This window comes from Tasmannia lanceolata, unplaced genomic scaffold (assembly GCF_043159265.1).
Source record: "Tasmannia lanceolata isolate RefF3 unplaced genomic scaffold, GAP_Taslan_0.1 ptg000013l, whole genome shotgun sequence".
Classification (NCBI taxonomy): Eukaryota; Viridiplantae; Streptophyta; class Magnoliopsida; order Canellales; family Winteraceae; genus Tasmannia; species Tasmannia lanceolata.
Window position 1 is genome coordinate 25,562,886 of NW_027518690.1, and position 72,089 is coordinate 25,634,974.

The 72,089-nt window shown below is 44.5% G+C and overlaps 1 protein-coding gene across 2 annotated transcripts; it reads left to right on the forward strand.

Moving 5' to 3' along the window:
* The first annotated feature begins 3,507 nt into the window (after positions 1–3,507).
* LOC143889974 (Tetratricopeptide repeat (TPR)-like superfamily protein) lies at positions 3,508–56,079 on the forward strand. 2 transcript variants are annotated; one of them, XM_077394409.1, is made up of 4 exons: positions 3,511–3,982; positions 4,108–4,260; positions 40,002–40,207; positions 55,563–56,079. In XM_077394409.1, the coding sequence occupies exons 1-4, from the start codon at positions 3,551–3,553 to the stop codon at positions 55,768–55,770; spliced, it is 999 nt and encodes a 332-aa protein (XP_077250524.1). In that variant the 5' UTR covers positions 3,511–3,550; the 3' UTR covers positions 55,771–56,079. The 2 variants fall into 2 exon arrangements, with proteins under 2 accessions (XP_077250525.1, XP_077250524.1); XM_077394410.1 differs by lacking the exon at positions 4,108–4,260 and having other exon boundaries at positions 3,508–3,982.
* Positions 56,080–72,089: the final 16,010 nt, after the last annotated feature.

Here is a 72,089-nt window from a genome sequence, read left to right on the forward strand (position 1 = left end):
TAGTTGTTCTCTTTGTAACCCTCTTCACAGGTCATCCCTTTCCTTGGCTGCCCTACTCTCTCACAGCTCTCACTTATGGTTGTTCCAAATAGCCCTTTTCACAAGTGAGGAGGGGTAACAAGGAAAACCCATGACGCAAATGGTAAAAAACAGCCCATGTTATCCTCAAATTTGTACACATTTTATTTTTTCCATGGAAAAGAACAAAAGCAAATTTGAGATAGAGGGTAACTGTTTTCTTTTATAATGGGGAAAGCACCCTTGGACCTTTTCCACAGAAAGATGGTGCCTTTATAAATGTCAGAAAGTACCCTTTGCACCTTTCAACTGCCCCACAGCTTTCAGACAAACCTTTAAAAATCCATCACTTCCTCTTTAGATCTTTCCACCTTTCCTTGGTTTGGATGCTGAAATGTGGAACCTTTTCTGTGTAATGAGATGAATTCATTATTCAAAGCCTCACAAGAAATTGTCAGCTGTCATGGGCCTTCAAGAGGCCTTCACTTTAGCTCCAATAATGTTGTCTTCGCATCTCTGTTGGTAGTGAATTGAACAAACAAACCCATGCAGTACATTTGGAACCCATTGTTTTGAAACAATGTTCACAAACCCATGCAGTACATAATGAACTCATTTTATTGAAACAATGATAGTGTTGAAAGCTCTTTATTTTCCCTTCATCTCACATGGCACAAGGGTCCTATTAGAAGGACGAAAAAGAAAACTGCCAAAATCCCCACCAGATATGGGATCTTATGGGAAAAACCTCCAAATTCAGACGCTTCAGAGCGCAGCAATTACGCCCTATTGTACTCATAGAAACAAACAGAACTACTAAATAAAAGGGAACAAATAGGAAAACAACATACAAAAAATACAGGTAGATAGAATGAAAAGCCAAAGTCTAAGAAGAGATGCATTAAGAAAAGATGCAAGTTTAAAGGAAAAGGGGAGAGTTTATAGTACCAAGCTTACAATTCACATTCCTAAGAAACCCTACAAAGAACAATACTTCACACATCGAAATTTCAAGCTTTAACATGAATAAGGTAGAAGAAAAACAAAATTCCTATAACTCCTAAGACTTTAAGGAAGCTGTTTTCATTCTTGAGAAAGGCTATCTCATTTCTCATTCTTGAGGAAGTCGATCTCATTCTTCAGGAAGCCGATCTCATTCTTCAGGAAGGTGATCTCATTCTCAAGTGCTTTGATGCGTTCTTCGTTTATCCCCTTCTCACCACGATCTGCGCATTCGTTATGGGACCTTACCTCCCTGCATGTCCAGGCCTCGTCATCCCAACGAAAATATTTGCAACTGCGGCTCTGCATGTTAGTTAAATATTACATTCCCACAAGTTTTCCAACAACTTTTTCAAAAAAGAAAATAGATAAGAAGTAGAGAATTGCAAGTTTACTCACAGCACATGCCCAAAACGGCCGCCCTTGGTTATTGTTTACGTTGGTCCTAGTGATTCTTCGAACTAGTGATTGTGGTTGTTTACAATGACATAAGTTCGACTCCAATCCATGGCTTGATGTCCCACTTGCATTGGTTGAGGAAGGCATTAGTTCTTAAAATCCAAAACAAAAACGATGTCAGAACAAGATAAAACAAAAAAATCAGAACAGGCTACCAGATGAAATTTCCATTGAAAGACAGCAAGGAATAAGACCATCTTAATGACATGTTTTTCTTAAAACTGTTCCTGTAAAGCAAACAGAAATCTCAAAACAAATCAAGATTATTACTTATAGAAATGTATAAACCTTTCAAAATCCCAAACAAAGTTGCTGCTAAGACGATGAATTTAGAAGTGAAATCGATTTGGGTTTTTTTTACAGATCGTTTCTCATTTCGAAGAAGGGGGTTTTTCTGGTTTTCAAACCCACGTTTTTGCAGCAGAGATTTCGTTAGAGAGAGAGAGACTTAGAGAGACAGAGAGTTAGAGAGAGAGAGACTTACAGAACGAGAGAAGAAAAACCCTCGATTTGGAAGAAGGAGGGTTTTTCTGGTTTTCTCACAAAAACCCTCGATTTCGTTACTTAGAGAGAGAGAGAGAGAGAGAGAGAGAGATAGAGTCTGCGTCTGCGATGGATTTGGGTTTGGGTTTGGGTTTTTTTACAGAACGACACCGAGGCATGGAAGAAGGGGGTTTTTCGTATTTCCAAAACCCACTTAGAGAGAGACTTAGAGAGAGAGAGAGAGAGAGAGCGAGAGTCCGCGTCTGGAAAACTCACCTCAGTGGTTACGGAAAACCCCACTTGCAGCAGAGAAGAGATGCTATGAGAGAGAGAGACTTAGAGAGAGAGAGAGTCTGCGTCTGCGATGGATTTGGGTTTGGGTTTTTTTACCCACCGACATTTCTCATATGGAAGAAGGTGGTTTTTCTTATTTCGAAACCCACTTGAAACCAGCGTATGGAAAACCCACTTCAGAGAGAGAGAGAGAGAGAGAGAGTGCGGTGAAATGGTTTTGGGTTTTCTTCAAAAAAATGAGAGAGAAGAAAGAGATACAGAGAGAGAGAGAGTGTGGTGAAGGTTGGGTTTTCTTCACTTTCTTCGTTGGAGAAGAAAGGGTTTCAGAGAGAGAGAGAGAGAGAGAGAGAGCTTCGTTGGATTTTCAAAACCCTCGATTTTCTTACGATGACCAGAACGCACATTGAAACGCACCTTCAGCGCACCAATATTTCATGCGCTTAAGCGCACAAACAGTTTTCTCTCTCTCTCTCTCTATATATATATATATATATATATATATATATATTATATGAGGAAACTGTTGGTGAGCTTAAGCTCACCAAACTTATGGTGAGCTAGCTTGCCCAATCACATGGGTCCCACATTTTGGGGGGTGATCCAAACCATTCATTTGCAAGGCCTTATCATAGATAGGGGGTGTACCAAAAATCAGCTCAATAGGATCATCCTAACCCCTCCATTTGTGGAGGACAAAAATGAGGCAGATTTGTGTCTGTCCATTTTTGTCCTCCACAAATGGAGGGGTTAGGATGATCCTATGGAGCTGATTTTTGGTACACCCCCATCTATGTAAGGGACTTTCAAATGAATGGTTTGGATCATCCTAACAAAGTGGGCCCCTATGTGATTGGGCAAGCTAGCTCACCATAAGTTTGGTGAGTTTAAGCTCACCATAAGTTTGGTGAGTTTAAGCTCACCAACAGTTTCCTCATATTATATATTAATATATACACTAAAAGGGTTGTCTAGGGAGTGAAAGGGGGAGGCAAAATATGTCACTTTATTTTTGAAACCCCATTTGTTACTTGGACCACCCCACATAGTGTAAAAAAAGTAGTCAAATTACACTAGATAGGGCTGTGCAGGGAAGATGAGGGTGTGAACTTAATATAACTTGAGCTCGGTAAGGCTCGCGAGCTCCGCCGAGCCTGACCGAGCCGAGCCGAGGCTGGCCAAGCTCGGCTCGGCTCGTTTGAGAAAACGGAAAATATCTTCTTAATCTCATGATATTTGCTCCATCCACCCATTTTCTTTTCTTTTCTTCTCTTCCCATCTGGAAAGAAATCCGAGCATGGCTGTTCTGCTCGGCAACTTGGGCTTGCTACTAGATCCAAACCCTCCCAGAATCGTATTGCCAGATCGAAAAACTCGTCAGGGCACCATCGACCTGGTCTCGAATTCCCCCAAAAGAGATCCCATCCTCATAAATCTCTCCACCATCAAGCTCTTCGAATTCGAGGCCGAAAACAGAAATTCCAGAATCGGAAAGCGAAAGTCTAATTCGAAAGCCAACGCCGTTGATTATGACAACGGTTCGAGCGACGAAGAAAACAACAACGGTGACAACAAAGACTGGGAAAATGAAATGCGAAAGAGGGTTAAAGAGATCCAAGAGATGAAGGAATTGGAGAAGAGAGCGGAGGAATTACAGAGTCGAGTTGAAGAAGGAGAAGAAGAGACAGAAGAAGAGAAGAAGAACAGAGTCAGAAAGGAGCTTGAAAAGGTTTGTATGGAATGAGCCTGACCTGACATTTTTTCTCTTTTTATCTTTCTGTGAGGTTTTTTTTTGTTTTGTTATGAATGTGGGGAGTAAAGAGCAAGTGTGTCTGTGTTGGGTTGTACGAGTAGCTGGCAAAGGAGCAGGCTGAGAGGAGGGAGACTGCAAAGTTGATGTTCGAATTAGGTCAGAGGGCGTACGGAAGGGGGATGTATGGGCGTTCGATTGAGTTCTTAGAGGGCGCGCTCACCATCATTCCAAGGCCCACGCTCTTTGGTGGAGAGGTCAGTGTCTTCAAATTTCAACTGTCTAATCAGTCATTACTCTTGTCATTCTTTAGTTCATCGCCAGTTATTAGTAGTTAGTATGTTACATACCTAATTGGCCTTGACACAAATAAACAAGGAAAATTAGAAAAAGAGGGGGAAAGAGGTTGAGGAAACCTGACCTCCAAACGGTTCAATTCTAGAGGAACCGTTACTTTCCTAAAACAAAGTTTCCTTTGTTGCTGTAAGTTTTTCTTCTTCTCCCCAGGAGCCGTGACTCTCGTGAAAACAAAGTCTCATTTGCTGTAAAATTCTCTCTCCATTCTCTCTCCACATCATAAACCCATTTACCCACTAACATCACACATAATAAAAACTAACACCCACAACCCTAACATAAATAACTATATGATAACTTCTTTCTAGCTGCAGAATAAACACCATAACAGGTATGTATCATAGTACAACATGAAATCAGGCACGTGACCATTCATGTAAGATGCAGTCTTGGACTTGACGAGCGGAAAAGAAGGAAACTGTTCTCATATATTCAATTATAACTTCATTGCTTTATGGCATGTGCCCACGTCATGGATTCGAACCACCGAAGAGGCTACTTTGAGTGGGTTTGTTGTCCTCATTATAGTTCTCCTAGAATAATTTAGCATTTTGTCCGAATACCCATGAGATCAGAAATGCCATCATTGGGGCAAACAATGCAATGGCTTCAGTTAGAGCAAAGTCCAAAATGACATGACCAAATGATTGTTTAGCCTATGATGGAGTTGACTCTGTAGATTAGACCAAATAATACAACTGCTGAGTGAATAAAGAATTCCAGCAAAAAAATATTTTTACCAGTTCTCGTCTTCTTTTTTGAATGGTAGCTGATTCATTCAAAATAAAAAGGGAGACCGAGTTGGTGAACTGGAATACAATGGAAATATCAAGCAAGAAACAAACAAGATACAAAGAAAAGAAAAGAAAGTTCAGGGAGGTAGAAAATCAAACATCTCCAACCCTTGTTTCCCCACACCATCCCTGGCCAATCTATCTGCCACAAAATTGACAGATCTTCTATTATGCTTAAAAGATATGGATGGATCGGTAAATATCCGATCATTGGGTCTTCTCATACTTAATGTATTTACTAGAACAGGTTAAGAGGATGGTGTTATCCAACTTTCACCGTGATCTGATCCTCCAATCTCTGATCAAGGATTGAAATTTCGGTTCGGCCACAATCAAAACCCAAGTTTTTCGGTTTCGGCCGAAATTCAGTAAAAGAACAAAAAACAAATTTCGGTTGTGGCCGGAATTGTTTCCCAAATTGCAGAAATTTTGGCCGAAATTTGGGAATTTTTGGTCGAAATTTCGGAAAAAGTGGTTTAACAATGAAATTTGGCCGAAATTTCCTAAATCCTGACATTTCGGCCAAAATCTGGGCCGACACCCAATTAAAGTACTTACGGTGTCGGGCCCAGTTGAAATCTGAAATTTGAGTATTTCGACCGAAATTTAAAACCATGACTCCGATCTGAGCAAAAACAATAAAACTGTAGAATCCAATAAATTGCAGATCTGATCTTCACACAATTTCAAATTTAACTATTTGATCAATCTGAAATTTAGATCTAAATCAAAGCTAAAAGAAAACCCTAAAATGCGATCAAGATGTCCGATCATTGATCTTGGCAAAATTGTACAGATCTGTAAAAATCATAGATCACCAATCCAGATCTAATATCGGGTTCAGATTCTACTGTCTGATCAGCCTAAAATTGGATGTGTGGCTGATGTTGGAAAGGATTTAGACTCTAGACTTTGAAGTAAATCCTGTCGTTGGATCAACGAGTAGGATTGCACAATTTAGACTGGTTGCATAAATTAAGAACTAAAGAATACAAATGTAGAGATCATAAAAAATGAAATTGTAGATTACTATTAGTGATTATACTCTTCTGAAAAAACTCGCCCATTCCCAGAGGGGGGTGGATTTTAGTCAAATTGAGGAGGGGATGTTAGAAACTTGGAGAGACCATTCTCAGAAGAGGAAATTGAGCGGGGGCTATTCTCATTGGGAAGAAATTGAGCTCCGGACCCGGATGGATTTTGTCTAGCCTTCTTTCAATCTTGCTGGGAGTATGTTAAGGAGGACTTAGATTCTTCTTGATGGATTGGAGCTTGACAGATGTACGGGAGCCACTTTATTGCTCTAATTCCTAAGGTTAAAGTAGCATCATCTTTTTGTGATTTCCACCCTATAATCCTAGTTGGTTGCTTGTATAAGATCTTGGCCAATGTTCTAGCCGATCGCCTCAAAATGATTCTTCCTATGGTCATTTGCAATAGTCAATCTGCTTTTGTTAGTGATAGACAAATCCTTGATTGCTCCTTGGTCGCTAATGAGGTAGTTGACATCTACTCAAAGGTGGGTGAGAATGGCATTGTTTGCAAACTAGACATGGATAAAGCCTACGATCGAGTTGAATGGGAATGCTTGGGATACCTGACGCATAGAATGGTTTTGGGGGCAAAATGAAGAAGGTGGATTATGAAGTGTGTCTCCTCTGCGTGGTTTTTGGTTCTCATCCCCAAAAGGATTTTTCAAATCTTCGAGTGGTTTTAGATAGGGCGATCCATTATCCCCTTTCCTCTCAGTCTTTGCCGCGGAATCCTTCTGCAGATAGTTGGAAAAAGGCAGAGAATGCGGGCTGATTGAGGGCTTCAAAATTGGGCAAGTTGAAATAGAGATTCTCATTTACAGTTTCCTAATGACACTTTGCTCTTTAGTTCGCCGGATGCCTTAAAAGTTATGAACCTTAAAGCTATCATACGGTGGTGACCGGTCCCAAAGGACAATCTTTCACAAGTCTAAAATATTTGGCATTCACTTGGAAGCGGCAATTATTTAAGGGCTAGCCGTCATCATGGGTTGTAAGGTGGATAACCTTCCCTCTACTTACCTAAGGCTTCCACTGGAGCGGGTAGGCCCAAAAAATCTAACTGGTACCCTATTGTGGAAAGGGTAGAAGGAAGGCTAGACACATGGAAAAGATATCTAGTATCAAGGGGTGGTAGACTAACTCTCATCAAGGTGGTTTTGGCGAACATTCCTATATATCGGTTATCTTTATTTAAATGCCCTGTCAGTTTAATAAGTAGAATTGAACAAATTCAAAGGAGTTACCTATGGGGTGGTTCAGAGAGAAGTGAGGTATCCCAATAGTTGGATGGGAGGAGGTTTGCAAACCTTGTAAGGTGGGAGGGTTAGGAATAAAAAAGATTAGATAAGTCAACCAATCATTATTGGGCAAGTGGCTTTGGAGGTATGGGGAAGTGGAGTCGTAACTTTGGGCCAAAGTAATTGACAGCGTATGGCTCCCTAGTGGGGCACCGGGAGCAAGAGGTCAGTTTTAGGCCAACAGGTTGTACTGTGTGGAGAGATATTATGAGATATAAGCACCGATTTCTTGCAGGCACTAGATTTAGAGTCCGACCTAGGGATAGAGTAAGATTTCAGTATGCTAAGTGGTATTCCTCCGTTCCTTTAAAGGATTTCTCGGAATGGTTTGTGGTGACAACATTAAAGGAGGCATTAGTTATGCATGCCAAGTGGTCTTCCTCTGTGCCTTTGAAGGATTTCTCAGAATTGTTTGTGGTGACAGCATTAAAGGAGGCATTAGTTATGGACTTCTTTTAGAGGAGAGAGTATGATGCCTGCTTTCAGAAGAAACTTCTTCGACGGGGAATTACATTCAGTGACCAGGTTTTTTGAAATTCTTGAGGGATGCTATATAAAGAGGGATGGATCTAATATAAGGGTATGGGTCTTGAGTACTTTGGGGGAATTTTCCGCCAAGTCTTTCTATCAATATCTCGTGTCTTGCCCTGCTACCCCAGTGTAGCTAGGGTTTGGTCTATCTATGCCCCACCCATGGTGGGTGTGTTTGGCTGGGCCGCTCTTCGTCCGTGAATTTAGATGGTGGATTTTTTGAGGGAGCGAAAGATGCTGATTATTGACCATTGTGCTTTATGTATACATGACGGGTAATCAATAGATCATTTATTTGTCCACTGTGAATTTGCTCTGGAGATTTGGAGCGGCATTTTAGGTAGATTTGGTATATCACTCATTGATTTATTGGACGGCTGGCAATTGGTCCCTTGGAGGAAGAAGGGCAAAATTTTGTGGAATGCATCATTACTTGCAGTTGTCCTATGGAAAGAGAGTATGATGTAGGACCGGGAAGAGAAATAGAAGAAAGGGAAGAACAAGAGGAGAAGAAGAGAAGAATAGGGGAAGAAGAGATCTTTAGAGGGGAGAAATCTGGATTCAATATTTATTCCATGTAAACTGAAAATCTCTACTAAAAAGGAAAAGCCCTAAAAACTAAAAAATATGAAAATAAAATCTTAGAAACTAAATGACATGGAAATAAAATCCTAAAAATTAAATAGCATGTAAATAAATCCTAATTGGCAAATATGCCTCTTATTGGGCCTACAATATGCATCATTCTCCCCCTCTTGAGAAGTACTCGCCCTCGAGTTCTAGTCCTCCTGGATTAAATATGTAAACGGCCCACATAAGCAATAGTGGTAGAAGTCGTAATCCGCCATAGCCTCGAATGCCATATAACGCTCGTGATATCTGTGAAAGTAGTATGGAACGTGAGCCTAGTGATATAGAAGACATCATCCATGAGAATCATAAATAAATGAATCTTCCCTAACAAGTAATACAACAGAGAATATAGTAATGTACTCCTCCTGGACTAGAGTGATGGTCATGGGTAGCATCAATCCCTGCTTTTAAGCTCAATCTCTAGCAAGCCTCAACAAAACTCTCCAATAATACTCTCTTATGTAGTCTCATTTGATCCTGCTGAACCAATCTCTGCAAATGCTAAGACCTCCTGATCAATCTGCGTAACAAGCTCCTCTGTGTCAGTACGAAGCTCGACAATTCGCTCAACCGACTCAATGATAGGGCAATCCTCCCTAATATGATATCGATCACCCGTCTCAAGTAATGGCTCATCAGTCAGGTCACTCGCCTCTGACTCGTGACGGTGCTCGGTCGACTCTGTTAATGGATCAGCCTCACGTGGCTCTGTCATATTATCTGCCTCGACTGTGGAAGTGTCAAGCTCGTTCTCTAGATGCTTAGTAGTCGGCAATTGGGAAATCTCTAAATCGTCACTCATTGACGTCAGCCTCATCAAAACTAGCACCTGGCTCCTCAATAGTGTTACCAACTTCCTTCTTAGCTGATTGGGTTGTCAATTTCATCTTGTCCAAGTCATGCACTAGCCTTTCCAATATTGCATGAACTTCGGCTTCTTGTGAAAGTCTAGCGGCTTCTTCCCGTCGAGCAGCTTCTTCACGCATCAATCTTTTTTCATACCGATATGCCAATAATCGAATAAAAACTCATAAACTCATCACATACCTCCAGAACGACTGGGATTATCGTTTTGCAGTTTCTCTAACTCGGCAGATGGTTGCTCGGTGATCATAGCCGTAGTACTATGCATCCAGAGCATAGATCCACTGTAGACATGCATCCTCATAATAGCTATAGGGAGTGTAGCCTTGAAGATATTGATCGTCGTACCCATCAAAATACAGAACAACTCGTGGAGCCATTGGGATCGGTGTCAAAAAATGAAATCAATTGTATGATCTGTCTGCCATGTTAAAAAAACACTACCTTTTGCAGATCTCAAATCGGATGTCGGGAAGGTGCTGATCTGAAGATGGAACACGATCGACAGCTGAGATTTCTCCTGGAAATGTGCTGATAGTTGTGTTGAAAAATGAGATGGATGAACTTTGCTGATCGTCTAGTTTAACTTTCGTGTTGAAGTCGCGGACAAATTCCGAGCGGAAATAGCCTGAATGAAGAGAGAGAAACTAGAGAGAATATGTGGGAGGGGAGAGAGAAATTAGAGAGAGAAAGAATGATAAAGAAAGAGCGCAATTAGATATAAGAAAAAAATTAGATAGAAAAAAAATGGGAGAAAAGAAGAACCAATTGTAGAGAGAGAAGAGAGAGAATGAGGTGAGAGAATGTAGAGAGTGAGATGTGAGAGAGAAAAAGAAACTCTTGTTTCACACTGAGAGAGAGAGAGAGAGAGAGAGAGAGAGAGAGAGAGAGAGAGAGAGAGAGAGAGAGAGAGAGAGAGAGAGAGAGCAACCCCTTTTTTTTGGTTCACAGTCTATCAAGTGAATGACTTGAGTAGGGGTGTCCAAGGGAAAAAGAGGGGGGCACTAACAAGTTATATGTAACCTATGATTTGGCCGACACTTTGAATTTACTTCTGACACACGTGTCCTACCGTGTTTGACACGACACATGTGTCCACCCGTGTTGACACTCCGTTGAACACTTTAAAATGTATTGCTATAAGTGTTAGACTTAATGTGGGTGTGTGGACATGTTTTTGTGTCGTGTCAAGTGGGACATTCTATTTTATTACTGCGTAATGCGTTTACCTCTTTTATTATTAACTATTCTTTGATTATAAACTCTTTTTTAGCTCTTCTTTAACTAATATTTGTTCTTGTATCATATATATCATTTGTATTTTAGCTATGTCCCCGTTTCTAAATTTTGGAGGTTTGCTGTGTCCGACATTCCGTGTCTGTGTCGACATGCGACACTCGTGTCCGTGTCCACAAATCATAGTATGTAACTTATTAATGAGGGATGTCCAAGTGAAGAATGGTGGGGATATATATTACTTAAAGAGGGGGGTGCTCGAGAGAAAAGAAGGAGGTGGATACGGAACACTTAAACTAAGTGGGGTGCCCAAGGGAAAAGGGGTGTATCTTTTGACAAAAAGAACAGAAAAAAGGAAACATGAGTTTCCTTCTCTTCTTCAACAGAAAGAGAAAACCCAGTTGGGTTCCTCTCCTCCACCACGGCTCTGCACACGGCGGAGGCGAGGCACGACGGAGGTGTAGCACACGGAAGCTCCGACGAAGGACAACGGTGGTGCACGACCCCCGTTTTTTGTTTTTTCCATTTCGGATCAGAGTTGGATGGGCTGGAAACATGGCTGTTGTATGCGTGAAAGGAGAGATGGTTTGCGATGGGTATAATGGAGCTGGTGGTTGAGTGAAAGGAGAGATGGTCTCTTATGCTCTGTTTGGTTTCCTTTTTTTGAGAAAAATAGCAGGGAATTTAATTCTACTGATTCGCTGAAGGGTGTTTGGTAACGAATTTAGCGAAATTGGGAGTTTGACCACCGGGGATGTTGGGCGCTTGTCGGGTGACGTGGAACCCTGAAAATTCGCTCGATGAATTTCTCCAAAACGAAGAAAAAAGGGGAGAAATTCTCGGGCAAATCTTATCTCTTGAGTTTTATTAGGAAGTGGCAAATCTTCGGCAAATCTTGGCCAAACCAAACAACATCTTTTAGATTTGCTCTCAATCTCCCCTTTGACCGATTTCCTTTTGATTTGCTTCTTATCTCCCTTTGACTTCTTCTTCTCCAAATCCTCCCAACATCTACCAGCAACCAAACAGAGCATTAGGGAATTGGAAGGGGTTTGGGCTGAGAAATGGGGCTGGCTTAGGGTTTCAAGGTGTGGAGATGGGATTGGGACCAATATATGTTTTTTTTGGTATGGTATCAAGGGATAGGGACGGAGAGAGGAGAGGGTGTTGAAGGATAGAAGTTTTTGTTTGCTACTGTTGGGTGTTGGGAAAAGGGTGGTCTTGAAGCATCTAAGTTTAAGGAAAAGGGATTGCTTAGGGAGTTTTTAAGGGGTTATTGGGCCAAAATTTAGGGTGCGAACATAGATTAAAATCTAAATGTTTTGGAGGGATGAATCGACTAAAATAAAAGGTGTTGTGAAGAGGTTTGTCATAGCAAACAAAAACTAGAAAAACTGTAGTAAAACCAGCCCAGGAACGTCTTTGTTGGGATGGATTTGCAAAGAAACACACTGGAAACTTCTATGATCTGCAGAGTTTTGTGCCTCAATAAAAAGGGCTGCGCAAGAAACGCAAAGATTTTTGCTGAGAGATTTGGATTTTCAACTCTGATACCAAATTGATGTAGGACCAGGAAGAGAAAAAGAAGAAAGAGAAAAGAAATAGAAGAAAGAGAAGAAGAAGAGAATAAGAAGAGAATAGAAAGATAATAGGAGGAAGAAGAGACCTTTAGAGGGGAGAAATCTGTATTGAATCTTTATTCACCCAAACTGAAAATCTCTACTACATAAGGCCTATACATAGGCAGTTGAATTAAAATTCCATGAAAATAAATAAAAGCCCTAAAAGCTAAAAACATGAAAATAAAATCTTCGAAACTAAATAACATGGAAATAAAATCCTAGAAAATAAAAAAACATGTAAATAAATCCTAATGGGCGAATATGCCTCTTATTGGGCCTTCAATCTGCATCATTGTAGTAAATCCTAGAAATAAAAGGTGTTGTGAAGAGGTTTGTTGTGGCAAACACAAACCAGAAAAACTGCGGTGAAACCAGCCTAGGAACGTCTTTGTTGGGATGGATTTGCAAAGAAACGCACCAGAAACTTCTGTGATCTGCCAAGTTTTGTGCTTGAATAAAAGAAGCTGCTCAAGAAATGGGAAGATTTTCGCTGAGAGACTCTTGGATCTTTGGCGTTGATACCAAATTGATGTAGGATCGGGAAGAGAAATAGAAGAAAGGGAAGAGAAATAGAAGAAAGAGAAGAAGAAGAGGAGAAGAAGAGGGGAAGACGAGAGTAGAAGGAGGAAGAAGAGATCTTTAGGGGGGAGAAATTTGTATTCAATCTTTTTTTTGAAAGGTAAGAATAACTTTTATTAAGATCAAAGAGGGAGGGGGGGGGGGGGGGGAGGCGCAAGAAGTCCCACTATATAAACTTAAAGAAGATAATCATCGTCACAATTACATTCGTGGTTCAGTTCAAATGTGCGCCTCAGGATGCAATGGATAGAGACTGCAGGGTTTAGAAAGATTAGCCCCATCTTTGGCTAAAGCATCTGCCATTGAGTTGGCAGATCTGCTCTTATGAGTAAGCTGGTGATGCAATATCTGAGCTAAATCCCTAATCGCATCAATGGTCTGATAAAGGCGCCAAGGACCACTGCATCGACTGGACGGCAACGCAATAACATTAGCCGAATCACCTTCAATAATCAGTGGTCCAAGATTGTTCTCCTCGAACCATCAAAGTCCAACGAGTAGACTCTTGGCTTCAGCCTCATTTGCATTGCAAATACCCGCTGGGCATGATAAGACATTATAATTCCTTTTTTTTTGAAATGGCAATATATTGAAAAGAGAACCAAGATGGTCCTCAAGGAGCACAAAGGATTACAAAGGAATACAAAGAAAACAATAAAACAAACATCTCACGGAGGAAGATAGTCAAACCACTCCAATCCCACTCTATGAACCCCAGATCTAGCAAGGGAGTCAGCTTCACCATTTGCTGACCTCCTAACATGCTTAAATACAATAGACGAATCCGAGATAAGATCAGAGATTTCCTCGAAATAGCTAAGAAATCTCCATGGTGGAACCACTCTCCCCGAAAGCCAACTAATAACATTGGAGGAATCACCTTCCACTATCACTCTATCATAAATCTCTTTATTCAGATGCTTTATCCCATGATATGCCGCTCTGACTTCCGCTTCAGAAGAATCACTTCTACGAATTGGACCCGAAAAAGCCCAAGAAACCAATCCTAGCGAGTCTCTACAAAGACCTCCTACCCCAGCTGGACCCGGGTTACCCAAGCTGGATCCATTGAAATTGATCTTGAAAAAGCCTTCAGGAGGAGCTTCCCATTGTTGAGCAATCTTTTCTCTTCTAATACCTTCAAAACACACAATGCGCCACGCCTCCTAAAGATCAATGGCTGAAACAAATCTGAACATCGGGAGGTTTTTCGCCAAGGCGATAATTTTGATGAAGAGCCAGTAAGAGGACTTCGCCACTCCCTCAAAGACTCTCGAATTTCTTTCTTTCCAAATAACCCACCACATGGCTAAAAGGCAAAACTTCCATAGGACCTTCCCTTTCTTGTTCCAAGGTATAAAATCCCAACCCTTCAATAACTCAGAAACTGAATTTGGGAAAACCCAACTAATATCAAACCTTTTCAGAAGGAGCCCCCAAATCTCTCTCGCTACCTTGCAATGAATAAAAAGATGATCGATAGATTCCCCATCTTCCAAACAAAGAGAGCAATGATCAACAAGCCACATACCCCTCCTTCTTAGGAATTCGATAGTCTGAATCCTCCCAGAACACACTGCCCAGCTGAAGAACGTAACCGAAGGAGGACAGTGGAACTTCCAAACACCAGCTGATAGAGGGGTCCCTGAAGCGGGCACCAACTGAAAGTAGAAAGATTTCACGGAAAACAACCTCGAGCCCAAATCCAAATTCTTTTGTCAACCCCACTTCTTTTGATATAACAGCCCTCAATCAATTGAAAGAACTGAGAAATAGAAAGCAACTCTCTGTCAAAGAAATTCCTCCTAAAACTTGGCTTCCAAATCACCTTATGATCAACCCTCTCAAAACAATCACTCATCAGTGCTTCCTTGTTCATCGCCACCAAAAACAAATTAGGGAATAGAACCACCAAAGGATCGGCGGAGCATCAAGCATCCAACTAAAACCTAATGCGATCCCCTGAATAAACTTTATACCGAACACCCGTCTCAAAGCTTTTGCTTAAACCTAAGAATATTCCGCCATATAGTCCCTCCTTTCTTACTATATGTATCATCCAATCCCCAATTTCCATTCAAGAACCCGCACTTACTCCCAATCACTTTTACCCACGAAGATGATTGCTCCACTCCAAATCGTCAAAGCCACTTACCCAATAGAGCACGATTAAACTCTTTCAATATGTGAATCCCCAAACCACCATTCTTAATCGGAGTACAAACCATATCCCACTTCACTAAAGGAATACCATTGATATTATTTGAGCCTCTCCACAAAAATCTTCTTTGGATCTGTTCAATTCTCAAAACCACACTGACCAGGCAATTAAACAGAGATAGGAAATACACAGGAATATTAGCCAACACCGCCTTGACCAAAGTCAATCTCCCTCCCTTAGAAAGAAGGTTTCTTTTCCAAGTTTCCAGTCTTCTTTCAATTCTTTCTACAATAGGAGTCCATAAATCTTTACTCTTTCTTCCCACCCCCAGAGGAAGCCCAAGATATGATGAAGGAAGAGACTCCAATTTACAATCCAAAATTCTTGCAAAACCTGAAGCTTTACCAGGGGGGGATAAGTTTATAGCAAACATACTTGATTTCTGAAAATTTGATCGTTGGCCATTGATCATTTCATAACTGATGCAAATATTAGGCCTAAATAAGTGGCATATTTCCCAATTAGTATTTTATTAGGGGTATTTTAGTCATTTGGTTATTTAGAGTTCTTATTTTAGTAGGCTTCTTTAAGAGTTCATATTTTAGTAGGTTACTATTTCCTAGGTTGTTATTTGTCTATTTATAGGCCTCTTTACAGCTTATTTTGTAACTTTTGATGATTATTGATATTGAATAAAAATTCTCCCCTCTAATTTCCTCTCTTCTTCTTCCCCGGCTTCTTCTCATCTTTCTCATTTATTCTTCTTCTTCTCTCTTCTCATTTCTTCTCTTCTCTCCCTAAATTTGTCTCTTCTTCCTTTATTCTTCTAATTCTATCCCATTTCGTCTATTTCTCTCTCCTTTTCTAAAGTTTTCTTCACGGTGCTGCATCACACCCATGCAGCTTAGGATAGCAGCTCACACTAACGTGAGCCTCCTCTACCAACGGATTCACCGCTGCAACAGGCGATACCTCTCCTTCCGATCTCACCTCCACCTCCACTGGTCCCAGGCCTTCAAGAATAGAGTCTTCCTCCGGAAAACACCCCTCAGTTTCATCTTCACTATCCGATTCCTTGCAATCCGTGAATTCCCCTTCTACAGAAATTTTCCCCTTCTCTTCCTCCTTTCTCACCCTTACCCATCTGATTGCCCCATCCAAAGATGCTTGAATTGATAACTCCTTTCCTAGCACCTGTACGGATGATATTAATGAATTTGCAAAAGAATACCCCTTCCCAGCTTGACATGAGGGATCCAACTCCACAACCAAATTTTTCACGTATTCTTCGAAAATTCTCTTCACACCATGCCTGAGGAGGCACACCCTCAATGCGCCACCAATGAACGCTACCTTCCGAGCTGAATCTCTTGTCCCATAGTAAAAGCTCAATAAATGGAGAATTTATTGCAGTCTTCCAAGCATTCGTGATTTGGTTTCTATTAACTCCCATCTGGGGAGTAATCAATATCTCCGGCTCTGAGATCTTATACACAATAACTTCACAATGAACACCCCTCCTACTTTTTAACCAATTTTCATAGCCTTTAAATCTCCTGACCAACCCGGTTTAATTCTTCCCTGAATACCCAAATCCACATTACTTATAGATTTTTAACGGGACCTATTCCAGATTGAAAGCCACTCCTTCCGAAGTTTGCGGTTCCACTCTCCCTGTTCTCAGACAAGATTGAACTTCTTCCTGGATTTCAGCCACCGGACTTTTCCTTTTCTGATGAGGAGGAAAGTTAAAATCTAGACTAGAACAGATCTTTTTACACTCCCAGCAAACCTTCCTTTTTTGTAAGTTTCTGAAACCACATCTACAACATCTCCAGTTGCCAAAACTTTCTTCCAGGCGACGCTTCGAAACCCTTTCTACTCTTTTAGTTCTCTTATCCTTGGCCAAAACCCATTTGTTCTCAGTTGAAGAACTTTGGACAATAATACCTTCTCGTAATGGATCCAAATTAGCACCGGTAGCCACCCAGGGCGGAGCCGAGACCTCATCTCTATACGCATCTATCGATATTCCAGAAGCCCTACCAGCAACCAGACGCTTCATTTCAAAGCGGCCTCTCAGGCAGAACCAGACAGCAACTCTCAGAAAGATGTGCAAGGGATATCTCAGGGATAATACTCCAGACTCTAATTCCGAAACGAGTGAAGACTCAGAAATAGAAGAGGAAACAGACGAAGAATACGAAGAACCTTATCTATACGAGGTAGAAGACACAGATTCAGAAACAGAGACTTCTGAAACAGAAACAGAAGAAGAAGAGGACGAAGAAGACGAAGAGATGGGGAATCAACGGCCCGAAGAGATAGAAGACGAGACAGCAAGAGAAGCAAGATGGACAACCACAAACCCAAATGGAACTCGCCGAAGAAGAATCCCCTCGCCGGAACCTACCAACTATGAATCTTTCCGAGCAGCTTACCAGACTCCGACAACTCGCCAACAGACAAGTCCAACCCGCCGAGAAAGGAGTCCAAGTTCCATGATCTTAGATTCTGCGTCGGATTAGAGCTCCTTCACCGCCGGAGCTGGATGATGAAGTTATTATCTACTAAATCTCCATAATCACTGTCATGTAATAAATTCATCATCTTCTGATCTGCATTTCCAGGGAGTCCTGTACTTTCTTGTCATCATAGAGGCGTCGAGCATGAAGCAAGCCAAGCATAACTATAGTAGCAAAAAAGACATTATAATTCTACCCTCCGAATCCTGAATTACCCCACCAATTCCCGCATATATCCTGGTTCCCAACAGAACTGCCGTCGAAATTTAATTTCAACCATCCCAAGGGAGGAGGATTCCATCTTGGGGTAGTCCCAATTTTAGGGGACCGTTCCGATATTACAATATTCCAATTCCGCAACATGGTTCCCACAGAATACGGAACACCTTTTTAGCCTGCGTCCATGATATCAAAGACATTTTGACCTCCAACTCAATATTCTGCATGATCTCATATGATTTTGAAAAATCCGATTGTTTCGCTTCAGCCAAATATGCCATATAACTGCAAAGGGGATCGTAGTCCATAGTGATTGACCAAGGCATCCAATATATGCCCTCCTCCAATTCAGAATAATTTTGGTGATTCTCCTTTGAAATACCCATACCATTCCGAAGGATCTGATGATGGACATCGAGACGTTATGCGCAAATGGACATTCAATGAAGAGGTGATCACTATGTTCTTCCGCGTTCAGGCATAGTACACACCGACTCGCAAGTTGGAAGCCCCTTCGCTGAAGTATCTCGCAAGTATTAATGCATCGCATTGCAACAATCCAAGCAAATGCCGCTATTCGAGGGGGTAGGATAGACTTCCATACCCACGCTCATCTCGAGTTCCAACCAGATTCTTCTTTCATCTTTTTAAAGAGCGAACGGAAAAACCTCCTTCAACATCAGCAGTCCAAATCCATTCCTCTTCGCAATTGGGGCTTAAGTAACACTTTGTAAGCATCTCCATCAGTCTGCTGAAGCAAGCAATCTCCTCATTCGTAAGGCCCCGACGTTATCTGATATCCGAAATAAAGTTCCCAAATCCATTGCCCCGAGTGACAGAATTTGCTATGTCACTTCTGACTCCGCAGCTAAATGGAATAGATTCGGGAACTCCTCCGCTAAAGTACGCTCACCGTACCATAGGTCTCTCCAGAATCTAACATTATTGCCCTTACCCACTGATGGCGTCTGAATCCGGGTCGGTGATCGCCCGGTCGGTAGAGGGCCTCCGCAGGGTCTGCAATCACAAACAAAGGGGTCAGGGGGTCCGCGGTGGGTGCCGGACGACCACTTCGACACCCAAGTCAGATCCTTCGACCAATCAATATAAAGGACAGCGAGAAGGGGAAGGGGTTTTGGTCAGGGTTACCAGGGCCAACGCGCAGGCTCCTTTCTGGGTGTGTAAATGAGTAGGTCAGAGGGGATTAATAGGGAGAGTAGGACTGCGTTCCTAGTGTCACGGGGAAACAGTTCAGGACACAACCGGTATTAAAATCCATCTCGTCTTGTCTCGTTGCGTCTTGGAAATGCGTTGTTTATAGCACCTTTGGTCGCCACTCGCCGCTAAGCTGGTTGGTTGGCCAAACTCTATAGGAGGAGTTGACCCCGTGACTTGCTGACTCCTCCCCCGTTAGGCCCAGCAGGTGTGGGCAGGAGCCTTGGTGGCTTGCTCATGGGTTGCAAGAGGACTTACTTGTGCATCTGTTGCACACAGTAGGAAATCATACTTCAACTCGTAGGCGTGCCCTAAGGGAGCTTTGGGTGCGGACTGCGAGCTATCCATAGGGATGCTCCAGTTTCTTTGGTTGAGGATGGGGGCCAAAGACAGTGCATGTTGGGTTGGGTTCCCACATGCATTGCGCGGCGGACCGGTGCAGGGGGCTACCTATACTGTTTGCCCCTCTGCACCGCGGTACGTCCCGTGGGTAGGCCATTCTCTAGGTCTTCCATGGGTTCGTGCCGGGGCGACTTCGGTTGCCCTCGCGAGGTGTACACCTTGCGGATCAGTCCATGGGGCATCTTGCTCCTTGGATGACCAAGCCCTAGTGCTTGGCGGATTGGTGCGTGGCATCGTCATGCCTCGTACTCGATGGACTTTGCATTAGGCCCCAAGGCCTTATGTTCGATGTACTCGTGATGCAGGCTGATCATGAGTGTGGGTATCTAGAAGCGCATGTCAAGATCTGAGCCAAGTAGCCTGTTGAACAGCTTAGAGTTTGTGTGCACATTCGAAGCATCAAGGGGTGTTGGCGTGTAGGGCCTTTAAAGGCTTGCACGATTGAAGGCTGGCCCTAGCATTCGTGCATGTTGGGGCGCCGCACGGGTTATTCCGTTGCTCAAATATTTGGCCCGTGACAGTAGTCTCCTCTGTTGTTGCCTCGCCTCTTTTTCCGGTTGCTTTTTTGTGAAGCTGAGAATGGGGGAAGTCCTTTCTAAAAATGTGGATCCCTTCTCTTCTTCCTTTCCCTCCCTTTTAAAGGGAGGCGCGCGGCCCCTTTCATCATTATGGAGAGAAAGCCTTCCTTTGCAGGATTGGGCCGTCCCCTGCCTTGCGGGCGCGCGTGGCTTCGCCGGCCATCTTCTTCCATGGTTTGTGATGATGAGGCCTGGACGGTGACGCGTGTGATGTTTGCATGGTCTTTATCATTTTCCAATGTCTTTCTTCATGATGGCTAGGTTCTCCTTGTGCATGGACGACACGTGGCGATATCTGAGAACGACGCTGTATTTGTGTCCCATCATAACTCCCCCTTACTCCTTTGGTCCATTGAATGGGCCAAGGGAGTAACGTTTTGTTCGAGCGACGCCATGATGAGGGCATTTACGAGGACTTCAGGGTACGAGGAGGCGTGCCGTTTTATCCGGCGGCCGTCCCTGGGAGACGGTAGCGTCGTTAGATGGGTTGCCTTGTTTCGAGGCACCAGGATTCCCTTCTTGAGTTTAAAAGGGGGATTACCCTGGCGCTTTGTAGTAGGTGTCCTTTCGTGTCTTCTTCAACAACATGTCTGGTTTTCCTTCGCGAGTTAGGGGCAAGGCCCGCCTCTTCCGGGAATCGTCGAGTGACCCCGACTTGTCTTCCGATCCGGGGGAGGATCTTGCGGCTCGTCGGAAGAAGGCTAGGAGGAACCCGGGTTCTTCCTCCGGCTTCCCCCCTCTTCGCCTTTCCTCCTTGCCTAGGGAAGACAAGCCGTCTCGATCCCGTGTCGCCAGGGAGTGGTCTTTTTTCTCTCGAGCCTATCACCAGGGAACGGAATTGCGTGGCCGTATTTTGAAGATGGGCAAGGAGATCGAGGTCTTGAAGCGGGAGAATGAGGCTCTTCAGAAAAAGGTTCACCTTCTCAATGAGTAGCTGTTTGAATACGAGGTGGACCCCCTACTGGAGAACTCCTGGAAAGAGGAGGGGAACCCTTCGGGAGAGGAGTCTTCCTCTGATTAGTCTCTGGCTTTTCCTGTCTTTCGGCGTGCCTTTCCCTTTTACTGTCGGGGATTTTGGGGCCTGCGTGCCCTGCGCTTTGTTTCTTGTTTCCCATTTTTTTTTTGTGTAGGCCTGTGGGCCAGGATGATGTGAATGGGTAATCTTTATGAATTCGTGCTGTGCCTCTCTGTGTTGCTTTCTCCATCTGCTTGATATGAATTATCTTGGTTGTGAGGACCTGTGACGATCAGCCCGGACCTGCGGGGGATTCCGAGCCCGTTCCCGGCGCTTTTTAATTTCCTTCGCTGGCCTCGTGTCGGGGCCCCGATCCTGGGTGCGTGTCTTTCTTTGGTGGGATTGGGATTGGGCCCTTTCTGCTTGCTTTCCTGCCTCCGGGCCCCTCCCTCTCCTTTGGTGGGGAAGAGTCGGAGGTGCTTTGAGGAGGTGAGGTTTGGCTGCGTGGGTGTATGGGCGACACGCGGCAAAAGCTGAGGGCGGCGTCGTTTTTTATGTCTCGTCACAATACTGCCTTTTGGCCCCTCGACTGGTCCAAGGGGGCAGGCTTGTTTACCTGTTTAAGGAATATCGTGACGAAAGCATTTATGGGGGCCTTGGGGTGCGAGAAGACGTGCCGTTTCGTCCGGCGGCTCCTTCCCGAGGAACTGTGGTGACATTATGTGGTGCCGGTTGGCCACCAAAGGGGCAACCGACACGTGTAGGCCAGTTGCTTCGAACTCCTGCCCATGGGTCTTTCACAGGGTTTATAAGGAGCGAGGCCTTTTGCTTTGTATGCAGATTACCTTTTTCGTTTCTTTTCCCTTCTTTTGCTTTCTTTCGGCCTATCTTCGGGCTCGTCGTAAATGTTGTCGTCTTTCCAGGGTCTCTCTATAAGTGGTGGGGGGAGAGTTGCTACCGAGGGGAGTCCTCCCAGTAGTCCCGAGACTAACCCCGACGGGTTGGGGCCCCGGCAAACGATTCCTGAGAGGAACCCGCCTCCAGGGTTTTCCCCGCGCTCTCCCCTTCCTCCTCTTTACGAGAGGGAGTCCCATGAAGCTTTTGTTCATCGCCACCGGTCGTTCTTCTCCCATGTCCATTGTAGGGAAATGGCGGTTTGTAGCCGGATGATTGACATGGATCGGGAGATTGCGGCCTTGCGGGCGGAGAATGATTTGTTGAGGAATCGGGTGCGCTGGCTAAATGACCAGGCCCGATTCGCTGAGAATCGGAGTTGGGGGAGCTCTTCGGAGGAGGAGCACAGTGATAAGGAGCTTTCCAATGCGGAAAATTCTTTTAGCGGCCAGTCGCTCTGAGCTGGAGGCGGCGGGATGAACACGATTTTGGAGGAGGCCTCTTTTTGTTGGGGGCCTTGGGGGCCCGGGCCTGCGTGCCTTTTTGTTTTTACTTCCCCCTTTTGTAGGCCCGTGGGCCCAGAAGGAAGTAGTTTATGAATGGCTCCCTTTTGGGCCCTTTTTGCTTGCTCTTATGACTTGTATCTTGTGTTTGCTTTCCTTTCGCATGTTTGCCTTTCCGCGCGACCTGAGCCTTTTCCGCTGTGCTTGATATATTTTTTTGTTTGGTGGTATTGCCGTATGCTGTATTTTTCATTTTGTGGATTCGTGTGCCGGGCCCTTGTCGAGGGTCCCGAGCCCTTTGCCATCGTACGTGGCCTTTTCTATCTTGTGGATTTGTATGCCGGGCCCTTGGGAAGGGTTCCGAGCCTTTTGCCATCGTACTTGAGGGGGATTTAGGGATGGCTTGCTGGGGAAGTCACTTAGCGGTAGGGGTAGCGATGTCTTTTCAGTATGGCGCTTCGACTTTTGGCGGTTCCCTTGAGTTTCCCAATCGGCGCCACGTGTGCACGTCCCATCGGATTAGAAAGGGAGGGAGATCAATCGACGCGTGTCAAAACCCTAGCCCTTTTTAAAGCCTTTTTGGGGATTTCATTCTTTATCTTATTTCTTCGTCTTCCTCGGGTGAAACGGGTTTTCTTCTGCGGCGATTTTTCTACGTATTGCTTTTCACCAACCTTCTTCCGGTGAGTCTTGAGCCTTTTATTTCATCTGGCATTTTGATAGTTTACGATGTCTGTCGCGACTGTTCCTCAGAGTCCCTCTTCTGAGTTGGTGGAAGTAGTAGAGAGTGTTCTGCCAAGAAAAAGGAGGTGGTTGTTTGTGGAGGGAGGGGGCGGCGACTCTCGAGACGTACAGCAGCCTACGGAGTTGAGAGATAGCTCCGGGGCTTCTGGGTCATCGGTGGAGGCCACTCTTCTGGAGTCTCCTGCTCGAGTTTCTTCTGCTCGTGAGGCGGAGATTAGGGACATCCGGTCTGGTGCCGTTATTCGTCCCGGTCGGGTGATGTGTTTCAGGAACACCTTGGGAGAAGGGGTAGCGGAGAAGGTTAGGAGGGAGTTTCACATTCCCGATGAATACATGATTAGGGTTCCCTCTTCTAGAGGGGGTGTGCGAGGGTGCCACGGAGGAGGAGGTGGCCTTTTATGTCGAAGCTTTTCGGGCGGGGGTCAGGTTCCCGCTTTTAGGTATCATAGTGGAGGCCCTTGAGTTTTACCGGGTGGCCCCTTCCCAACTGGCGCCTAATAGTTGGCGCACTCTCCTGGCCTTTGTGGCCAACGTGGGTCTTCACAAGGTTCAGCCTACCCTTCCGCTGCTCCGGGCCTGCGTTGCCCTTAGCCCGTTGGTGAAGGGGGAGGACAGCTGGTTATATCTGACCCAGTGTCCTCAGGTGAAAATTGCGGCGAACTTGCCTTCTTCCATCAAAAAGTGGAAGGAGGAGTACGTGTTCATCACTCCTCCACCGGACGTTGGCTGAGACTTTCCTCGCTCTTGGAGACGCTCCGTTGAGTGGCGGAGGAAGTCGCTCCCCGACGAGTCTGATTACAGCAAGTTTGACTTGGGGAAGCTCGCCTCTGGGGAGGCTATTGACGTTTCTGAGTTCAGATGGGAGAGGGGCCTGAAGAGGCTTGGTTTGCTGAGAGCTGTGGAGGGGAGGGCCCGCTACATGGGCGAGGGAACGGGGGAGAGTTCCGCCAGCTATCGTGGTGAGCCCCCCCTCCCTTTTTTTTGTCATCATGTGCCTTCGGCAGTTTTTTTTTGTTGTTGTTGCTGTTTCCCTTTGCTCTGAGTGGTTGTTGTTCTCCTGTTTTTGGCAGGAGGTATGTCTTCTTCGAGTGACGCTGGTAAGGGGAAAGGGGTTGCGGCGACGACGAAGGGTCCGGCGAGCCGCAAGAAGATCCTTTCTGATTTTATGGCCGCGGCCAGGCTGGGTCGGTCGCAAGCGAGGCTTCCAACATCCGTGCCTTCCAGCCCCTCTGGTCGTGTGGTTGGAGAAAAGGGGGCGGCTAGGTCTTCTCCTCCGGAGTCGGAGCCTTCTGCCAAGAGGGCTGTCCCTTGTGGCGCTCAACAGGGCGAAGCTGGTCGTGCGGCGGTCCTCCTGCTTTTTCGGAAGACGCGCCAAGCCGGATGGAGGGTGCGGTTATGACCAAGCTTCTTTTGGAGCGGGTGGAGCTTCCGCCGCAGAGCTTCCAGGTGCGAGGGGAGCTGTTTAAACCTGATTGGAAGATTGGCGTTGAGGATAGCGTTCTCGCGAATCCCCGGGTTGGGGTGGAGCTAGGGGTGATGACCTGTGAAGCACGGGTGCTTCAAAATGCCTAAAGTACCCGTATCGGGTGCGTATCCGACACGGGTGCGCTCGGGTGCGTCCCGGGTGCGTGTCGGGTGCGTACCCGATTTTTAAAAAAAAAATTTCCAATTTTACGGTCGGGTGCGGTTGGGGTGCGCACCCCGACACGTTTTTAAGTGTTTTTTTAAAAAAAAACAAAAACAAAAGGCTGGCAATAGCAATTTGGGGGGGGGTTTAAGTTATATAAAAGGGTTTTATTAAAACCCAAACTCACGACTCACGACTCTCTCCCTCACCCTCTCTGTCTGCAACTCTCTCTCCCGTCTCTCGTCTCCGTTTCCGTCTCCGTCTGCAACTCTCTCTCTCTCTCTCGTCTGCAACTCTCTCTCTCTCTCTCTCTCTCTCTCTCCCCCCGTCTCCTCTCTCTCTACGTCTCTCTCTTTGCAACTCTCCGTGAGAGATCTCTCTCGGCCTGGGCATCTCTCATTTTCTCCTCTCCCTCTCGGTTTCTCCTCTCTCTACCTGCAACTACTACCTCCGCCTCCGCCTCCGCCACCATCGGTCGTCGGAGCCCTAACCTAACCCTACAAAGTTACTCTCTCTCTCTACTTCTCTCCTCTTTTTTTTTATTATTATCTCTACTCTCTTCCTCTCTCTCTTTTATTTTTATTTGTGATTTGCATTATTTTATTTGTGATTTGCCCTAAAAAATAGCCTAAAGCCCTAACCGATTGTGAGTGACATAAAAATCAATTTGGAGCTCACAATCGGTTGGCATAATCTTAAAATGGATTGTGATTTTGAAGCCCTAAACTGATTTTCAGTTTGGAGGTCACAATTGGGAATTTGGGATTTAGGGCTTTGGGGCCTAAAGCCCTAAATCCCAAATTTCCAATTGTGAGCTTTCAGGCCATGTTAATTTGAGATTGTGACATTCAATTGGAAGCCCTTTAGGGCTCAATTAGAGAGGTTAGGTCATTAGGGCTTTAGCCTTTAGCCCTTTACCCTTTAGGGTTTTAGCCTTTAGCCCTTTAGCCTTTAGGGCCATGTTAATTTAAGATTGTGAGTTGTGACAATCGATTGAGAGCCCAAAACTGATTTTAGGAGTAAAAAATTATGTTTAATTTTGACCTCCAAAATCTGTTTTGGGCTCAATTAGAGGGGTTAGGTCGTTAGGGCTTTAGACTTTACCCTTTAGGGCCATGTTAATTTAAGATTGTGACAATCGATTGGGAGCCCAAAACTGATTTTAGGAGTCAAAAATTATGTTTAATTTTGACCCCCAAAATCTGTTTTGGGCTCAATTAGAGGCCTTTACCCTTTAGGGCCATGTTAATTTAAGATTGTGATAATCGATTGGGAGCCCAAAACTAATTTTAGGAGTAAAAAATTATGTTTAATTTTGACTCCCAAAACTAAATTTGTGTTTGTTCTTTTAATAGAATGTCTTCATCCGGGGCTAGTAGCGCCGCCCAAGCCACAAATGCACCACCTTCTACTTCTACTGATGAAGACCTCTCGAAGCCCTTATGGAGGTATGCCACTAGATTTGATAAAGATCCTAAGGGTGGAGGGAATGTGAGATGGGAATGTAATTTTTGTCATAAGAGTTGGAATAGCTCCTACACAAGGGTTAGAGCGCACTTGTTGAAGGTATCAGGACAAGGAATCGGAGCGTGTCCTAAGGTGAAAGCAAATGACCTACTCGGAATGCAAAGGTTGGAGGAAGAATGCAAGGAGGCTATGAAGCAAAATGCTCCCAAGAGAGTGCAATTGCCGCCATCATCAAGTAGTGGATCATTGAGTTGCCCAAGTAGTATGTTTGTCCCTCCAAGTTTTGATCTAAAGAGGAGGAAGACAAGTGGTCCAAGTGGAAGTATGAGTGCTATTGAAAAGGCATTTAACATGGCGGCCCGCGATCAAGTACATGGTGAGATTGCTCGGATGTTTTGCTCCGCTGGCTTGCCATTTCACCTAGCAAGGAACCCACACTATGCGAGTTCATACTCTTGTGCGGCCAACAATCAAATTTCCGGTTATTTGCCTCTGGGGTACAACTTGCTAAGAACGACTCTACTACAAAAAGAGAGGGCAAATGTTGATAGGTTGTTGCAACCCCTTAGAGAGACATGTAATGATAAAGGGGTGAGCATTGTTAGTGATGGATGGAGTGACTCACAAAGGCGGCCTCTCATTAACTTTATGGCGGTAACCGAGGGTAGGCCTATGTTTCTCAAGGCGGTAGATTGTTCGGGGGAGACAAAGGACAAAAATTTCATTGCCAACTTGTTGAAGGAGGTAATTATGGAAGTTGGGCATGAAAATGTTGACCAAGTAATTACCGACAACGCCGCAAATTGCAAGGCAGCCGGGCAACTTATTGAGGCACAGTTTCCTTCCATCTTTTGGACCCCATGTGTGGTGCACACCCTCAACCTTGCTTTGAAGAACATATGTGCGGCGAAGAATGTGGAAGCAAATCAAGTTACATAGGACGAATGCAGTTGGATAACGGATGTTTCGGGAGATGCTAGCATCATTAAGAATTTCATAATGAATCATTCCATGAGACTAGCCATATTCAACGAGTTCAACACTTTGAAGTTGCTTGCCGTGGTAGAGACTCGATTTGCGAGTGTTATTATTATGCTTAAGAGATTGAAACTCTTAAAGCAAGGTCTTCAAGCAATGGTTATTAGCGACAAATGGAATTGTTATAGGGAGGATGACATGGGAAAATCGAGGTTTGTAAAAGAGAAGGTGTTAGATGACGTATGGTGGGATTCTATCGACTACATACTCGCATTTACATCCCCCATCTATGACATGCTTAGAGACTGTGACACGGATACGCCTTGCCTTCACTTGGTTTATGATTTGTGGGATACCATGATAGAGAAAGTAAGGGCGGCAATATATAGGAAGGAAGGAAAGAGGAAAGAAGAGGAGTCCAAATTTTTTGACGTGATGCACGAGATTCTTGTTGCTCGTTGGAACAAGAGCAACACTCCACTTCATTGCTTGGCTCATTCATTGAATCCAAGGTTAGGTGACTTTAAATTTATTTGGATTATTAGTTATTTATGTTTATTTTCAAGTTCTAACTTTTGACTTGAAATTTGAAGCTAAATTAGTTTTTTCTTTCTTAAAGGTATTATAGTGAGCAATGGCTTAGTGAAGATTCAAGTAGGGTGCCTCCACATAAGGATGCAGAAATTTATACTGAGAGGATGAAGTGCTTCAAGAGGTACTTCACCAATTCCTCGGACCGCACAAGAGCTAATGTGGAGTTCGCACAATTCTTCATGAAGTCCGGATTATTCAATGATGTTGATTCCATCAATGAACGGTTCACTATCAAGCCTCATGAGTGGTGGGCCATCCATGGTACATGTGCCCCTATGCTTCAAAGCATAGCTTTGAAGATTCTTATGCAACCTTCATCGTCATCTTGTGCCGAGAGGAATTGGAGCACTTACTCTTTTGTGCATTCTCTCAAGAGGAACAAGATGACTCCACAACGAGCTGAAGATTTGATTTTCGTTCATAGCAACCTTCGGCTTCTCTCAAGACAAACTCCACAATATAAGCAAGGAGAGACAAAGATGTGGGACATAGGTGGAGATACATTTGATTCCTTCGAGGATGTAGGGGTACTTGAAGTTGCTAGTCTTTCTTTGGATGAGCCGGAGTTGGAGTCCATTGTTTTTACCGACGACGTAGAGGACGATGTTGTCGATATTGGAGCTGAAGCCTGAAGCGACTGACTTCTAGGATTGATGATGCATTGATGCTTTATGTTATTTTGGTGCTTTATTGTATTTTGGTGTTTTAATGATGAACTTAATCACGTATGAAATGAAGAGTAATATTAGAATTTTCCATTTTGGTGAATGGTGATGTTATTGTTATTTGATTGCTTTCCTATTTTTTTTTTTAAAATTTAATAAAAATTATTATTATATTCAACGCACCCGCACCCAAGTTTTTTGGAAAATCACGTACCCGCGTACCCGTGTCGTGTCGCACCCGCACCCGTGCTTCATAGGTGATGACCGCTCTTCCTGGCGACGAGGATGAGCTGGAGGGCTTTGATCGTAGGGCCCTGGGGGCTCAGTATTTTCAATCAACATCTTGCGTAAGTACCGGGTGGCCGGTTTTCTGATTGTACTTTTCTCTCTTTGTTGTTTTTGAGACTGTGCGTTGAAAATTTTCTGATGGCTTGCTTTTGTAGTCCCAAAACTATGCCAGGAGGATGGTGCAGTGCCTGCTCGAGGATGAGGCTGAGATAGGTGCTTTCGAGGAGCGAGTCCGGCAGCTGAGCGAGGACTTGGACAAAGCCCGGGCAGAGAAGGCGACCTTTGATGACACTGTCGCTCGACTTCGGGAAGACCTCCGGAGGACCATGGAAGGGAGGAGCCGTGCGGCGGACAAATTGGCGGTGGCTCGACGAACGCGCATGTCCGGGAGCTGGCGAAGGCGCGGGAGGAGTGGCGCAACTCTGAGGAGTTTTTCAAGGCCGCGGCCGCGTTCAGCGTGGACGTTGAGATAGATGCGTTTGCTGAATGCCGGCGGCGTGTCCGCGAGGTCGATCCTTCCTTCCCCCTTGACAAGCTGATGCATGAGGCTGAGGGAGGCGCTTCGGAGGGTCTTTCGGTGGTACCGGTGGAAGTGCCGGGGTCGGCTGAGGAGGAGGTGGCTACCTTGGCAGATCCTGTAGTTGCCGAGACTTCTGAGGGGGCTCAGTAATGTTCGGATGCCTCGGGAAGTTTGCTTTTTCTTTTTTTGGCGTTATTGACGTATTTTGGTCTGTAATAACATTTGAACTATCTTTCTTTCCTTTATATATGACGTGCCGCGAGCTCTTTGCTCTTCGGGCTATTTGAGTTGTGATTTTTGTTGGCGAGGGTACTCCTAGTGCACCCCGCAGGACGTCTTTTTTATGGAAGGACTATCTTCCCCTCGAGTGATCAGTTCGGGGTTAATGGGTCCCGCCTCCCCTTAAAGGAGAGGTCTTTTTTTCATGGGGAGCGTTTCAGGGTATTCTCGGGGGGATCAGTACCGATGCTACCTCTGTCTCACTCCCTGTCTTTCATGGGGAGCGTTTTAGGGTATCTTTGGGGGGGCGGCCCCGGTGATACCTCTGTCTCACTCCCTGTCTTCTTTCGGGTCCCTTATTTATCATGGGCCAGAAAGTGGAGATGCATATGGCTTAGGTAGAAACGCTATTCCATTGATTTGTTTGAGGAAAATACATCTTTGCTTCTAGAAACACAAAAAAGGAGAAACAAAACACTCGTCATATTTTTAAAGGAAAACATGGGACTTACCCTATCTTTTTATTGGTAAAACTCTCGGAGGTTGTCCATGCTCCAACTGCGAGGGACTGGGGTCCCGTCGAGGCGTTCCAGCTGGTAGGCCCCGGGGCGGAGTGCTCGAACGACCCTGTATGGTCCTTCCCACTTAGGTGTCCCGCAACGTCGGATACCTCCGCCCGTCGTAGTACCAGGTCTTCGGGTTTTACCGAGCGCTTTTTTACTCGGGCGTTGTAGTACCGTGCCACCCTCTGCTGGTAGGAGGCGGTTCGGAGGAGGGCCTGCTCTCTTTTTTCGAGTACGATGTCGAGGGTATTCCGCAGGAGTTCAGAGTTTCCCTTTTCGTCATAATTCTCCGTGCGGAAGCTGGAGAGGCCGATTTCTAGCGGAATGACCGCTTCGGTTCCGAAGGTCAAGCTAAAAGGGGATTCTCCAGTCGTGGTCCGCGGCGTCGTCCGATAGGCCCAGAGGACGCTAGGGAGCGCCTCTACCCAGTTTTTCCCGGCTTCTCCCAATCGCTTCTTGAGGCTCTGAAGCAAGATCCTGTTAGTTACCTCTACCTGCCCGTTGGCCTGCGGGTATGCTACAGAGGCGAAATGGTGCTCGATGCTTAGGCTATCGCAGAATCTGCCGAATTCAGCACTTGCGAACTGGGGACCGTTGTCTGTTACAAGTGTCTTTGGGATGCCGAAACGGCAGACTACGTCGTGATAAAAGAAGTTCTCCGTCGCTTTTGAATTGAGCTTTGCTACGGCTTTAACCTCGACCCATTTGGTGAAGTAGTCGATGGCGACGTACAGCATTGTACGCCCCCCGGAGGCTTTCGGGAAAGGCCCGAGTAGATCCATGCCCCACATGGCGAAAGGCAGGGGCCCTGCCATCGCGGTGTATGGTGTGACCGGTTGACGGCGGGTGGTCGTGTACCTTTGGCAAGGGCTGCATTTTTTGACGAACTCCTTGGCTCCCTGAGGATCGTAGGCCAGAAGTAACCGTGCCTCACGATTTTCTGAGCCAGAGTCCTGCCGCCTCCGTGATCTCCGCAGATTCCTTCATGTACTTCTCGTAGCGCGTACTCTGATTCGGAGGGTACCAGGCATCGGAGATACGGCCATGTGTATGACCGTTTGTAGAGCCTGGGCCCGTGGACCACGTAGTGGGCTGCTCTTGCGGTTAGGCGCCTGGCTTCTAGCTTATCCGCGGGCAGTATCCCGTCTTTCAGGTATCGCATGATGGGGTCCATCCAGTTTGGTCCAGGTGGAATCTCCAAAACTTGCACCTTGTCGATGCTGGGGTGGGGCAGTATTTCTGTGAGCACGGTGCCGAAGTTATGGGTCTCTTCGGCGGCCATTTTTGACAATGCATCCGCTCGATTGTTCATGTCTCGCGGTATCTGGAGGATTTCTACCTCCCATTCCTTGCAGTTTTTCTTTTACCTTCTGGAGGTATCTCTTCATTCTGAAGCCCTTGGCTTCGTATGTTCCGTTCACCTGGTTGACGTCGAGCTGGGAGTCGCTGTGGACTTTTAACTTTTCCGCACCAAGCTCCGCAGCTAGGCTTAGTCCTGCTAGCAAGGCTTCGTATTCAGCCTCGTTGTTGGAGGCTTTGAAATCTAGCCTGAGGGCGTATTCCAGTGTGAATCCTTCTGGGCCGCGGAGGACCACTCCCGCCCCGTGCCCTGTTTTGCCTGCTGAGCCGTCAACGTGCAGGGTCCAGTGGGTCTCGTCGCTCTGTTCTGCTGATCTTGGCGAAACGTCTTCGCGAGCCGTCTGTTCGGTGGAGCCCTCGCCATTCTCCAGTGTTGCTGGCTCCGCGGCCAGGGCCATGGATTCCACTATAAAGTCAGCGAGGGCTTGGGATTTGATAGCTGGCCTCGGGCGGACTTGTATGTCGAACTCTCCCAACTTGACGGCGCAACTTACCATCCTGCCCGAGGTCTCTGGTTTTTGGAGAATTTTCCTCAGGGGTTGGTCGGTTAGCAGCACAATGGGGTGGGCCTGGAAGTAGGGGCGGAGCTTCCGGGCGGCGCTGACGACTGCGAGGGCGAATTTCTCTATGTTTAGGTACCGGACCTCTGCACCGTGGAGAGTTTTGCTCACGTAGTACACCTGATGTTCCTTCTTGTCGGTTTGCTTGGCCAATACCTCACTCACCGCCGTGGAGCTGATGGCTAGGTACAGAAATAGTTCCTCCTCCGGCTCGGGTTTGGCGAGTACGGGTGGTGTCTGAAGGTATTGCTTCAGGGCGTCGAATGCTTCTTGGCAGTCCGGGGTCCATTCGAATTCTTGTATATTTTTCAGTTGTTTGAAGAAGGGTTGGCATTGCTCCGCCGACTTTGGCATGAATCGGCCGAGGGCCGTGATTCGACCCGCGAGCCTTTGTACTTCTACTGCTGTTGTCGGGGGTTCCATGTCTAGGATGGCCTGGATCTTTTCAGGGTTGGCCTCGATCCCTCTCTGGCTAACCATGAACCCTAAGAACTTTCCGGAAGTTACTCCGAAGGCGCATTTGGCGGGGTTCAGCTTCATCCGGGCTCGCCGCAGAGTGTTGAAAGTTTCTTGCAGGTCGGAGATGTGCTTGGAGGCTTCCAGACTTTTTACCAGCATGTCGTCTACATACACTTCTACGTTTCTTCTGATTTGCGCGCGGAATAGCTTATTTACGAGCCGCTGGTAGGTGGCGCCCGCGTTTTTTAACCCGAAGGGCATAACGGTGTAACAGTAGACGCCCTGATCGGTAATGAACGCTGTTTTTGGGATGTCGGGCTCGTGCATTTTCACCTGATTGTAACCCGAGAATGCATCCAAGAAGGTGAGGAGTTCGTGTCCGGATGTGGCGTCGATGAGTTGGTCTATGCGCGGGAGGGGGTAGGGGTTCTTCGGGCAGGCCCGGTTTAGGTCTGTGAAGTCTATACAGGCCCGCCAGCCTCCACTAGTTTTTTTTACCATGACGACGTTAGACAGCCACTCAGGGTATCAGATTTCTCTGATGAATCCGGCTTGTAGCAGCTTCTCTACTTCGGCCTTTATGTGAGTTTGACGTTCTACCGCGAAGTTCCTCTTTTTTTGCCGGACGGGTTTAAGGGCTGGGTTCACGTTTAACTTGTGAACGGCCAACTCCTTGGGTATCCCGGGCATGTCCTTGGCGGACCATGCGAACATGTCTTTGTTTGCTCTGAGGAAGGTGATCATCTGGTCTCGCAGGGGGCCTTTCAGCAGGTAACTTATCCGGACTTGTCTCTCTGGCTGATCTTCGGCTATTGGGATGGAGTCTAGCTCCTCGGCGGATTCTCCTCTGATTGTGCGGGCCCGCTGCCGGGGGTCTTCACTACCGATTGTGAAGTTTTCGGCCGGAGCATTGGTTCCTCTTAGGCTCGCTGCGTAGCACTGGCGTGCTATCATTTGCTGTCCCCGGACCTCCCCTACTCCGGTTGGAGTGGGGAATTTCATCTTGAGGTGGGGGGTGGAGACCACTGCCCCCAAATCTCTTAGAGCAGGGCGCCCAATGATGGCGCTGTAAGTGAATGGTATATCTACGACCATGAAGGTGGTCAGAATGGTTTTTTGGAGGGGGTATTCCCAAAGGTCACGGGTAAGTCGATCTTGCCGTCGACCCGTACGAACGCACCGGAGAACCCGTAGATGGAATACTCTGTGGGTCCCAGCCTCTCTTTGCCTAGTTTCATCTCTTCAAAAGTTCTGAGGTGCAATACGTTGACGGAGCTTCCTGTGTCGACCAGAATCTTTCCTATGTCGAAGTTGGCGACGACTAGTCTGACGACCAGTGCGTCGTCGTGCGGGACCTGTAGCCCGTTGAGGTCTTCGTTGGAAAAAGTAATGATCTGGTCTTGTCGGGGCGGATCCATTTGGGCCTTTTTGGAGGGCATATCCATGGAGAACACCCTCTCTGCATAGGCCCGTCGACCGGCTGTTGTCGGCCCTCCCGCTGCCGGTCCTCCCGTGATGATATTGATTTTTCCTATGATGGTAGGCGGCTGTTCGCGGGCCTGTGGTTGTTCGGGGGGCTCGTCTTTCCAGGGGCGCTGATGGCGGTGTGCGCCGTGCCTGCTGCGGGATCGACGTCTGCTTCTGGAGCGATGCTTGCTCGGGGATCGGTGCCGGCTAGTGGATCGGCGGCGGCCGCTGGACCGGCGCCTATCGGGTGAGCGGCGCCTGCTTCCGGGCTCGTCGGGTGGATGCTGGACCTCGCCCGAACTTTCCCCAGGGCTCCTGAGATATTGGTTCAGGTGGCCCTCCTCGGCCAGCTTTTCCAGCTGGAGGTGGAGGTGGATGCAATGGTTAGTTTCGTGGCCGTGATCCCCATGGAATTCGCAGAACTTTTTGGCGGACCGCTTCTTTGGGTCCGTGGCCATTCGTTTGGGGGGGGTCAGGAGACCCTGATCTCTGATGGCTAGTAGGACATGGGAGAGGGGAACCTTTAGGGGGGCGCTTCCCAGTCTTTCGAAGACGGGGATGGGGTTCCGGCTCACTTGTTTCTCCTCGGCCCTCGGCCTCAGGATCCTTCGGCCGTCGTTGTTTTTTCTTTCATCGGGGCCGGGCTGGTTCCGCTCTCGGGCGCAGGCTTCTTCTGCCCGTATGAACTTGTCAGCCTTGGATTCAAGTTCCTATAGGTCCCGTGGTGGCTTGAGGGTGAGATGCAGCTTTAGATTCGGATCGGTGGTGGCATGCTTTAGTGTGGCGACCGCTATTTGGACGTCCATGTTAGAGAGTTGGGCCAATTCGGCGTTGAATTTTAACATGAAGTCTCTTAGGGTCTCGTTTCTTTCCTGCCGGAGGGCTAAGAGGGCGTCCGCTGGATCATGGCGGAGGCGGTTGTTGGCGAATCTTGCGCTGAACTTCCTCCCGAATTCGTGAAAGGATGCGATGGAGTCGGGCTCCAATCTCATGTACCAGTCGTTAGCGGTCTTTCTTAACAGGGAGGCGAAGACTCTGCACATGAATCCCTCCGACGCGCCTCGGAGCGTCATTACCCTTTTGAAGGTTTGAAGGAACTCGAGGGGGTCAGTGCTTCCGTCGTACAGACCGAAACAGGAGAGGTCTATGCCTGCTTCTGCAGGGGTTTTTAAGACTTCCGAGGTGAATGGGGATGTCGTTTCTCTTTCCCATTCGTCGAGGATGCCATGGATGTAGGGCTTCTTCATTTCCAGTTTGACCTCTCGAATCTGCCTCTGCAGGTCGACTATGGGATCCACGCTGGGCGGTGCGCTGAGGTTGCTACGTCTTCTGCCCGAGGCAGGGGCGGTTCCTGGAGGCGGGCAGTTTGGACAGGGGGAGTGCGGCTTAGCGTAGCCTGCTTCCCGCTGTCTCGCTGGCGTCCCCTAGCCGCGGGGGGCAAAGGGCTATTCGCTGATGGGGACGGCGTCCGGGGAGTTGGTGCTCGCTTTCGCCGGGGATGACGCTCCCCTGGCTGTTCCTCGTTGGGGGCCTCTCTGGGGCCGGAGGAGGCAAGCGTTGGAGTAGTTCTCGGCGGAGTTTGTTGAACATCTCCATGGTGGGGACCATTTGCGGTGTACTAGAGGAGGGCTCATGTCGGCCCGAGAGTGGTGAGTTGGGCTCTCTGGAGCTTGAGCTGCTGGTTTGCGCGCGCTGAGCCTGACTCCTGGTTATTACCCCTGTTTCTTGCTGTTGGGTGTGGTTTCTCATCGTCATAAGGCATTCAGTACTCGACGAGTCCCATGGATGGCGCCAATATGATGGCGTCTGAATCCGGGTTGGTGATCGCGCGTTCGGTAGAGGGCCTCCGCGGGGTCTGCAATCACAAACAAAGGGGGTCAGGGGGTTCGGGGTGGGTCCCGACGACCACTTCGACACCCAAGTCAGATCCTTCGACCAATCAATATAAAGGACAGCGAGAAGGGGAAGGGGTTTTGGTCAGGGTTACCAGGGCCAATGCGCAGGCTCCTTTCTGGGTGTGTAAATGAGTAGGTCGGAGTGGACTAATAGGGAGAGTAGGACTGCGTTCCTAGTCTCCTTTGTTGTTGCCTCGCCTCTTTTTCCGGTTGCTTTTTTGTGAAGCTGAGAATGGGGGAAGTCCTTTCTAAAAAATGTGGATCCTTTCTCTTCTTCCTTTCCCTCCCTTTTAAAGGGAGGCGTGCGGCCCCTTTCATCATTATGGAGAGAAAGCCTTCCTTTGCAGGATTGGGCCGTCCCCTGCCTTGCTGGCGCGCATGGCTTCGCCGGCCACCTTCTTCCATGGTTTGTGATGATGAGGCCTGGACGGTGACGTGTGTCATGTTTGCATGGTCTTTATCATTTTCCAACGTCTTTCTTCATGATGGCTAGGTTCTCCTTGTGCATGGGCGACACGTGGCGATATCTGAGAACGACGCCGTATTTGTGTCCCATTACCCACCTTAAATCTGATATGCTTTTGAAAAGAGTCTTCACAATGCTGATAGATTTCCAAGCGCCGGAACCCTTCCCCGCAGATGGACCGTTGCAATTCCATTGCCCCCAACTACAGACATACTTCGCCTTGATTAATTGATGCCATAATGCCTCCTTCTCCACTCGGAAACACCACAACCATTTTCCTTACAATGCCCTATTACGAAGTCTGATCTTACGGATTCCCAAGCCCCCCCAATTTTCATGCTTTACATACCTTCTCTCATTTCAGCAAATGTTTCAACCTTTTTCCCCGATCCTTGCCTTCCCACATGAATTCTCTTTGGATTTTTTCGATTCTTCTATCTACCTTCACCGATATTTAGAACAAGGACATAAAATATACAGGCATGTTGCTTAGAGACGCCTTTATTAGCATGATTCTTCCTCCGAAAGAAAGGTATTGTTTTTTCCATGTGCCGAGTTTTCGTTCGATTTGCTCCACCACTGTATCCCATAGTGATGCTTTAGGAATTCCGAATCCTAAAGGAAGGCCCAGGTATTTGACTGGCAGTTGGGCGCTTATACATTACATCTCCTCTGCGAATCCCTGAACCCGATCATTAGCCTGATTAATCCCAGCCACCACTCTTTTAGAGAAATTGACCTTCAAGCCTGATATAATCTCGAACCCCAAAAACAAACACCTAGTATTTAGAATTTTATCCGGCCCATCCTCCAGCAGCAAAATGGTATCATTTGCAAATTGTAAATGTGAGATGTTACCAACATGCCGGCATGGTTGAAGACCCTTGATATAACCCATCGGCTCGGCTTTAAAAACAAGGAGGCTCAACGCTTCCGTCACAATAATAAAGAGGTATGCATTCAATCTTTATTCATCCAAACTGAAAATCTCTACTACATAAGGCCTATATTTTTAGGCAATGTAAGTAAAATTCCATGGAAATAAATGAAAGCCCTGAAATCTAAAAAAAATGAAAATAAAATCCTAGAAACTAAATAACATGGAAATAAATCCTAATGGGCAAATATGCCTCTTATTGGGCCTACAACCTGCATCAGAAGAATTCTACGATATTGAAAGGGTATACTAAAAGCTCTTCGTACTTATTCACCAAGGTGGCAGCTCTTACAATCTCTTGTGTAAACACCCTTCCAAGTTTCAAGTTTTTATCCGCTTTTGATTTGTGGAATGGTTGGAGGAAGGTTTTTTTTAGTTTGAAGATGAGACACTATTGTGCAAGAATGGGAGCCGCAGGCCCCTTGGTTCTTGAAGCTTAACTTCGAGGGTTCTAGTTTTTGAAACACGGTTCTAGTAGGTATTTGGAGAGTCCTAAGAGATGATGGGGGATCAGTGAAGTGGGCCTTTGCAGGCCCCATTGGAGTGGCTGACTCTAGCAAGGTGGACGCCCCTCGTGGTCCACCAAGGCATCAAGTTGCTAGCAGGAGAAGATCTAGATAGAGTGGTGATAGAGGGGGACTCCTTTAATGTGATACGTTGGCTAAATGGCTCCTATGTATTCCCGTGGAGATTTGCTAAGCTATTTGATGAAATCAAAGACATTGTGGGCAATGCGAGCATCTCCTTCCGGCATATCAGGAGATCCTCCAATGGGGTAGCGGATATGCTAGCAAGGGAAGGAGTTCGATTGGAGGCTTTTCAACAGTTCGAATTTTTACCGCCCTGAGATTTTTCGCTTCTTTCTTCTCTTTCCTTTGAGCAGATGCTGTTCTTGTTTTTATCCCTTGTGCTTGTATTTGACCTTCTCGGTCCTTCTCCTTTAATGATATTTCAAACATTCCCAAAAAAAAGATCAAGGGATATTTCTGCCCCATTGCTAATAGCAGTTGGGTTGGGGAACATTGTTTTGGAGAATGGGGTTGAGCCTCTAGCTCAATTGGTAAAAAGTACCTTCTTTGACCTTAAGGTCGGAGGTCGATCCCAGTTTACCATTAAAACAAAGATCAGCTGGAGAATCACTCATCCAAGTCTTGAACATAGCAAAAGGGTTTTATTCATGCCATTCATAACATGTCTAAAAAAAAGGGCCAAAGGCCTATATAGACTCTTGAACTAAGACTAATTAGGACTCTTCACTTTTTTTTTAATGGTAAAACTAGGACTCTTCACTTAAAACTAAGAATCTTAAATTGAATGGACATAACAAGGACTCTCTCCCACTTAAATTTTCACAATACATGATGAGCGCTACTTTTATGATGCATATTCTTAAGTGATTTTGTAAGAAAAAGACCATAGTGCTCCCTTCTTTATGACTTAAAAATACACAAATAACACTCTAAAACTAATAAACCGACTCTTCTAACCCTCTTGATGGGCCCCATCTTCCTATTCAAATCTCCATCACTTCAACTGGCAGTACCCAACAATAGAACGTTCTGATTAAGTTCCCAAATTTGTGCTTACTCAAACATCTAACTGCAATTTAGATGAAAATTATTTGATGGTGACAGAAACGGCATCATACTATTTGTGGTTACAAAATCACTCCATAGCGTTTTGTAGTATCAACTTAGAGGTAAAATATCAAACTCAAATAAAGAAGCTTCCTTTTAATTAAAATCCAAAACCACCAAAGTTATAGCAAAACGAACACAAATCTTATCCTAAAAAGAGAGCAATCTCCATCCTATTCTCTTGGTAACATAAATCAAAATTCTAACCATACAAAAAGAAACTCCCAAGATCCCCAAATTGGAAACTCTATTAAAATAATCTCTTATTTCTGTATCATTTCAGGAGCTAAGGGGTTGCTCCCTTTAAAAAATCTTGAATTGCTTTCCCTAACATGTTTTACGACCATTTCATTAAAAAAAAAAATGTTTGACAACTTTATTGCTCAGAAAGAGAAAAGAAATCATGATGGTTATATCCTCAAAAACCTCCTTGGAGATTTGATGATTTATTTGATGAGATGGATGATTTAGCTAAGTGCAAGTGGTTTGAATTTGAGCATATCCGTTGCTCGGCTAATGAGGTTGCGGATGGCTTGGCTAGAGCGGGTGTTCCGCTGGAGGTGTTGGCGCTTTATGATGAGCTTCCTCCTTAATGGCTTCGCTTTGTTGTATTTTAGTTCTTTTATTTTGTCTTTTTTTCTCTCTCCTTCCCTCTTTCCTTTATGTATTGACCATCTTGGTCGCTTTGTTTTTCAATAAAGTTTGGCTACCTTATTAAAAAAAAAAAAAAAGAGAAAAGAAATCATGCTTTCTGACTTTACAAAGAAAGGGGGCTTATCTCTTAACCTTTTACAGAGAAAGTTGAGGCCCCTATACTGAATTTATAAAAATTAAAAGATAGGGCCGACTTCTTAAGTGAACTACTCGAGACTTCCAAAAACAAATTTTCCTTCCTAAAGTTAAAAACAAAAGAAACACCTTTTTCTTATTTGTCTTTTTGTATTTGAAGATGCTCCTGCATTAACAACACATTGATTTCATGCTTTAAAAAATTGATTACTATTTATTTGTTCATTTTTAATTTCAACAATGAACAATGAATTGGAAAATTGTCTTTGTAAATTGTAATAAATCCTATCAATACAAACTTCAATAATCCCTTTCATTTCCTTTCCCTCTTTCTAATTCCATTTGTATATCTTGGGTTGTTCAGATACAAATATGGCTTGCTATGGCATACGAGGCCAACAATCGACATGGTGATTGCATTGCTCTATACAAACAATTGGAAATGAAGCACCCCAGTGTCACTATCCGACGTCAGGCTGCTGAACTACGCTACATCTTGCAGGCACCCAAGCTCAAGATTTCTCAGGATGAGATGGTCACAATACCATTGATCGGTTCCAGTTACGACAGGTGAGTACTCATGGCATTATCCATCAATATTTATTTGTTCATAGCAACTCATTTCATCAAAATTACTATTTTCGTGGCTTCTTTTGTTACCTAGGTTGTTCTCTTACTGTACTTGGCATTGGAGTATGTGGAGCACACCCATTATTAACAATGAGTCTCTGGCAATATGAATGATAATCTTCATTTTACTTGATTTCTTTCAATAACAAAAATGCGCATTTTTGGGCTCTGATGTTGCTCACTAATCATCTTCAGTTGTGGGCAAATAAATTGTTAGCCATCTCTTTTCAAAGCATGATATTGCTTGTAAACCCATGCTTAGTACTTAGCATGTTGTTAATTTGTGAGGTCACCCTCATAATTTGTATGACAATGCTTGATTACACCTTTTGTGAAGAATCTGAAAGTTTTTCATGCCTCTGATGGACCTTAATAATAGCTGTATATATTCCAAGTGAGGTTCTCCCTGATTTGAAACAAACTTGCTTGTGATTTCTTAGCTTGAGCAATATCTGTGATGTAGGATGGCTTGGGGGATAATTAAGGAACAAAGGGAAATGATTGTTACAATAGTTTAAGGTTGATTTGGTACTCTTGAGGGGATTTTGTTAGGGTTTTAAAAATCAGGAATAGCAATAAAAAAAAAACAAGGCTAATCAATGTATCTCACAACAAATAGAAGAAATATTGCAGGAAATAAATATCCTAATCAAAGAATCACAAGAGATAAATATACAGTATCACAGGAGATAACTATACTAGAATCACTCTAGTAGGTTCTAGGCTTCACGCCTAGGGACAAGACATCACACCTTAAAAGGCTTCACACCTCCAATTGCAAGTTATTGTAGGAAATAACTTTCAAAAGATTCATTCATTCTTTTCATCATTCAAAAATGTACAAGGCTTCCTCTTATAAGATACGGGAGATTCTGGTAGTTACATAACTACCTAGGGCTCTCTCTTTGAAAGAGAGATTTATACATGTCAATGAATAGTTTTGGTAGAACATAACTACTTGGGACTCTCTTTAAAAGAGAGAATGAAACATAACAATGAGTAGTTTTGGTAGGTTGGGGCTTTAAAGGAAAGAATGACACATAGCACCCCATAAATGTTTCATTACAATATTACAAACTCACAACATAAATAAACGCAACAAAATTTTAAAAATAAATATGATTTTCATCAATGATGGTCCCCCATCATTTTCTCAAGCTTGAAAAGAATTTGACTTTTTCGTGTGAAGAATCAAATCCATTTTCTTTGTTGTCTTGGGCAATGTTATCAACTGTTATCAACTAAGCCTTTGTCCCAAACTAGTTGGGGTCGGCCTTGGGCAATGATTCATCAACTAAGCCTTTGTCCCAAACTACTGTCTTGCATCGTCATTGCAACTTAACGTAGTTAAATCACAACTAGAAGAGCATCTAATCAATCTAGATAGGTTGTCGATGGAGTCACACCTCTAACCTAGAAGAGTCACACTTATCTAGAAACAAATGCTCATAGTTATCGCAGAAACAAAAACAAAATTTCATTCTTATAAACAGATGTCATCCTCCCTATAGAAATTCTACTGCAACATGTCTAATCCATGTATTGCTCTTATACCAAAACTAATTTAGGACGGCCTGAGGGATAATTAAAGAACCGTTGAGGGGATTTTATTAGGGTTTTAAAATCAAGAATAGCAATAAAAAAGCAAGGCTAATCAATGGATCTCACAACAAATAGAAATAACATTGCAAGAAATAAATACATCATTCAAAGAATCACAAGTGATAAATGTTAAGGGGATTTTAGTAGGGTTTTAAAATACCGTAATCAAAGAATCACTAAGGAATAAAGGGAGTTATTGTTATGACGTTTTAAGGTTGATTTGGAACTGTTGAGGGGATTTTATTAGGGCTTCAAACTAAAAATAGCAATAAAAAAGAAAGTCTAATCCATGAATTTAAAGTTCTTTTTGCCATTTATATACACACACACACACATACTAGAATCACTCTACTATGTTCTTGGCTTCACACCTAGAGAGACAGGGCATCACACCTTCAACACAATGTATTGCTGAAAATTACTTTCAAAAGATTCATTCATTCATTTCATCATTCAAAAATGTAAAAGGCTTTTCTTCAAGGAATGGGAGGTTCTGGTAGTTACATAACTACCTGGGCCTTTTAAAGAGAGAATGACACATGGCACCTCATAATTGTCTCAATATGATATTACAAGCTTACAACAGAAATTAACAAACACACACACACAAAAAAGCTTGTGCTGAACTTGCTTGGATATAATGGACAACAGCAATTGTGCTTGCTTGTAGAAAACTATGAAACTGCAGGTCTTAGAACTGCTGTTGTTGGAATAATGTGGAGCAGCACTTTTTCTTGTTGAAGAGCAGCAGGATCTATCCAACTTGGTAAACTTGTGAAGAAGATTACTGGAGTAATGGTTGGGCTGAAATGAGGAGCAGTAAACCAGTAGCACATCGCAAATTTGTGTTCTTCATCTTGAACTAGTCAAGGTGATGATGAGAGAGAGAGAGAGAGAGAGAGAGAGAGAGAGAGAGAGAGAGAGAAAGAGAGAGAGAGAGGTTTGCAACCTTCAATCCAAGACAGAAGATAGTTCAGTCCTCACCACTAATAATGTTTTTCAAAACAATAGACAACAGCTTTTCCTTCATTCTCATTCATGTATTTATAAGTTATTTCATCCCATTACATTGATATTTTGCTAAAAGAAAAGAAATAAATAAAAAAGGAAATTACATGTCGTCAATGAGCTAGAAAGGGCGGCCCAGTGCACGAGGCTCCCGCCATTGCGGGGTCTGGGGAGGGCTAGATGTACGCAGCCTTACCCCTGCTTTGCAGAGAGGCTGTTTCCTTGACTCGAACCCGTGACCACCAGGTCACAATGGAGCAACCTTACCGTTGCGCCAAGGATCGTCAATGAGCTAACTGGCCAATTTTATCTAAGTCAAAAGGAAACTTGCTAAGATAACGAAGTAGGAATATGCTACTTTCTAAGTTAACTAATAAAATTAAGTAATTTGCTAAACTACCCAAACTAAGGAAGCTTACTAATTAAATAAAAACCAAGCATGGAAATTTCCCAGACCCCTTTCCCACGATTTAAGTACTTTGCCAACTTGAAAATGGCAACAAAATTAAAATGACCACAATAGATGTCATTTGTTGGCAAGTCTTTTATGGCAATATAGGTTGGGTCTGGCTAATTTGGAAAGTTCCTAATCAATATGTGCTTTGAAATAGAAATTGCTGCTTATAAAGCCTTGGTTTTAGAAGTGTTTCTAAACCATACTTTCTAAAATTGGAAACTTCCATGAGTGAATTTTAGAAATTTAGTAATGGTCACCATGATGTATGCAAGATGTCTTCCATGTGTTTAGATCTTATATCTCCTAATCAATTGAGTGGGATCAAATTGAGTCGTCGATCTTGAATGCTCTTGGATCTCCTGTGAACCATTGGATGATTCATCTTTTTATGATAGTTCTCCGTTGATTCATCGGCCCAATTGTCGATCTGAACCATCCAATCTTGATCTAAGTGTGGTCCAATCATCGATCTGAGCTCAGATGCTCCTGCATCAACGGACAACCAAACACAATCTATCACTCCGTTATATTTGATAAAGGGAGCTAATGATCTATGAGACCCAGTAATGTCGAAAAAAGAAACATACAAATAAGCGAAAGATGGTTCCCCAAAAAAGGCAAAAACCAATTTCACAAAAATCCCTTTATAAGCCAACAAAATTCACAAATTTTCCAAAAAGGGTCACTAAGGTCCGACCTAAGGTGTTCATGTCCAAATGGAACTTCACTAACCATGGTCAGCACCCGAAAGTAATCTCTCAGATTCCAGTGTCGAAGCCATGGTTTCATCACTTCTTTAAAATAATCTCCTTTTTCAAAATTCCAGAAATACGTCCAAACATATGAGAACAAACTGGCAAAGTGTCCAATCAGATGCTAGCTTGGCCTAGGCGCCCTGCTGGAACCCCACCTACCATGGGCGGCGCATATAAGGAATCCTCCGGACATAGTTTCAATCATATTGTGACTTTATTCAGTAGATTTCAGTTAATACTGGTCTCGAGCAAGGTTTTAAATTTCGATTTTGGTTTCGGTCGAACCGATTTTTTTTTTTCAAATTTCGGTCATTTCGGCTGAAATCCAAACCGAAATCCAAAAATTTCAGATTTCAAATTTCGGATTTCGGCTGAAATTTAAAACCATGCTCTCGAGCACTTGATAATAGTCATGCATATCTTGAAATATTTGAGGACCAGACACCTACTGTCTGGTACATCGAGATGATGATCTCATCGTGTAAGGTTGTGCAAACTAAGACTTATAAGATGTCGATGACAGGAGCTCAATATCTGGTTGCATATATGTTTTGGGGAAGGGAGCGATAAGTTGGAGATGTTGTAAGCAGGACACTATTGCAGATTCTACCACAGAGGCAGAATACCGTGCTGCTTGCTAAGCTATGAAGGAGGGAGTTTGATTGTGCAAGTTGTTTATGGAACTAGGTGTTGTACCTTTTATATAGCGCATACTACTATCACCAAGGTCGCATAGTGGACCTACTGACTAAAAGCCTTGACCCAAATGGATGAAATATTTAGAGAAGGGGATCATATGCATGCCCGATTGGCTTTGAGTGCAAGTGAGAGATTTTAAGCATAATATGCCCTTCGAAGCAAAAGTTGCTTTCTGTCTTTGTTTGTACCTTTATATAGGGCATACTACTATCACCAAGGTCGCATAGTGGACCTACTGACTAAAAGCCTTGACCCAAAATGATGATATATTTAGAGAAGGGGATCATATACATGCCCGATTGGCTTTGAGTGCAAGTGGGAGATTTTTTTAAGCATAATATGCCCTTCGAAGCAAAAGTTGCTTTCTGTCTTTGTTTATCATCAGTTTCTAAAAGTAAAATTTTCTAGTTAACATCACTGTCATGATTGTTTTTTGAAAAATGACTTTATATTCATACCATGAAATATACATGGGGACCAGTAGTCCCTCTAGAGATTACATAGTATGATGATCTAGGAGCATACTTCTGGATCCCAAAAGAAGAAACATAAAAGACTGCATATAAACTTCCTCCAGCCAAATCACAGGACACTTTCAACATCTGAACAACCTCACATATCAATTATACCATCGACCCTGCACTGTACTTTTCAGAACCAACCATCAACCAAAGCACCATATAATCTCCGCAACAAGCATTCTGACAAAGAACCCAAGGAATTTATATGTCTTGAAATACATCATGAACCTAAAGCATTTTTTCACTCACCTTGGTAGATTAAAGGGTAGGAAAGGTTATCTAGGGGAGAAGAAACTCCCCTGATCAGCGAATGTATGAGTCCCTCAAGCACACTAAAAAAGACCCACCTACACTTCCTTAAATATTCAAGAAAGAAATTTTTGACATGGGCTTCAGCCCCTAACGCATTTAACCTTCCATCAACAAGCAAATAGCATCGCCTACCCTAAACATAATAGAACTCAAGATCCCTTTCCCCAAAAAACCAAAACGGCATAATTACAAGAGGGCCCCCCCTTCATTTCCTGAGAACTTTAAGCTCTCGACTCCCATGGCCAGGGGTCGTGCCCTTTTTCTCTTTCGCATCTCTTTTTTCAATTTCAATGAACATTCTCTTCGTCTCCTCAACGTCCTCCTTATAGCCTATATTCAGTACATCTCCCATCTTGGCCATCTCCTCAAACTCTTCGGAACAAGCTTGCTCCTCCCTTGTCCTTCTTTCATCCGATTCCGATTGAGTTTGAACTTTGAACCACATCCTCCTGTGTGGTGACGTTTACATCTCCAGAGACCATTCCTCACTGTCATGATTTATGGGTTTCCAAACATGGGATGTATGGTATTGACAAAGTAACACACCTTCTGGAAATTTAGGCAAGGAACCCATTTTTAAAACGGTGCCATATATATATATATATAGACACACACACATTGGCTCTAGTATCCACTGGCTTTCAAGGAATGGAATATTATCAAGCACCCTCCACTATTTTGGATAGTATTTATGGTTCTACATTTTCCTCAGCAACTGTTTGCTCTCTCTCTCTCTCTCTATATATATATATATATAGACACACAGTGGCTCTAGTATCCACTGGCTTTCAAGGAATGGAATATTATCAAGCACCCTCCACTATTTCGGATAGTATTTATGGTTTTACATTTTCCTCAGCAACTGTTTGCTCTCTCTCTCTCTCTCTCTCTCTCCCCTGTCTTCACAAAGCCTGTTTCCTGTCCTCCACTTGAGATAGGAGGTCCCCCAAAAGGGATTGGGGTTTTAGATCCTCAGGAAATTCCTTTTCTTAATACCCGTATTCCCCCTTCATCCGGAGCTTCAGTAACTATAAATATATATATATATATATATATATATATATATATATATATAGAGAGAGAGAGAGAGAGAGAGAGAGAGAGAGAGAGTATACAGTTCCTGCTCTCGAGGTCAGGTAACTTATCTGCGCTCGAGTGCAGGAAACAAGGGTGGGCCCACATTTTTTGGGTGATCCTAAGCATTCATTTGAAAGGGGCCCCATCATGGATGGCGTGTGTACCAAAACTCAGCTCCATTGGATCATCTTAGGGTGTCCATTTGTGGGTGAGAAAATGGACAGATATTGTTTGTTCACAAATCTGCCCATTTTTTCACCCCACAAATGGAAGGGTTAGGTTGATCCAATGGAGCTGATTTTTGGTACACACCCCATACATGATGGGGCCTTTCAAATGAATCCTTAGGATCACCAAAAAAATTTGGGACCACCATGTTTCCTGCACTCGAGCGCAGATAAGCTTATCTGCACTCGAGCGTAGGAACTGTTTCCTCATATATATATATATATATATATATATATATATATATATATATATATATATATATAGAGAGAGAGAGAGAGAGAGAGAGAGAGAGAGAGAGAGAGAGAGAGAGAGAGAAAAGAGAAGGTACTCCCTGGAGTGGATAGCTTATCTACTCCTTACCTTAAAATAACAGTTGGGGCCACATTGTTTGGGTGATCCAAAGCATTCATTTGATGGGCCCTCACATAGATAGGGTGTGCTCAAAAAATCAGCTCGATAGGAACATCCTAACCTTATGAATTGTGGAGGCAAAAAATGGACAGATTTGTGCAGGTTTATACACGTCCATTTTTGCCTCCACAGTTCATAGGGTTGGGATTATCCTATCGAGCTGATTTTTTGGGCACACCCTATCTATGTGAGGGCCCATCAAATGAATGCTTTGGATCACCCAAACAATGTGGCCCCAACTGTTATTTTAAGGTAGGGAGTAGATAAGTTATCTACTCCAAGGAGTACCTTCTCTTTTCTCATATATATATATATGGGAAACGTTTTCTGCGCGATACCTCAGATAAGTTATCTGAGCAAGTGCTCAAAAAAACATATGGGCCCACATTGTTTGGATGATCCAAAGTATTCATTTGGATAGTCTAAAGATAGATAGAGTGTGCACAAAAAATCTGCTCCACAGGATTATCCTAACCCTTCGATTTGTGGAGGTTAAAGTGGATGGGTATAAACCTCCACAAATCTGTCCATTTTTAACCTCCAAAAATCCAAGGGTTAGGATGATCCTATGGAGCTGATTTTCTTGGCACACCCTATCTATGTAAGGGCCTATCAAATGTATGCTTTAGATCACCCAAACAATGTGGGCCCACATGATTTTTTGAGCTCTTGCTCAGATAAATTATCTGAGATATCGCGTAGAAAACGTTTCCCCATATATATATATATAGAGGAAACTATTGGTGAGCCAAACTTATGGTGAGCTAGCTTGCCCAATCACATGGGGGCCCACTTTGTGAGGATGATCCAAACCATTCATTTGAAAGTCCCTTACATAGATGGGGGGTGTACCAAAAATCAGCTCCATAGGATCATCCTAACCCCTCCATTTGTGGAGGACAAAAATGGACAGACACAAATCTGCCCCATTTTTGTCCTCCACAAATGGAGGGGTTAGGATGATCCTATGGAGCTGATTTTTGGTACACCCCTATCTATGATAAGGCCTTGCAAATGAATGGTTTGGATCACTCCCCAAAATGTGGGACCCATGTGATTGGGCAAGCTAGCTCACCATAAGTTTGGTGAGCTTAAGCTCACCAACAGTTTCCTCATATATATATATATATATATATATATATATATATATATTTATTTATATATGGCACCGTTTTAAAAATGGATTCCTTGCTAAATTTTTAGAAGGTGTGTTACTTTGTCAATACCTTACATCCCATGTTTGGAAACCCTAAAATTGCTTCCAAAACCCTTAGTGTATATATACGCTACAAGGTGAACAGAATTCTAAGTTATTTATTGTTCTTGGAGCTGAAAAGGGAGGGCCATCAGCTCCTTGGAGAATTTTGTGGGGTTGGTTGAGAAGAAAAACCCTAGAGCAAGGTATGAATCAAAGGAGGCAGTGCACTTGTGCTGTTTGTGAGTAAACACTTTGATTTTTATTTTTTTTCATTTTCATTTGTGAATCCATAAAAAATAGAGCTATCTAATTAAATTCAAGTTAGAGAAAAAAATTAAATTAATAGAAACTTACAGATAGAGCAAGGGCATCACATCGATGGCTTCCTAAGGCTTCACACCATAGGATGTCAAGGCATCACACCAAGACTAGGGACATCACATCCACAGGTTGCAATATTGAAGACAGTTTTTTTTTTTTTTTTTGTCATTCATTCATCTTATTTATTCTCATGCTATAAAATTCTTAGAAACAAGATGCTTGGAATGCAAATAGTTCTAGACTACTATAATATTGGAAGTGACTACTAACTTTCACAACTAATAACTTTGGAATGATTAAAGACTCAAAATACCTAATAACTTCTAGAGATTCTATAGAACTTAATACCTAAAATTACTTAAATACTTAATTAATATACACTCGTAGACTTTCAAGACCATAAATAGATTAATCAAAATTATAAACTGCCCTTCAACCCCAAAAATAAAAGTAGAAGGCAATTATATCCCTACAAATAAAAGAAAACCGACATGCACTTCTAAGGGATCTCACCATCATATTTTGCCTCCTTTATTGATTCTCATGAAGGATGCTCCTCCATCACAGTGATTGAGTGTTTGATGTTCGACAGACACTAACAGCTTCTGAGCTGAACTCACCAACTTGTTCGCCACAATGATTTTTTGATGTGATGATCTCTTCAACAAATCCGAGAACAACTCTCAAGTGTCAAAAGGGAAGAGTGGCCGTCGATGAAAGATTGCTATGGGCATCAATTATCTCATTGTCTTGAGGCGTCGCCAAATCATCTCAAATTTTGATTCGTAAGATGCATTCTCCTCACTCAGAGACCTCTCGCCATCCTCACCTTGAGACCTCTCGCCATCCTCACCTTGAGACCTCTCGCCATCCTCACCTTGAGACCTCTCACCTTTAGTATAAGGAGAATTTACTGTCATCTGATCTTCGACTTTCTGTAAAAGTTCTTCCACCATACCAGGGTTGAAATGGGTTGACCCAATAAGGAAGTTTAAGATTAAAATAAGATGGGGTTGGGTTAGAGACACCAATGGTGAGATTATCCTCGCATATATTTGGCTCTTATCGAACAGGCGAAATCAATGGAGGTGGAGGTAAGAGCGCATCAAGATTGAATTAAGAGGAAGATTACACATTAAAGGGGACTCATCCAACGCACGTGGAATCAAAATGGGTCCATGGAGATTTGATCAGTAGTTAAGAGTAGAATCAGGGGTGTCGTGCAATGTAATCATGTGTCTAGAAGTGCAAACGATCTAGCCGTTAAAACAAAATCGCGCCCGCTGATAAAATTTTGTAATTTCCATTTTACCATTAAACTTATTCTTAGAAAGAAAAGGTTCTTCTCTGTGAATTCATTGGTGACTGCTAGGGGACTACTATATCTGAAATTCTAATGCTTCTGGAGGATCTAGATAGAAAGGAGGAGGCAATCGCTCTGGGACCCGACGATTATCAGTTGAGGCTGAACCTTAAGCTCGAATACAAGGAGATCATTCGACGTGAAGAGATCTCTTGGCGTCAGAAATCCGGGCGATATGGCTTAAGGGTGATGATAATACAAGATTTTTCCACAGAATGGCTAGTGCTCGAAGGCGTACCAACCACATTCGCAGTCTGATGTTGGGGGGTGAGCTTGTCGAAGACCATAACCGCATCCGGGACTCGGTGGTGGCCTATTACCAGAATCTCTACTCTCAATCTAGTTCCTGGCGACCAAAGTTAGGTGGCGTAGACTATAAATCATGCTCCAATGAAAGAAAAATCTGGTTAGAAAAATGTTTCTCTCTGGAGGTAGTGGAAACCGTTCTCTGTAAAATGAAAAAGGACAAAGCTCCCAGTCCGGACGGGTTTCCGATGGCTTTCTACCACCGTTACTGGGACACCATTAAAGATGATGTGATGAGGTTTATGAACGAATTTCACGAGCATGCTATCGTAAACAAAGCTATCAACTCGACATTCATAACTCTCATACCGAATGGGCGGGAGCTGTGGAGCTTAAAGACTATCGCCCCATTAGTCTTATTCATGGCTTATATAAGCTCCTTGCTAAGGTGCTTGCTTCTAGATTATTTGCTGTAATGGGCGATATCATCTCCAAATACCAGGGCACATTTGTTAACAATCAGCAGATTTTGGATGGCATCCTCATTGCAAATGAAATTATGGACTCAACGAAAAGGAGGGGGAAGCATGGCGTGGTCATAAAAATGGACCTGGAAAAAGCATACGACCACGTCGATTGGCACTTCTTGGATTTTGTCCTTATGAAGATGGGCTTTGGTACAAGATGGAGGGGTTGGACGAAGGTATGCATATCCTCTGCCACTTTCTCTATTCTCATCGACGACACCCTGAGGGCTGTTTCACTGGTTCTCGTGGGGTCCGGGAGGGGGATCTCCTATCCCCATACTTGTTCATTACTGTTGCTGAAGCCCTTAGTCTGCTGATCTGTAAGGCGGAAGCGTGTGGTTATGAAATACAGGTTTGACAATCCAAGAGGGGAGGTGAATTGGTCAATTAGAAATTTTAGGCTTAATTAAGGGAGATTAAAAATTAATCTTCTAATTAAGTACTAATTAGTTTAACTCTTGTTAAAATATGTATATCAATAAAAGCTAGGATTTAGACTTTCTAATCATGCACATTTACTAACCCCTGTTCAAATGGATATCATAATGCAATTAGGGTTTATAACATTTAACACAAGTGCATTTACTAACCCTTGTTCAATTAAAGCATAAACACAAGTAAGGTTAGAGATTACCAATCACCACACGTGCAAGAGAAAGAAAGGAAGAGAGAGAGACAATGCACACCACAATGAGGACACCAAGATTTTATAGTGGTTTGGTCATAACTTGACTTATTCCACTCTTCCAAGTTTGGCTCCTTGGGTATTCCACTATGGTGAGATTTCAAGCCTAATCTCGAAGCTCTTACAATAAGCTTTTCTATTCTCAAGGGCCGAAGCGAAGCCCGTCGCACGAAGCCTTCGTAAGGGAATCAAACCCTCACACATGATTCACCTTTCTTCATGGGCTGAATCAGAGACCTTTTTCTTCACCTTTCTTTACGGGCCGAAGAGGAGACCCTCTCATGAAGAACAAATAAAAATAAAAACTCTCTTGCCTGTTAATAGGCAGATTACAACATTGATAGCTCACATTCACTCCAAGTATATATAAATGTAAAGCCCTATGGAGTGCCTCTTGATAACATGTAGAAATGGAAGATCAAAGAGGTTTTTAGGTTTTGAAATAAAAAGGCTGAAGCTCAAAGAGAAATGGGATTTGATATTTCTCTAATGTTCAAAAAGCTTATAGAGATCGGTTTTAATCATGTATATATAGTGTATTTGAAAATATGACCGTTTGGGGGTAAAACTGTAAATAAATGGCTTGAAAAAGTCAAGCAGAAAACGCTCCAACGGCTAGTTTGCTCGACCGCGACGGTCGACCGGGCTACAACGGTCGCCCACCCCTATCGGGCGCCTTATTCTATTTTTAAATTTTTTACCGTCGCGGTCGACCGGCCTAATGGCGGTCGCCCGACGAGGGCTAACTGTTTGCTCAAAACTTTGGCTTATAAAACCTATCTCGGTCGACCGACCCACGACGGTCGCCCGCCCTAGGCCAAATTGGATTGTTCTGTTTGAAACAGAAGCGCATCCTCGGTCGCCCAGCTTAACCCGGTCGACCGGCCCGATAAAATTCGAGATGGCCTGGATTTCCAGGTTCCATCCCGCGGTCGCCCGGCCTAGCCCGGTCGACCGGCCCTGGTAAAAATTCCATTTTAACTTTAAAGATCAGGGGCTTTTGGGCTATGGTCTTTGGGCTTAAGTCCAAGGTTTTCAAACACATTTTTGGGTGTGTTGATGGTTTTCAAAGATGTAAAATGTAAAGTATAAAAACCATTTGAAAATCTTTTGAAAGTGCATTTAAACATAAAATCAAGAGGACTCCAAATACATTCTAAAAATAAGAACCTTGAGTCTTCTTGGAATGTCTTGGCTCCTTTGCACGTTCTTGAACTTCTTCGGCTTGAGTGAACATCTTGTCCTTGTCTTGGCTCTTGTGACTTGTCTTCTAATTTTCAATGCATGTTGAGGTGTCACCATGGCATGTTCAACTCCAAGCTCCTTCTTGACACTTGCTTAGGGAACTTGTGGAATCTTCATGATGAGCTTCTTGATTCGAATATCTTCAAACGAGGATGTCTTCAATATAGGTGCAAGCTCTTGGTTCCTTTGCTCCTTGATCCACAAGCCATGTGTTGTAAAGAGTTGTGTAATGACGATTATGACATGAAAATTCTGTATACAACACAACATCTCAAACCAACACATCAGTCCATAAACGCTAATCAATTTAGTTTGCTAGCATCAAAACAAGAAGGTAAGGTGAATGATTAACCCTTGGGCTTACATTCTCTCATTTTTTTATGATGGCAAACAAATTGATTAGGGAGGCAGGAGATATTAATCAAATATATGAATGAGCATTAAACACTATAAACAATGAACCAATGCTCCCCTTCACTATATGCACAAGTATAATAAATGAATATAAAGCATGTGGTGCATATACAATTTGACTACCTAATCAATTCCCAAAATTCTCCCCCTTTTGGCAACAGCAATAAGATAGGCATATGCAAGTGAAAGTGCAAGTGGGGTGTCAAGATAAATAATAGCTTATCTAAGCTATATACCAAGTATATGATGTCATTAAAGCTCATATGATGCTTATCAAAATAGAAAACAAAGTAAAGAGCATGATAGGCAGATTTTTTTTGTTTTTTTTTTGTTTTGTTTCAAAAGATATGTAAGTTAAGCACAATTATGGTGGCAATAGACTATGTGAGCATATCACAATGGTCTATATAAACATGGAAAATCAACCATTTGGCTCTCCCCCTATTTATTTGTCATTGGCCCTAGGTGAAACCTATGCGATAGGGCATATTATCCATAGAAGGAGATCAACGAACGTTATGGCGGATCAGTGGTCAAGGAAGTTGTTGACATCCCGAATACACGCGTTATTATTCAGAGTGGGGGAAGTGGATCTCTATGATTTGTATTATATTCGATCTCTAGGTTTTTTTTTTTAAATGGCAGGATAATTTCATTAAAAAGTAAGAGGGCCGAGATCGATCTCTGGGTTTTTGTTTTGATTGTACTCTTTTTGGGGGACGGCTCGTCCCCCTTGTTATCTTCCTCTTTTTGGGAATAAAGTTTTTGTTTTCTTTCAAAAAACATAAAATCAGTCTCCTTATTGTGGATACCTTCTTGATCAGATGGAGGACATTAGTGTTTTAGGCGCAATGGATGAAGATCTATAGAGAAAATTTTTCCATAGAAAATAAATTTTCCAGTGTTTGGTTAACTCATTTTCCGTGGATTTTTTTCCAAATTCCAAAATTTTCTCTATTTTCTAAGACAATTCAAGCAAACTAGACCGTATTTTTTCCATGTAATTTTTTTCTATAATATTTTCCCTCCATCTAAACAGCCCCTAAGAGAATGCAAAACAATATCACTTGGGAATATCGAAAAACAAAAATACTAAGTCCCTTTGAGAAATGCTTACGTTCTTCAGTGTGATCAGAGTTATTGAGTTCACCCTCTTCCATTTCTGCTAGTGAATCATAATGGGCAGCCTCCTCAGGTGGAGTTGGTGAATATTCAAGCTTCCAGGAACCTCGATGAAGGATGGTTTTCTTTGTCTGCTTCATGAAGACTTGAAAAGGAGAACAAAAGGTGTAAGCATACTTTAGGGGCTCATATTTCATCGCATATCAGATGTGTTTCAATTTCATCCAATAAGCAACAAGTTGCCACACTTTTCACAATAGAATCATAGTCCATTATGAATTTTTACAACACTTGCTTGTGGCTTAGAAGATCGCTCAATGAGTTGAACGGCAAGTCAATTGGACAAAACATTGTAGGTGATAACGAGTTGGAAATTGCATTAAAGAATTTTTTTTAATTTTCTTGACTAAAGCTAGCATTTTGAGATCAAGTTTCATTATATACAGGATCTTGTTGAAGGCAGGGAGATGGAGTGTGAATTTTGTAAAGATTTAAATGACAGGTCTCTATAAAACATATAGTGTAGCCAAAGTTCTACCAAGTTGGAGATCTCAATGACGACTTGACTTTGAAAACTTTGATTAAAAGAACGGCTGGGGTTTTGAATTCATACTCCAATTTTCATTTAAACTTTGAACAGAATTTCAGTTTAGTTGTTTTGGATGTCTTGGCTTAGACAACTTATGCTTAAGTTCTATAAGTGGCTATTTTAGGCCTCTTGTCAAGTTGTTTGGACTTTAGTTAAAGTTTGGTTCTGTCACAACATTAGATTCAAATAGGTAAAGAGAATGGCTGGATTAGATTGATCCTGCTTAAAAAAATTGTAGCTAAAGGATACTGTGTTCGATACTTCTAACTGTCTAATCTTTGACCCAATGGTTATGAAATGCGAGGCTTTCCATAAAGGACGTCTGTATCTTTTCATTGGTCGATGTGGGTCCCACATCCAATCACTCTTTGATCATGAACAGATGTCTTGCACAGCTATACAATATATGAGACAAAACACCTGCCAATACTCCTTAATTCCATGTTTCACCTGGACATGGTGTGGCTTGATTGACCAAAGTAACTACAGCTGATGGATAGATGTATGGTTGGCAGTTATGCAGGATCATGGAGTGACAAATACAAGGACCGCAGTCAAAGCAGCATGATGGTAACAACCAATCAGCTTCCTTCGACTAAGGACTACTTGGGTGACTTCTTGGTTTGGCGTCCTCCAAGTGGATGGGAAAAGAACCAAACATTTTGGCTTGCCCTAATCTTTTGGTTGGGTTTGGTCGGAGTCGCACTCTTCATTCAAAGATGAATCAGAACAGGTAAAACTGTTATTGGGCCTCATTCTCGTGCATGAACACATTTCAGGGTATAGGTTGTCCATATTGTATATCATATTATAATCATTGTAAATTACAGTTGCCCTCCCAATTCTGTTGTAAACCCTAATTTGGTTGTCATTGTTATGTTGATTTGTATATTTCAAAGTCTTCAGTATCTTGGGTTTCATATCTACAATATAAAATGTCTGGCAGAAGCCCAAAAATTTGACTGATCTAAAAGTCCTAGTTGTTTTTTGGCTGCTGAACTTTTGTATTTTAAATGTGGTTCATTTTTTGCATTTGATCTCCATCCAGGGTCCACCTATCAGATGGTTTGAATTGGTCTGAAACTGGTGCAATTTCTGGGGCACCGTTGTCTGTGGCAGGCCCCACGAAATAACTGATGTAGATCTTGTGTAATCTTCCAAGGAATTGGCCTTGGAGACATTGATTCTTTAAAGTCCACATTCGCAGTCTTGTTGACCCTTTGATTTGTGACATGCAGATATTCAACTAAAAGTGGGCAATGGTTCAAATTTTCTGTAGGAAAAAAAAACCACTGGGTGGTTACTGGGACCATCTGTGGCCTTGGCCATTTATTCGTAAGCATGGTGGTTCTCAAGATCACTGAGAGCATAGTTACAAATTCTCTGAATAATTGAAAATATCTTTTTAATATTTTAAAAAGAATCTGTTTGCATTGCAGGATAAATATTTCTGGTGAAATGGTTTCTGTAGGAAAAAAAAAACCACTGGGTGGTTACTGGGACCATCTGTGGCCTTGGCCATTTATTAGTAAGCATAGTGGTTCTCAAGATCACTGAGAGCATAGTTACAAATTCTCTGAATAATTGAAAATATTTTAAAAAGAATCTGTTTGCATTGCAGGATAAATATTTCTGGTGAAATGGTTTCCTAGTACCTATTCTCATTAGGGGGCGCTGATAAATTGGTCCCCTGCGAGAACCTATGCGCTCCTTTTTACCGGGTTGTAAGCCTACAACAGGTATAGCCAGTCCACACCACCACCACCACAAAAGAAATAAAAAATAAATAAATGATTTAGATGATACCGGGTTGTAAGCGTACAACATGTATAGCCAGTCCACACCACCACCACCACCACCACCACAAAAGAAATAAAAAATAAAATAAATGATTTAAGACGAGGAAGCTTGGGACAGCCCCCTCTAGTGTGTTTACTAGAACGGGTGTCACAAGCACAAAAAGGGGTGTATATATCACTTGCCTTTCGATCTTCAAAAAAGGTGTTACCACGGTAATTAAAAAAAATATGCTTGCATCTACATGCGGAGACTGTATACTTGGATCCACTTTATTCGAAATCCAACCCTTTCATTTGTTGGTTCCAATGTAACTGGGCCTTGCTAAAATCTTCTCCATAGGACGGTCTTAACCCTCCAATCTATTGATGGACGGCACCATATATAAACCTCTACTAGGATTCGCATTATGGGATGATAGTTGATGGGGTGTAAAAACAGCAGCCTGTAACAGGCCGACACCTGTCCTGGAGTAGGTGAACTCAAGCCTATCACAGGCCGACACCTGTCCTGGAGTAGGTGAACTCAAACCCATAGCAAGCCTGCACCTGTCCTGGCGTAGGACATCCCACGTCATCGAGTTTCCCCCTATAAAAGGGGGTTCAAAGCTCAAACCAATGGGTAATGCACAACCTCTCCAAAACTCTTAAACTAGCTCTGCACTCCTGCTCATATACTGACTTGAGTGTCGAAGGGCTTGTCCGGAGTAACACCCGGGTTGGTCTTCTAACCTCGTTTGCTTCTGTGCAGAACACAGTTCCTTCATTTCAGTTTAGCTGAACTCAGCTCCCTCACTTCGATTCCTCAGGACTCAGCTCCTCGTGTCATCCAGCTCAGCTCTTACGTCACTGTCGTACCTGTTACCGATTTTCGGTCTAACAGATTGGCACCATCCGTGGGACACCAGAACTAAAAGCTGTTCAGATCTCTTATAAAAATGGCAGGGCGCAAGAGTGCGCGGGTACCAACTGCACGGACTGATCGAGCCGTGCTGCCTCGCAGGACTCGAAGTGAGCGAATCGCCTCGCTGATGGTGGCAACCTCTGCTACAGCTGAACAGAGCCCTGCTCGCTCAGAACACCTCAATCCTGCACCTACTCCAGATCAAGTTCAAGCCTTTTTTCAGCAGATGACGGCCATCGTCGGTCGGTACCGGCAACTACTTCAGGCGCCTCCCCAACCTCCTCCAGAAGCTCCACGACTTATACGAGAAAGGTCGAATTTCCACGAGGGAGAGTCGGCACGCCAAGGAGAAGACCAGACTCACCACTCAAGGCAAGTCCATCCCCCCAGAGCCAGGCATGCTCATACAGAGCCACACCGCCGCCAGAGGCTGCGGTCCCGCTCTGCACAAAGGCACCGAGCTCATGAAGGGCGCGCACCACAAGAAAAGTCCCAGCCTCGTTGAAGGAGTCCGTAAAGTCAGTCTGGCTCTGCGGCGAGCCCATCAGTGGAGAGAAACAGGTCGCTGGACCAACCGGACCACAGAGGTGATCCAATGCTTCAAAGGATGGAAGAAATGGACCACCGCATAGAAGAGCTGGCAAGAGATCAGAGCCGGCCTACTGTGCGGGCGTTCTCAAGCAGAACGCCGTTTACCGACGACGTCATGAGTGCCCCAGCACCCAGAGGATTTAAAATGCCAACCATCCCGCAATATGATGGAACCACTGACCCTGTGGATCACTTGGAAACGTTCAGGACGATGATGCTCCTCCACGGAGCGTCCGATGGCTTTCTCTGCAGAGCATTCCCGACAACACTGACTGGTGCGGCCCGGGACTGGTACTCCAGGATCAAACCAAACTCCGTCAGCAGCTTTGAAGATTTTGGGGACGATCTGGTCCGCCATTTCATAAGTAGCCGCAGGCCAAGGAAAACAACAGCCTCCTTGATGGCCTTGCGCCAGGAGGACAATGAGCCTCTGAAAATGTTCGTCCGCCGCTTCAACAGGGAGGCACTCCAAGTGCCAAACCTAGATCCCTCAGCTGCCATGAATGCGCTCCTCGCGGGTGCTAGATCCAACGACTTCCGCCGGTCAGTAGCTCGCCAAAATCCGCACCCACTGGCAGATCTAATGGCCGTGGCAGAGGAATATATATCAGTGGAAGAAACGCTGGCAGCCCTGGACTTGACTCGGAGGAGAACCTCTGAGGACAAGAACCCTACCAAGCAGCGTAGGGAGGATAGAGCCGCCAGAAGAGAGAAGTCCCCCCAGAGGAGAGAAGAGAACTTCACGCCTCTCAACACCTCCCGGAAGCACATACTGGCCGCTATCAGCGGAGAAGAATTAGTGAGGTGGCTAGCTAGAATGATCTCCAAGGGAAATAAGAGAGACCAATCAAAATACTGTCGGTTCCACAGGGACCACGGCCACGACACGGACGAATGCTGGCAGCTCAAGGAAGAAATCGAGCAGTTGATTAGCCGGGGCTATTTGAAAAAATACGTCCGGAGTGACAGCCGCAGACCAGACAGAAGAGAGAAGAGTCCTCCGGGCCGCAGCCCTCGACGGTTGCAGCCGCCCCCTGTCCGGAACCAATCTCCTCTGCCACCTAGCTCACAACCAGAGGCACCGCGATCCCAGCCAAGGGGGGTCATCGGTACAATTATGGGCGGACCGGCCGCTGGAGGCACATCCTCTGCCGCTCGCAAAGCATACGCCCGCCGGGTAAACGTCGTGCACACATGCAGTAAAAAGTCGAAGACGGAGAATGAAATCTCCTTTTCAGACGCAGACCTGAACAACCTGATTCTGCCTCACGACGACGCACTAGTCTTAACCATGCTCATCCCAAACTGGGAAGTAAAGAAAATCCTTGTGGACAACGGGAGTTTGGCAGACATTTTGTACTATCACGCTTTCCAGAAAATGATGATAGGCGACGACCGCTTGAAGCCGGGGAACTCAGATCTGTTCGGTTTCTCAGGAGAGGTTGTGAAGGTGGAGGGGCAGATTGAACTTCCAGTCCTCGTCGGAGAACAGCCCTGCCAAGCGTTCACCATGGTCAATTTCCTGGTAGTGAGGGCCACGTCGGTCTATAACGCTATCTTAGGGCGACTTGGCCAGAACCTGATTCGTGCGGTGGCTTCAGCGTATCACCAGAAGATGAAATTCATAACGCCAAACGGTGTGGGTGAAGTTCGGGGAGACCAACCCCAGTCCAAGGAGTGCTATGCAATGGCACTCAAAGGTAAAAATGCAGTGGAATCGCTGCCGATTGAGCTACTTGATCCGAGGGACGAATTTCGAGGGACTCAATCCGCCGAAGACCTCATTTTCGTCCCGCTAAGCCCAGACGATAATGATAAAGTCGTTCAGATCGGCTCCTCTCTAAGCAGCAGTATCCAGCACAATCTCATCGAGTTTCTTCAAGACAATGCGGATGTCTTTGCGTGGGCTCCCGTTGACATGCCCGGTATTGACCCGGAGATCAGCACGCACAGACTCGGTGTTGACTCAACTTGTAGGCCGGTGAAACAGAAAAGAAGGCATTTCGCTTTCGAAAGACGGCAGGCGATAAAAGAAGAAGTGGAGAGGCTTTTAAAGGCTGACTTCATTCGAGAAATCCAGTACCCGGACTGGTTGGCAAACGTAGTCTTGGTGAAGAAAACAAATGGGAAGTGGAGGACCTGCGTTGATTTCACTGATCTGAACAAGGCCTGTCCCAAGGACAGTTATCCGCTCCCGAAAATCGACCAGCTCATTGACGCCACCGCAGGTCACGAGCTGCTGAGCTTCATGGATGCCTTCTCCGGGTATAACCAAATCAGAATGTATGAGTCAGACATACCAAAGACTTCGTTTGTGACAGATCAGGGGACGTACTGCTACCGTGTCGTGCTCTTCGGCCTCAAAAATGCCGGAGCCACTTATCAAAGGCTCGTGAACAGACTCTTCCAGAAGCAGATCGGCCGTAACATGGAAGTCTATGTCGACGATATGCTGGTCAAAAGCCGAAGTGCACAGGATCATGTGTCCGATCTGAGACAAAGATTTCAGGTCCTGAAAAAGCATAGCATGAAGCTCAACCCCACCAAGTGCACTTTCGGCGTCAGCTCCAGAAAGTTCTTAGGATTTATGGTAAGCCAGAGAGGAATAAAGGCCAATCCAAAAAAGATCAGGGCCGTGGTGGAGCTCACTCCACCAAAAACTATCAGAGAAGTGCAACGGCTCACAGGAATGGTGGCCGCGTTGGGGTGCTTTATCTCGAAATCTGCAGAGAGGTGCCTACCCTTCTTCAACGCAGTCAAAGGACTCAAGACTGCGCCCTGGACAGAGGAATGCCAAACTGCATTCGAAGAATTAAAGCAGTACTTATTCTCTCCACCACTGTTGACAAAGCTGGAGCTAGGTGAGGAGCTACTCCTGTATCTGTCCGTAAGCCCCACGGCTCTAGCAGCCATCCTAGTTCGTGAAGAGCACCGCCAGCAAAAGCCTGTCTATTATGTCAGCAAAGTTCTCCATGATGCCGAAATCAGGTACCAGCGGGTCGAGAAATTGGCTTACGCGCTGGTGATGGCAGCCAGGAAGTTGAGGCCGTATTTTCAAGTCCACACTATAAAAGTCCTGACCGATCAGCCACTCAGGCAAGTTCTCCACAGACCAGACATCTCGGGACGGCTCGTAAAATGGGCCGTAGAGCTGAGCGAGTTTGATATCCAGTACATACCAAGACCAGCGATCAAGGCTCAAGTACTGGCAGACTTCGTGGCCGAGTGCACCATCCCCCAGCAGATCACCGAATCTGAAGTTGTTCAAACCCCAGTTGTGGAAAAGTCAATCACGACTGAGAAATGCACAACAGGGGGACTGAAGCAGAAATCATCCCCTCACCAGCAGGGCAGGGTCTATCAACCGCCGAACCACTCTGGGAAGTGTACGTGGACGGGTCTTCGAACAAGGGTGGCTGTGGAGCCGGTCTGATTCTCACCGGACCTGAGAACTTCACTGCAGATTATGCCTTGAGGTTCAGATTCCGCGCGTCCAACAATGAGGCAGAGTATGAAGCCCTCCTCGCCGGAATGAATCTCGCAGTCCAGACCAGAGCCCAGAGGCTTAAAGCGTACTACGACTCCCAGCTGGTTGGAAACCAGATTCAAGGAGTCTATGAGGCCCGCGACGAGCTTATGATCAAATACCTCTCCAAGGTCCGCCAGCTGGCCAGCAAGTTCAAAAGTTTTGAGGTCATCAGAATCCTCAGAACAGAGAATGCAAAAGCAGATGTGCTGTCCAAGCTTGCCGCCTCCGGATACACTACTCTTGGGAGTATATGCATCGAGTTCTTACATAAATCCAGTATCGAAAGTGAGGCCGGTGAAGTAATGTAGGTGGAGAATGAGTCGTGCTGGATGGACAAAATCATTGAATACCTGCGTAGTGGTAAACTTCCTGAAGCCAAGAAAGAAGCCCTCAAGTGATACAGAGAGCCGCCCGATTTTCCCTCAGTGGTGAGAGTCTGTACAAAAGATCGTACACCCTCCCGTACCTAAAGTGCCTCCGGCCCGGCGACGCCGCTTACGTCCTGCAAGAGACACACGAAGGGATCTGCGGAGAACATCTGGGGGGCAAGGCCCTGGCGATCAAAGTGTTGCTCAGAGGCCTGTACTGGCCTACCTTAAGGCAAGACGTACTGAGTCTGGTTAAAAGGTGCGAGAGATGCCAGAAATTCTCTCCCACTATCCACCAGCCTGTTGTGTCGATGGCCCCGATCATCAGCCCACTCCCCTTCGCAGTATGGGGGATGGACATCCTAGGCCCCTTTCCACCGGCCTCCGGGAAGCGCACGTTTGTAGTAGTTGCTATTGACTATTTTACCAAGTGGGTGGAGGCTGAACCTCTAGCCCAGATCACAGAGCAAAATGTGCAGAACTTCTTCTGGAAATCAGTAGTTTGCAGATTCGGGATTCCCCGCATTTTGATAACAGACAACAGAAGACAGTTCGACTGAAAGAACTTTCGAAAATTCTGCTCTGACTTGAGGATTGAGCAGAGATTCACTTCAGTAGCACACCCACAGACAAATGGGCAGACAGAATTGACAAATAGAATCCTTCTTCAGGGGACTAAAAAGAGGCTGGATGATAAGGCTGGCCGATGGGCAGATGAGCTTTATCATGTCCTGTGGGCGTATCGAACCACTCCGCGCACATCAACGAGAGAGTCACCATTCAACTTGTCCTTTGGGACGGAGGCGGTAATACCCGTCGATGTGGGCGTCCCGTCTCCCAGAGTCACCAACTTCAGTGAGCAACTCAATGATGACGGGCTCCATGCGAACCTCAACTTACTGTAAGAAGCCCGGGAAGAATCTCGAATCAGGGTCGCCACCTACAAGCAGAAAGTGTCCAACTACCATAATTCAAAGATACGTCCCCGAGAATTCCGAGTGGGAGATCTAGTCCTCAGGAAAGCAGCTATCTCCCACCCAAAGAAGGTCGGAAAACTCTCCCCGACCTGGGAAGGGCCATATCGAATAAAAGAGGTGATACGCCTGGGAAGTTATAAACTGGAAACACTGGAGGAGCACCTATTACCCCACGCTTGGAACTCCAAGAATCTCAGGAAATACTATCAGTAGCCAAACGTCGGGCGTGAAAGGTGATGTTGTAAATGTAAATACATGTTAAAATGGATGATATGGAAACTCTTTTGCAGATCTCCGCGCCTTTTGGAAACCCAGTTCATTAAAACTAGGGTACTCGCTGCTTGGTTCGCCACGGCTCGTCTCCGCAAAGGTCGGGAGCTCACTCCCGGTCCGGAACCAGCCCGGACAACAGAAACCAAAGCCGCTTGGAAACCCAGTTCGCTAAAACTCGGGTACTTATATCTGGAAACCCAGTTCGCTAAAACTCGGGTACTTATATCTGGAAACCCAGTTCGCTAAAACTTGGGTACTTACATCTGGAAACCCAGTTCATTAAAACTAGGGTACTCACTGCTTGGTTCGCCATAGCTCGCTTTCGCAAAGACTGGGAGCTCACTCCTGGTCCGGAACCAGCCCGGACAGCAGAAACCAAAGCCGCTTGGAAACCCAGTTCGCTAAAACTCGGGTACTTATATCTGGAAACCCAGTTCGCTAAAACTTGGGTACTTATATCTGGAAACCCAGTTCATTAAAACTAAGGTACTCGCTGCTTGGTTCGCCACGGCTCGCCTCCGCAAAGACCGAGAGCTCACTCCTGGTCCGGAACCAGCCCGGACAGCAGAAACCAAAGCCGCTTGGAAACTCAGTTCGCTAAAACTCGGGTACTTATATCTGGAAACCCAGTTCGCTAAAACTCGGGTACTTACATCTGGAAACCCAGTTCATTAAAACTAGGGTACTCGCTGCTTGGTTCGCCATGGCTCGCCTCCGCAAAGACCGGGAGCTCACTCTTGGTCCGGAACCAGCCCGGACAGCAGAAACCAAAGCAGCTTGGAAACCCAGTTCGCTAAAACTCGGGTACTTATATCTGGAAACCCAGTTCGCTAAAACTCGGGTACTTATATCTGGAAACCCAGTTCGCCAAAACTTGGGTACTTATATCTGGAAACCCAGTTCGCTAAAACTTGGGTACTTATATCTAGAAACCCAGTTCGCCAAAACTTGGGTACTTATATCTGGAAACCCAGTTCGCCAAAACTCGGGTACTTATATCTGGAAACCCAGTTCGCTAAAACTTGGCTACTTACATCTGGAAACCCATTTCATTAAAACTAGGGTACTCGCTGCTTGGTTCTCCACGGCTCGCCTCCGCAAAGACCGGGAGCTCACTCCTGGTCCGGAACCAGCCCGGACAGCAGAAACCAAAGCCGCTTGGAAACCCAGTTTGCTAAAACTCGGGTACTTATATCTGGAAACCCAGTTCGCTAAAACTTGGGTAATTATTATTTATTTGGAAACCCAGTTCACCAAAACTAGGGTACTCGCTGTTGGTTCGCCACGGCTCACCTCCGCAAAGACTGGGAGAGCTCACTCCTGGTCCGAAACCAGCCCTGACAGCAGAAACCAAAGCCGCTTGAAAACCCAGTTCGCTAAAACTCGGGTACTTATATCTGGAACCTAGTTCTCTAAACCTGGGTATCTGACGCTTGGAAACCCAGTTTACCAAAACTTGGAAACTCGCAAGTTAATTCATCTCAAATGTCTGCCCACAGCAAGAAATCAAACATTATTATTATTCAGAGGCAGACAAGTGGAGAATAGGTAAAATAACAAAATGTGATTTCCATTTCATAAAAGAGTAGGGCCTCGAAGGGCCATTACAAAAATGAGAGCCTGAAAAAGCTGCTACAAAGGTTGGGTCTCTTGGGACCATTACAAAAAGAACCAGATGGGATGGCTCAGAAAAAAGAGGAGAGCTCAAGAGGCCCCGTGGCTGTCGCCTCGAGATAACTCCGCCTCCAGGACCACTACGGCATTGGTGGTGACAGGCTCGTCGTTGTCAATCGCCGGTGGCTCAGGGAGATTCAGGCCGGTCAAGGTCACGGTTGGATTGGACGCTTTGACCTGCTCGAGACAGTCAAAGAATCCAATCTTGTAGGCCTCACTGGACAAACTAAAAAGTTCGTCCTCCTTTTTCTGTACGGCCTCCGCGACGGCCTCCGCAACGGCCGCTATCTGTCTCTCCTTGGCTCTCTCCCTCTGGGCGTTGAGGGCTTCAGCTGCCTTCTGCTTCTGATGGGCCAGCTCCTCTCTAAGCAGCTTCTTCTCCGCCTCTACCCACCCGATGTTCATTTGAAGCTCCTCCGCCTCCTTCGCCAGCTTCCCATTCTCTGCTTCTGACTTTGTGATCGCCTCAGAGAACTTCTTACTCTTCTCCTGAAGATCATTGAAGTACACTCCAATCTACAGACACAAACAAGCAAGTGTTAACACAGGAAAGCAAAGCGAAAGACGGATAGGAAATGAGCATACTCGTGGGCCATCTTACCTGATAAAGTGAAGAGAATACGGCCTCTTCGGCCGTAGCTGGCGGTTTGTGGAGAACCTGCTGTTTATCTTTGCTGAGGATACACTTGCTCAGGATCTCAGTAGTTACTCGGCTCTCGCCAAGGCCAGTATCATTTTTCTGAACGGCCCAATTGGGCCGAAAAACATTATCTCCCGCCCTCGCTCGGGGAGGACGGGCTCCGGCTCCTGTGGGTGTGCCACCAGACTTTGAAGCACCGGCTCCTTGAGCGAAGGCACTGATTGAGAAATTAAATAACCGCAAGTGCACGGATCGTGTAAATACGGGTCGAACTCAGGGAAGAGAAATCTAGTTGTCAATCCTATTCTTGTACCGATTAGAATACTAGCTATGATATAATGTTGCTTGGAATGGACTCAGGATTTCCGTGGACTTGACCTCAGAGCCAACACTATATATAAACGTATATTCTATTCAATCTAAGAATCAAATTCAACTAAGATCTTTTTTATTTAAAATCCTAATTTAGGCAAAGTGTACCAAATTTTAATGATCTCTATTAACTACTTATCTAATTTAATTAGAAAACTAAATTCTAAGGGCTTAAGTAAATTGGAAAATTGCAAAAGTAATTTGGAATAGTGTAAAAACCTTAATTCAATATAAAAGATTACTTAGGGTTAGAATCCACCATGGGTTTGAATAAAATTGATTAATTAAAACAATAATTTGAATTAGATTGAAAATCCAACTAAACAGTCAATAAATAATAAGATCTAAAAGATGTCATTATTTATGAGTATTTAATCGAATTAACCCTCTAATTTATATTAATTATATAGAATCTAATCTTTGTTAATCAACAATCATCCATACGAAAGGGGAAAGCCAATCGCATGGATTATTGGGATTTGTACAAAAACAAAATCCTACACAATTTGTTATATAAGCCACTTGTTTTAATTACTTCTCTTTCTCCTTTCCCATGGCTTCATCTAAACCCTAAGTATAGTGGGTTTAGCTACTCATGGAGAAGGGGAAAGAAACGTAGAAAATAGAGAGAATAGAGCAGAGAATTGTCATTGAGAACTTGAAAAGTAAAATAAAACACAAAGAACTTTCTCTTTTAATTGAAATTAAACAAAAAATACATTGAACTAGGTTTGAAAGAAATAACAAAAATTAAAGAACACTTAGTCTTTTTCTCCTCTTCGCAATAGTTGAATCCCTGATCGCCCTCCTTCAAGCCTTGGTGTCGCCTTGGATTGAACTTTTGACGGTTGGATCGGTCTTTGGTTGATGGAGAGAAAAAGTAATGTAAGAGAGATAGAATATGTAAGAGATGAGGGAGAATGAGAGAGAAAAAGAGTGTGATCGACCCTTTTCTTTTTAAGCCTTAAAACCTTGCCCAAAATATCTTGGTCGAATACCCAATTCAAGGTATTATTGCTGAAATAAAATTATAGTAAGTCTTCATCTCTTCTTTTTAATAATAGAATTCCATATGTTTAAAGCAAGTAATTGTTATTTTTTTAAAAGGAAGCAACGAATATTTTGCACTGAATATAGCTTTTGTCCCAATTTAGCAACTCCATCTTTTTCATGAGAATGGTTGCTGTTTCAGCAACAAGGAAACAACAAACGTCATAAAGTCCATGTAGGTCCCACATATATTGCTTCTATTTGCAGTAGGATTAATTAGAAACTAGGTCCAAAAATGTGAAAATCGTCCATCATAAGATGCCAATAGTAGAGCTATTTTGGCCTCTTCCTTCCCCATAATAGAAAATTTCTATTTGTAACCCATTCCAAAATAGCAAGGAAAGAGAGAAGTAGCGTCAGTTTGGATTTTTCTAAGAAAGAGATAAACATGCATGGCATAGAGTAGACCCCACTTTCTATTACTTTTAGAATTCAAGCTTCTATTTTGAACACTCCTCGCTCTTAGTTTCCATGCACGTGTATGTTTGCCTTTTTGACCATCCAATCCATGCAAGGTATATCAGTACACGTTGCCTTCTAATTTGTTTCTTCCTGGATAAAAAAACAGCACCCAAATTGGGTAGACATTAATGCATGGGACCCACCCATATATAGTGTATCCTATACTGCAAGAGGACTGATGTAATTCACGTTGGATCAAATGATCCGAACCATACAAATGATGAGCCACAATGTAAAGTGGTCGAGCCCTAAATCATTTCCATTGGTTGATCTGAACCGTTCACTTGTTAGGCAATATTGTAAATGGGTTATCCCTCTAACTCAATTCCATAAGTTGATCTGGGCCGTCCATTTTATAAGATGCAAAATAGATGGGCCATATCCCCTTAAATAATTCTCGTGGGCTGATCCGAGCCATCCAATTGATTGCACAGGTGTGGCCAAACCTTTTCCATTGGTTAATCTAACCTGTCGATTTGTTAGGCCACATTTTTAATTAGCCACCTTCATCTCCACTAATTGTACACTTCCTGGATAAATTCAAGCTCCCATTTTCGATTCTTGAAATGATCCAAACCATTTGTTTTAATGGGCTGATCTTATGGTCAGTTGGGCTATTTCCATAAAAAGTGTAACCGTAGTCAACTTTGATAAGGAATGTAAATACAAACTCTAAGTGGGACCCACCATTTAAATTAGTTGCACTCCTAAAATGACTTCCCAAGGTTGTTTTGAACTAACCAATCGGTGGATCGTAAAATAATCCAAACCCTTCAAATGATGAGCCACAATGGCGTTGATCCAATAGTTGTTTCCACTCTTGAATCTTTCTTTGGAATTTCATCATTTTAGCTTCATTTTCCACGATAATCCATAAATAACCCTGAAACACAAAAAATAAGGAAAATACATTAGTAGCACCGCTTTAAATGAGAGAATTACATGATTTTTCTACCTACAATTCACACATAAATGTGCTCATCAGGCACCAACCAGTTTCACCAAAGTTCTGCCTTTGGGAGGCGGGGGAGGCGCAGTGTCTTGGGTAGGAGCCGGACTCACCATCTCGACTGCTTTCCTTTTCTAGCTCTGCTGGGCCACTTGCTGAGCCCCCTGCTGAGCCCTTGGAAAAGCCCCTTGCCTTATTCTCTTGATCGTTGATTGTTGCCGCATCTCTGCAAGTGAACATAAACAGGACAGTCAGAAGCAAAAAGAAAACAAACAGGGAGCTTAAAGCAAGTCTAGCCACATACGTGCCGGGGTCGCAGTACTAAGACCCAGCCCGATCAAAACCGGTTCCCCTGAGAACTCTCCACAATGAATGAGGCCCCCTCGTTCCACCTCCTCACACATTAGGGCAAATGTCCTCATATCTTCATCCTCTAGAAGCGGCTTGCGACTTAGTGCCACTGTATCAGGGACATCCCATGTTAGAGGAACCGGCCAGGGCTCGCTGGACTCCCTGTCCTCAACATAGAAGAACCTATTCTTCCACAAGTGTATGGAAGAAGGAATGCCAGTGATTATTTTCAACTCTGGGCGCTGGCTAATGTAAATCCAGCCCCCCTCCTTGTGCCTCTTTAAGTGGGCACAAGTGCAGAATAACGGCACAGATAAGTTCCTCTCTAGCCGGCCCTGGACAAGATAGACAAAGCCCGTCAGCAACCTCCACGAGTTCGGGGCAACCTGAGCCGGGGCCAGTCCGTAATATCGAAGCACCGCGGCGAAGAACGGTTGCAAGGGGAACCTGAGTCCAGCCCTCAACGACTCATCGTAGATGCAGACGTTGGAGCTTTCGTTGCAGGCCCTATCTCCCTCTGTTGCCTCCCTCAGCCCAAACCTTGGGGGAACGCAGTATCTGTCTCTAATGTCCCTCATCATGGACTCATCAAGATAGTTCTCCTCGACAAGAGCCCGTATGTTGTATTTCGGGTTGGCTTCCATCCGGGCCCTAGCTATGACCTCAACGGCCTGGCCAGGAAGAAACGTTGTGGACGCCTCCGCGGCGTCACTACCAACACTCCCTCCTGCTTGGAGATAACTATCCGTTGGGAGTGGAGTTGTGTTGAGATCAAGAATCACCTCCTCCTTATTCACCTCGCTATCGCTATCTACGATTTCTACTCTAACATTGGGACTTGCCATTATTGGACTAGACTCTGTGCTACTGGAAGAGGACTCTGAACCGGACTCCGAACCCGACTCAGAACTAGAACTACTATGGGACATGAAACAGAAAAAAGAAAGGCTGAGAAGAATACCGGGTAGAGTAGAAAGCTTCCAATCCACAAATGCCCAGAACCACGCACTACGCAAGTCGAACTGGTAGAGCAGAGGAGAAGAGGAGAAGGAAAAGTAAAAAGTGAAAAGTGAAAGGTAAAAATCTCCTTTTATAAGCTTTCCTAAGGCGGTGTGCATTTAATACAAGGCACGCACTCCGAGAGCCTCTGTATAAAGGCCGCGTGTCTTTCATTAATGACGAACACGCGCTTCGAAGCGAAGGCGTAAGCAAATATGCGCGTATCTCCAAGAAGCTAAGGGCATTCGTTAAGTGCTCGTGCATCAGTCCGGCCCAAGCCGGACTGGATATGACGCGCTCGCTAAACAAAAAAAGTCAGTCCGGCCCAAGCCGGATTGGATATGACGCGTTCGCTAAAACGACAAAAGTCAGTCCGGCCCAAGCCGGACTGGATATGACGCGTTCGCTAAACGACAAAAGTCAGTCCAGCCCAAGCCGGACTGGATATGACCCGTTCGCTAAACGACAAAAGTCAGTCCCGCCCAAGCCGGACTGGATATGACGCTCCGTTAAACGCCAGTCCGGCCCAAGCCGGACTCATTCCATTTCCGGACTCATCTCCGGACTCATTTCCAGCAGATTTCGGGACTCATTTCCGGCACATTTCCGGACTCATTTCCGGCAAATTTCTGGACTTATTTCCGGCAGGTTTCCGGACTCATTTCCAGCAAATTTCCGGACTCATTTCCAGCAAATTTTCGGACTCATTTCCGGACCCGTCTCTAGCAAATTTCCGGACAGACTTCGCCCATCCAAGAGTGTAATTCACCACACTTCCCCAAGTTACTACAATGACTTGGGGAACTGGGGGGCAACTGATGGGGTGTAAAAACAGCAGCCTGTAGCAGGCCGACACCTGTCCTGGAGTAGGTGAACTTAAGCCTATCACAGGCCGACACCTGTCATGGAGTAGGTGAACTCAAGCCTATCACAGGCCGACACCTGTCCTGGAGTAGGTGAACTTAAGCCTATCACAGGCCGACACCTGTCCTAGAGTAGGTGAACTCAAACCTATAGCAGGCCTGCACCTGTCCTGGCGTAGGTCATCCCACGTCATCGAGTTTCCCCCTATAAAAGGGGGTTCAAAGCTCAAACCAATGGGTAATGCACAACCTCTCCAAAACTCTTAAACTAGGTCTGCACTCCTGCTCATATACTGACTTGAGTGTTGAAGGGCCTGTCCGGAGTAACACTCGGGTTGGTCTTCTGACCTCGTTTGCTTCTGTGCAGAACACAGTTCCTTCATTTCAGTCTAGCTGAACTCAGCTCCCTCACTTCGATTCCTCAGGACTCAGCTCCTCGTGTCATCCAGCTCAGCTCTTACGTCACTGTCGTACCTGTTACCGATTTTCGGTCTAACAATAGTAATTCTTTCATACGTACCTAAAAAATTGTATTAAAAAATATGCGTTAGTGCAAATAAAGTGTGGGCTACCTTATTCAAAGATTTAAACAATTCGGTTGTTGGGCTTATGGAAATTGTTTTTGAGGAAAGGCCTATTTACATCAGGGTCCAACAAATGAATGGTTTGGATCTTCGGACAAGATGGCCTCCCAATAAATTTTTTAATAAATACGCATTAAATAATGCTCGCCGTACAGAGGTGTGCGTATTTTGTGTAAAAATAGAGTGAGGCTCATCTTGTTCGAAGATCCAAACCATTCATTTCTTGGACCTTGATGCAAATCATTAAGTTGTTTGGCCCAAAAATCATATCCATAGGATGATCCTATCCTTCCAATATATAGAGTTTTCTATTGGTATCCTCACTTTTTGATCTTCGAACAAATTGAGCCCAAGTGAGTTTTTTTATGGGCACCATATAATACTAATTTATTATCAAATTTATGGGGGCCTATATTGTTCAAAGATCCAAACCGTTCATTTGTTAGGCAGTCCCCCAAAATTTCTCTACGCAACCCTTCAATTTGTTATATGTTGTCTTCCGTTTATAGATCGGATGGTTAGAATCAGCCTTTGGAGATGAATTTTGGGGGAAAGCTTAATTACATCAGGGGCCCAACAAATGAATGGTTTGGATCCGCAGAAAAGCTTGGGCCTAAGTGATTTTCTTTTGAAAAATTACACTTTATGAGTTCGCACATA

Coding starts and splice junctions, on each gene's coding strand:
- LOC143889974 (XM_077394409.1), top strand. CDS start 3,551: ATGGCTGTTCTGCTCGGCAACTTGGGCTTGCTACTAGATCCAAACCCT. Junction 3,983..4,107: donor TCAGAAAGGAGCTTGAAAAG/GTTTGTATGGAA, acceptor TTGTACGAGTAG/CTGGCAAAGGAGCAGGCTGA. Junction 40,208..55,562: donor ATCGGTTCCAGTTACGACAG/GTGAGTACTCAT, acceptor TATGGTTGGCAG/TTATGCAGGATCATGGAGTG.